The following is a 70,984-nucleotide window of genomic DNA, read 5'->3' as shown; positions in this document are numbered from 1 at the left end:
ACACACCACTCACTGTTTTTGCATTCAGCCGTTTTCAGATAGGTCCCTGCCCTTAATATGGGATTTTCCCCCTTCATCTATTTACCAAGGTTCTACCCTCTCATCTTTCATGATATGTCTGAAGATATTTCATTCCCCAGTGCTTTAAGCAGATCGACTGTTGTTTTCTTTGCTGTATTTCCCCTCTTCCAATTTTTAAAATGAACTATAAATAGGAAAGGATAAAGAGTGATATTGTAGCTGTTGGTGTCCACCTTTCATGAGTTTGTGTAATCTGTTTAAACCACTAGTGTGGGCAACCCCCAGCATCTGTGGAGAACATCAGACCCACACCATTTCACCTAACATGCAGGGCCTGCTAAGCAAGTCCCTGAGGCACTGGCAGCTCTGCTGGGTCTGATCTTGTTCCATGTTGTTTCTCCCTCTCCCTGTTTGTTTGCTGGTATACCAGCATTTCTCCATGTAGACACTAGAGTGTATCCAGCCATGCAGACCCTTTATTTCTGCTTGCAGAAGGGATGTGTGGTAAGTCAGCATTCTTCCATCTGAAGCGGGCAAGGCAGTTGGCCCCTTTCCTTGAGCGCCGGGACCTCGCAACAGTGATCCACGCAACGGTCACCTCAAGATTGGACTACTGTAACGCCCTCTACTTGGGGCTACCTCTGTGCTGGACTTGGAGACTGTAGCTAGTGCAGAACGCGGCGGCCAGGCTGTTGTTGGGACTCCCGAAATGGGAACATATACGGCCGGGGCTACGTGAACTGCACTGGCTGCTGATTATATACCGGGTCCAGTACAAAGTGTTGGTCATTACCTTTAAAGCCTTATATGGCCGAGGACCTGCCTACCTGAGGGACCGTCTTTCCCCATATGAACCCCAGAGAGCACTGAGGTCAGCCGGGAAAAATCTAATGACTATCCCTGGGCCGAAAGAGATTAAATATCAGAATACCAGAGCACGGGCCTTTTCAATCGTGGCCCCTGCCCTATGGAACCAACTCCCCGAGGAGGTGCGGGCCCTGCAGAACCTTGATCAGTTCCGCAGGGCCTGCAAGACCACCCTCTTTAAACTTGCACATTCGGACTGCTAAAGAAGACCGTTAATTAAGGATCCGCCAATGCGGTTTAAAGACCTATACCGCTGTGTATATACTGGCAGAACTAGCGTCAAACACCATCAGCACTGTCAGATGAAGTTATTTAATTGTATATATTGGATTTAATGTTATTAAGTTTAATGTTTTATATTGTTAAATTTAAAGGTTTTATCTATTATTGTATGTTTTTATGAAATGTTGTTAGCCGCCCTGAGCCTGCCGAGGTGGGGAGGGCGGGATACAAATAAAATTTATTATTATTATTATTTCCTGTTAATTTCTCCCTCTCACTGCAGACTAGGGTTGCCAAATCCTCTTCATCCCCCGGTGGGGGACATTTGCGCACGCGATGTGCGCGTGTGCGAGACTAATGACGTCACCTGGAAGTGACATCATCAAAATGGTGCCTCTCTAGGCATTTCCAGGAAAACTCTATGGTTTTCTCGGATGCTCTAGCCATTTGGGAGGTTAAAACTCTATGGTACAAAAGTATCATAGAGTTTTAACCTCCCAAATGGCTAGAGCGTCCAAGAAAAAACAGAGTGGCCCCGCGTGGGGCACCATTTTGATGTCACTTCTGGGTGACGTAACCGCAGGGCTGGCGGGTTGAAAACCTCCCGGGCGGGAGATTCCCTGCCCAGACTGGGGGGGTTGGCAGCCCTACTGCAGGCTCTCCCCCATACTACTGCTGAGGTTTCATTGACCTTCAGAACAAATGTTGTGGGCTCAATTGGGCTGCAACAGGAAGAGGAAGCAGGAAAATCCAGCTCCATGAAGGGCATGGATGGCTGAATGCATGCCATTACATGGCTTGGGGTACTTGTGCCAAGAATGTGGCCTACCCTGGTTCAGACTACACATTACAGGACATTACTTCTTTCTTCCATATTTCCCCCCTAATCCAAAGCAGTTTGCACCGGCTGCGTCTTGGTTCAGACATAATGCAATTACTCAATTGTAGGTTACTCCACTAACTGTGGTGGATTTGGGTATGTCAAACCTGGATCTGGAACCATGGTTTGAAGTTGGTTTATTAACCATAGTCTCAAATTCAGTCCTCCTGTTATTGTCTTCTGGGCAGTAGGTGAAGACTTTTGCTGTTCCTTTTAGGATTATCAGCTCTGGGTTGGGAAATTCCTGGAAATTTGGGGGTGGATTCTGAAGTGGAAGGACCTCAATAGGATATAATACTATACATTCCACACTAGGGTTGCCAAGTCCGACTCAAGAAATATCTGGGGACTTTGGGGTTGGAGTCAGGAGACTTTGGGGGTGGAGCCAGGAGCAAGGGTGTGACAAGCACGATTGAACTCTAAAGGGCATTCTGACCATTACATTTAAAGGGACCGCATAACTTTTAAAAACCTTCCCCCCATTTGGAAATGGGGAATGGGGCCCGGCGGTGTGGCTGGCGTTGTGCCGCCGTGGGGGGTAGCGGTAGAGGAGGCAGGGGCTCCAGGCGCCGTGGGGCCCACGGGGCAGGGCAGCGTCGAGGAGGCGGGCAGCAGAGGCATTGCGCAGGGCCGGGCCGGGGCGGCAGCGGTGGGGCGGCGTGGTGGAGAGCAGGAGCCCCGCAGCCAGGCCCAGCACCATCAGCACCGCCGGCAGCCCCGAGGCCATGGCCAGCAGCCGTCCGCGCCGTCCGAAGCCCCCCGCCGGCCCCAGCAGGCCAGTCCCCAGCAGGCCAGTCCCCAGCCGCCGGCCCCAGCAGCTGCCACTGCAGCCCCGAGGGAAAGGGAGGGGAGGCGTTGCGCAGGGCCGGGGCAGCAGGGTCGGGGTGGCAGCGGTGGGGCGGCATGGCGGAGAGCAGGGCCCTGCAGCCAGGCCCAGCGCCAGCAGCACCACCGGCAGCCCCAAGGCCGCGGCCAGCAGCCGCCCACGCCGTCCGAAGCCCTCCGCCGGCCCCAGCAGCCGCCAGTCCCCAGCCGCCGGCTCCAGCAGCTGCCACTGCAGCCCCGAGGGAAAGGGAGGGGAGGGGAGGCTGCCCGGGAGCGCCGTCGAGGGCCGGTTGGTGGCGGCGCGGACAGGCCACTAGCTGCCGCCTCCTCCTCTCCGCTCCCGGGTCTGTTGGCTGGTGGGAAGGCCCAGCCCAGGCGCCCCGCCCAGCTGTCTCCCCCCCCCCGATTTTTTGAGAGCGGGGGTTGAGGCTGAAAATTCAGGGGTCCTCCGCCAGGGCGGGAGGGTTGGGAAGCCTATTCCACACTCCAAAGCAGCCATTTCCTCCAGGGAAACTAATCACTGTTGTGTGGAGTTCAGTTGTAATTCCAGAAGATCTCTAGGTTCCACCTGGAGTTTGGCAACCCTAAATTCCTTACTAACCCTTCTTTCCATTTATGTTTTAATCGCCGTTTTATGTAAGCATATTTTTAAAAGTTGATTTGCAATATCTTTTTAACTGTTTTCTGCCTTGAGAGCCCTAGTCGTGTTATGACAGGTTAAAAATGTTTTAAGTGAAATACATAAAAATATAGTTTTACATGACACATAAACACAAACATCCTGGCTTACTCTTGGCTTGTTTCCTTATGCCCCCTCCCTTTTGACTACCCAGCCACAAAGACATCTAGTCAGAGCAAAAGTGAGGAAACCAGCATTTGTCAAGGCAAACCAGACAGAAGTGGTTGTCTGTGCTGAATCCTGGCTTGACAAATTAACCAAAATAAAAATAAACCATGGTCTTTTCTTAAATCAGAATCCAGCCTGAGAATTAAAGTGAAATAATGGAGGGAGGGAGGGGGGTGGAGAGAGAGAGAGAACTAACCCTTCCTTCTTTTCAAATACAAATCACCAAAGCTGCTTTATAAATGGTACAAGAATATATCTGGGATCCCCATAGCAATCCCTCTATTATTCTTTCTTAGGTGAAAAAGCAGTTTGAGGAAGGCAATTTTGAACTGAGAAATAACCAAAAAGAGAAAGTGTACTCAGTTTCTCCCTGCTCACCCATCTTCCATTCAGGGTGTTTTAACATTCAGTTTGATCCAGAGTTTTAGTCTTCAAATCGCCTGCCACCGTTCTGCTTTAATTTTTTTCTTTTTATATTGGTGGATTTGCTCTGCTCATTTTGCATAGCCAAACTTCTATATTTCCTGCTGAAAGCATTTCAATTTTTTTTTTTGGGGGGGGGGGTCTCTGATCAGAGGGCAGACAGAATACCAGTGCTTAGTTAAATGTATACAATTGCTTGGAAATTTTGTCAGCACTGCAAAAACAATACAAATTTAAATTACAAGATGAGGCAAGCAATGATATGTAAAAATCTCAAGTGCTGTCTGTTCTCATGCAAATTACTGCACCTTGTGGCTTTTGGAGGAGTCTTTTAAAATGCATTAAAACTTCTACAATACAAGTTTGAAACGCCTGTAGAAAAATGACTGGATCAAAACTAGTTTTGAGAAAAACGTTGTAGCAGCAGCGCCAGAACTCATCTCTCCGAAACAAATGTAGATGCTTTGGGCAGCAACGATGCAAAACAGTTGTGAGAACATTAGGTAATGTAAAAGGTGAGTTTCCAATGCGGTGATAGTCACAAACTGTCAGTGTAAAAACACCCTCAGACTTCCAGAATATGCAGGCTGCTTGGGGTTAAAAGCCAATGCAGAGGAAAACATTTCATAAGTAATGTGGTTTTATACCAAGGGGATACCAGTCAGTGCCACCTCTGACTTTGAATCTATTCTGGCATTTTCTTTGTGTGAAGTGCTCATACTCAGCAAGAAGGTGTCCAGCTATTACCATCATAAACATATGGTTTAATAGCCAGAAGGGGAAATAATGCCCCCTTGGAAGAAGCCAACTTGAAAGGTGGGGGAAAACAAAGAAAAAGAAGAAAAAGTGCTTCCTGGCTTTAGGAAGGGAGGAAAAATGTATGTGAATACTTTTATGTCCACAGTAGCTCCTTCACCAGCTTTGTTTCCTTGTATGGACAAAAACTAGTGCATGTCTTGTACCTATGTTTGATTCATCTGTGGAAAGGGGGGAAAAAGAACACCCAGATATAGCCTCTTGAAAGCTCTTGCAACTTGCCTATTTGTCTTAAAAACTGAAACAGGAACATAATTTCAACAGACAGCATTTACATTAATATTTTTACTTTTCTGCCCTTCTCATGATTTAGCAAAGCTGGAAATAGTGTGTGTGTATGGTGAATAATCTCAGGCTGCTTTAATAGTAGATTAGGACTGTGGTCCTAGTGTGTGTGTGTGTGTGTACACCCTTAGAGTGCCTTTTAATTTCAGCTCTTCTTGCTGTATTTGAGTGAAGGGAGCTTTACAGAATAAGCAAGCATTTACGCCTTTGGAAGTGAAGATCTTCCTTCTCCACTGAAATGAGCAGAGGGACAAAACAGCACTAGAGACCTACATATCCATACACATATAGATACTGACATATACAGATTTCTGGATCACAGTACTGATGCAGAAAAAGTTATGGGAAGTGAAACAGGGTTACCATACTACTCAATTTATCTCCTAATGTGAACCTTTTCTGACACATGGGTACAGTCATTATTTGTGGCATTTTTGATATAGTGATAACTATGCTTGTGAGGGCTTTGGCACATCTCCAACATGTCAAGATTGCAGCACCGCACCCCCTGGCAAACTTCTAATAAGTGGTCTGAATACAGAATGCAGGCATTCATGAGGAGCAGTTCACAAGTGCAAAATCACGTGCCTGCCACTACATATGTCAAAAAACTTTTCTATCACCTGATGCCATATCCAGTGCAAAGATTCCAGTGAAGCCAATTCACAATCATCTGTGATGATCAACCCTATGTGATCAAGCAGCACAGGGCAGTTCAGACCAAGATTAAAAGGGTAATGGACATCTAAAGGCAGAACATCTAAAACTAAAATAGTTCAGGAGGAGCCCTTGCTTTCAAAGTCAAGAGACTGGTTAACATTTTTCTGCTGGGGAGATTCTTCATTTGTATCTGTAACCTCAGGCTTTTCATCTGTCCAAGAATCATAGAGATGGAAAGGTCCTCTGGGGCCATCTAGTTCACCCCCTTGCATAATTCAGGAAATTCACAAATACCTCCCCCCATACCCTCAGTGACCCATGCTCCATGCCCTGAAGATGGTAAAAAACCCCTCCAGGATCCGTGGCCAAACTGGCCTGGAAAAAATTGCTTCCTGACCCCAAAGTGGTGATTGACATTTCCCTGGGTATGTAAGAAAGGGCCATGATAACTAAGCACTGATACAACCCTTCCTCTCATAATCAGCCTAAATTCACAGAACCAACATTGCGTCAGATGGCCATCTAGCCTCTACTTAAAAACCTCCAAAGAAGGAGAGCTCACAACCTCCTGAGGAAGCCTGTTCAATTGAGGAACCATTCTGTCAGGAACTTCTTAAAGTTTAACCAAAAATTCTTTTAAATTTAATCCGTTGGTTCTGGTCCAACCTTCTGAGGCAACAGAAAACAATTCTGCACCATCCTGTATATGACAGTCCTTCGAGTACTTCAGGATAATCGCCAGACCCCTCACCACCTTCACTGCCCTCCTCTGGGTATATTTCAGCTTGTTTATATCCTTCTTAAATTGTGGTACCCAAAACTGAACACAGTACCAGAGCAGAGTAAAGTGAGGTCTAACCAGAGCAGAGTAATGCCATATCATCACTTCACGTGATCTGGACACTATATGTCTTTTGATATAGACCAAAATTGGATTTGTCTTTTTAGTTACTGTATCCTACTGCTGATTCATATTCAGTGTATGGTCTACTAAGGCCCCTAGATCCTTTTCACAAATATACTGCCAAGACAAGTCTCCCCCAAGCTATAATTATGCATTTGATTTTTCCTACCTAAATGCAGAATTTATCCCAGTTAGAGTTCATACCTGGCCCGCTGGCGATTCCCTGGATGATCTGGTAGAGTCCTGGAACGATGGGCTCTCCAGGGCCATTGAGGAGATCGCACCCAGGCGCCCTCTGCGCCCCCGCCCGAAACCGTCGCCCTGGTTTAACCGGGAGCTGCGGCAACAAAAGCGGGAGCTCAGACGACTAGAGAGGCAATGGCGGCGTACTCGAGACGAAGTGACCCGAACATCTTATAGAGAGAGTTTGAAGGCCTATGAGATGGCAATCAAATCCGCAAAGAGAGTATTCTTTGCGGCTAAGATTGCGTCCGCAACTTCGCGCCCGGCACAATTATTTGATATAATTAGAGGACTTACAACGCTGCCACAAGGCAGGTTAAATTCTATTGAATTGGAAATCGGCTGTGAGGCTTTTGCGAAATTTTTTGCGGATAAAATCGCGTCACTTCGCCCCGACCCCCCTGCCAGTTTGGAGACAGTTAGCGAACCTGAGGCCCCGAGCCTGTCTTCGGACTATACTCTGGATGGCTTTAGACCCCTCAGCCTGGAGGAAGTTGACAGGATTCTCTTATTGGCTCGCCCAACAACTTGTAAATTGGACCCATGCCCTTCCTGGCTTATTAAATCTTGCCAGGGGGATCTTAGATATCCTGTGCGGGATATCATAAATAGATCCCTAACGGAAGGGCACTTTCCAACGCCACTCAAAGAGGCTGTGGTCCGTCCCCTCCTAAAAAAACCATCTTTAGATCCGGCCCAATTGGCACATTATCGGCCGATTTCTAATTTGCCCTTTTTGGGTAAACTTATTGAGAGGGCAGTGGCGATACAATTACAGAATTTCCTGGAGGACGCTTCCATCCTTGACCCATTTCAGTCCGGCTTCCGCCCGGGACACGGGACGGAGACAGTGTTGGTCGCCCTAGTAGATGACCTTCAACGGCATCTGGATCGGGGTGGCTCGGCGGTGCTGATGCTGTTAGACCTGTCGGCGGCGTTCGACACGGTCGACCATCGGCTACTGACGTGCCGCCTCGCCGACGCAGGGATTCAGGGGTTGGCCTTACAGTGGCTTTCCTCTTTCCTGGAAGGTCGGGGACAAAAGGTCGCAGTAGGGGGGGAGCTATCCCAGAGGCGCACACTTGATTGTGGTGTGCCCCAGGGGGCGGTTCTCTCCCCGATGTTATTCAATATCTATATGCGGCCTCTTGCCCAGATAGCCCGAAGGTATGGGCTGGGGTGTCACCAGTATGCTGATGACACCCAGCTCTATCTACTGATGGACGGCCGGCCGGTCTGCGCCCCGGAAAATCTGGACCGGGCATTACAGGCCGTGGCTGAGTGGCTCAGACTGAGTGGGCTGAAGCTAAATCCTACGAAGACAGAGGTCCTTTGCTTGGGTCGCCGCGGCCCGGGGGGGGGGGATCCCCCTGCCAGCTTTTGACGGTGCACCGCTGATGGCGGCGGACAGAGTCAGGAGCTTGGGGGTGCTGTTGGAGCCTTCCTTAAAGATGGAGGCTCAGATAGCAGCCGCTGCCAAGTCCGCATTTTTTCATCTTAGGCGGGCAAGGCAGCTGGCCCCCTTCCTGGAGCGCGACGACCTAGCAACAGTGATCCATGCTACGGTCACCTCGAGGTTGGACTACTGCAATGCCCTCTACATGGGGCTGCCCCTGTCCCGGACTCGAAAGCTGCAGCTGGTGCAGAATGCCGCGGCCCGGCTGTTATTGGGTCTCCCAAAGTGGGGACACATTCGGCCGGGTCTTCGGACTCTGCACTGGCTTCCAGTGATGTATCGAGTCCGGTACAAGGTGCTGGTTATTACCTTTAAAGCCCTATATGGCCTGGGACCTGCCTACCTGAGGGACCGTCTCTCCCCATACGTTCCCCAGAGAGCACTGAGGTCAGGAACACAAAATCTCCTCTCTATCCCCGGGCCAAAAGAAGCCCGCCTGAAAGTCAATCGAGATAGGGCTTTCTCCGTTATGGCCCCCACTTGGTGGAATCAGCTGCCGGAAGAGGTGAGGGCCCTGCGGGACTTGGTTCAATTCCGCAGGGCCTGTAAGACGACCCTCTTCCGGCTAGCTTACACCTAGCCGGGATGGAACTTGACGTAACTGGCCTGCCATCTGTTTATATAAAATGATATGTTATTGGTTTTAAGCTGCATTGTTTTTATGAATTGAAATGTATTGGTTTTAATGTTTAAATGTGAAGTATTTAATTGTTCTATTTAAATTGTTAAATTGTTATTGTTGGAAGCCGCCCTGAGCCACTCCTGGGAAGGGCGGGATACAAATCCCGAATAAATAAAAAATAAATAAATTTAATTTGTTTTAGTCCAGTTTTCCATTCTGTCAGGATCATCCTGTATCCTGACTCTGTCTTCTACCTTATTTGCTATCCCTCCCAATTTAGTATCATCTGCAAATTTAATAAACATTCCCTTATTCAACAGAACAGGTCCCAGGACAGATCCATGAGGCAATCTACTTGTCACTCCTCTCCAAGAGGATGATGAACCATTCACAAGCATTCTTTGGTGTGATCTGTCAACCAGTTACAGATCCATCTAACAGTAATAGGATCCAAACCACATTTTACCAACTTGTCAAGAAGAATATTATGCGGAACCTTATCAAAAGCCTTACTGAAATCAAGATAAACTATGTTTACAGCATTCCTCTGATTCAACAAGGTTGTAACTTTCTCGAAAAAAGAGATAAGGTTAGTCTGACATGACTTGTTCTTGAAAAACCCATGCTAGCACTTAGTACTCATAGCCATCCTTTCTAAATGCTCAAGGACTGACTGATGATTTGTTCTAAAACAAACTGACTGATGATTTGTTCTAAAGGTATAGACGTCAAGCTGATGTGTTGGTAGTTAGCCAGATCCTCCTTTTCCCCCTCCTTGACGATGGGGACAACATTTGCCGACCTCCAATATTCTGGCAGTTCACCTGTTCTCCAAGAATTCTCAAAAATAATGGACAGAAGCTCCAAAATTACATCCACAAGAATTTGCAGTTCATCTGCCCCTGAAGACTTAGTTTCATTTAAAGAAACTAGGTTTTTATGCACTATCTCCTATGGTGATCCTGGGCTGTAACTCTCTTCCTTCCTTAATTTTTTGCCATGTTGACCACTGTTTTCCTTGCAAGAGAAGACTGGGGATAATTTCACTTTCCTATCTGCACTATGGGCCTACAACATCCTTGCTGTTTCTCTTATTAAGCAATGGGCCTACCATGTCCTTGCTCTTTTTCTTACTTAGAATGTAAGAAAATAAACCTTTTAAATCATTTCTTGGCATCTCTTGTTAGCCTAAGCTCATGCTGAACTTTAGCTTTTTGAACACTCTCCCTACAAGCACTCCAGCTCAAGATCAAAGTGCTAACATCTGGGTTCTAGATATTTTCAGTGATGTAAGTAAGATGGAATATAGCATAGATGGACCAATCTAATTGTAACTATGGTCCTTTTTGTTATATCTCTTTAGGCTTCTGTTCCACCTGCAGACTTAAAATTCAAGTAGAATTATTCAACAGATTTCCCATAATGTACAAACAATTCCACCAAACCACATTTGGAGACAGGAACATCACTTTATTAATACATTCTTGGAGAACTGACTGCTGGAGAACTAATTATCACAAGATTAAATCTATACACAAGAAATGCAAACAAAACTAGGGAAGGGCCTATTGCAACTTGGGACCTCAGTGTGGAATCTGAGTTTTAAGGCTTTGAGGGCAACATGAAGGGGTGAAGAACTTTTGGTAACCTCACAGTGGCAGCAGTGGGATGGCTACTCACTATACAACACTCCTCAGACACACCCAAGGACAGTACAGACCACAACTGGTGAGCCAGAGATAATACTTTAGAAAAGAGCAATCAGTACTCAGTGCAAAGACTGGGCCAAGCCAATTTCACTCAGCCATTGTTCGAGTCCTGCAGTGAGAGAAACTCAAGCCTCACTCTCAATCAAACCATCAAGCGCTTATTCATTTACCTGGTTCATTATCCAGGATTTAGTGCACACAAGGAAAAGCAGAATTTAACACACACAAAAATGAAACACACACACAAACACACATTGATTTCCTAACATTCTGTTACTACCTGAATTAGAAATGAACTGAATACGTGTTGGTGGAAAACGAAAAGCCTCTAGGTTGGAGATGGTAAAACAGAGGAATTGACTAATTAAGACACTCCTCGGCCCTCAAACTGGGAAAGATTATCACAAGTTTCAGCTCTGGAGAGATTCTGCACTTAATGTGTTTTCCTTTCTTAAACAGGCATAGTTCTATTTAAAGCAGTATTTGTGGATGTGATTTGTGCCAACTGTCTGTTTCTAGGGACATCATTGCTTTCTCCTCATCCAAATCAAAGCATGGCAGATATCTCTCATATTTTTCCCACTCTGGCTTGTGACAGACCAGTTTGGCAAAGGAGATGACCTACTGGAATTCAGACCCACACAGCTGTGTTAAAATCAAACCCTGACTGATTGTGGTCTATTGCATTGTGGGTCTTCTTGGCACAATGTTTGGTCTTGGCCTTGCTGGTTTCCTTCTTTTGGCACCTTTCGGCTTTGTCATGAGTGTTTGTTATGTTCCCATGAACTGGGAAGTAAAAAGTTCCCTTTTGTTTGTTTACTTTTTTGGGCCTCTTTAAGATTTCAGCCTCTTTGTCTTCTGTTGGCAGCCAGCAAGGCTTCTCCTTTAGCAATCTGTCTCGATCTGGTCGGACGCTTCTTAAGAATTTTTTGAATATATTGGCTGTGAGGGAAAACTTTCTGTAGAACTCCTGGGATTTACTGCCTGATAAAGTCTCATTCTTTTCCCCTTTCTTGTCTATCTCCGGCAAATCCAACCAGTTCCCAACCAAATCAGCAAAGATGTTGTCGCCCAAGACTAGAGGCTGTCGGTTCCTGCTTTGAGACATTAGTGAAGAAGTCCAATCATTGGTCTCATCAGAGAACTGACACTCTTGACATCCAAATTTACTCTCAGACAGGCTGCTTGTATCATGAGAAAACCAGCTTCTAGACATATGCTCACTGGACGATTCAAGTGTCCTTGGTGAGTGGTACTCTGCTGTGCTCACTGTTGATGAAGGTCCGCTGGCATGACAGCAGTCATCACTGCTGACGCTACTAAGGGATGAAGTCATGTGCCCGTGGGTACTATGTGGCAAAGCAATGTGGTAAAGTGGGCTGGTGGGCTGTGGCATCTGAGCAGAGCATATAAAAGTTGACGAGCTGCAGCTCTCCAAAGAACTCTTTCCCGGCAGTTTCTCACCCTGCCTGCCAGCTTCACATCTTAACCTTGGTATTTCTTTATTGCTCTGACAATACTGATGCTGGCCAATTCCTGAAACCTGGTTTGGGTTGCTTGAAATCTCCAGCTGCTCCAAGGCTGTCTGGACCTGGAGGAGTTTCAGCTCTTGCAGGGCACCCATCATGGAGTTCATCTGTTCATGCAGTCCGTCCCCAACCTCCTTCATAGATAACTGTTGGGAGAAGAAAAGAACACTAAATGAATGCTGAGAAGAAACAGAGGGGGAAAGGACACATTTCAAAGACAATACAGAGAGAACTGTTACCACTTGTGCTCTGCACCACTTGTGAGTCGTAAATGGAGCTAACTATCACACATTAGAGCAGATTTCCTTCCTTTTTTCTTTTTTTGCAGGCATATGCAGCTGTCAAACTGTCATAAGTGTGTCTGATAGCACATATAAAACAATAATATAAGATTTGGCAAATATATTAGGATTTCATTATCCTATCTCTGCCTCTTATGATCTGACTGCATTAGAAACATAAGACTTCACATCAGTTTCACTATGATCCCATGACACACAATGAATCACATGTATTATTACAAAGAATCACCCACCAAGGATATTTCAAAGTGGTAAACCCAAATATTTGCAGAATTGAAGCATCAAGCTTAGGAAACACACAAAAGGCTCTTTTCAGAAACCAGACCTGTCATAGTTAACACTGGACTAGTTCTCACAAACAGCAGACAAAGGGGTAAGTCTTTGAGTACCCACTTCAAATTGCAGCTGGAGGTTCACATGGTCAGTTAAATCTTTCTTCATATAAAATATCCACTACACCTGCACACCAGGAAAAGGGGTAGCCTGCTATTTCTCCCTATCCTGCTTGATCTTATATATCTATCTAGCTCTATCTATTGATGGGAGGCCAGTCCAGCTGTGCCCTGGAAGATCTGGACCTAGCATTGCAAGCCATAGTGAAATGGTTCAGGCAGTCGACTGAAATTGAATCCAGTGAAGACAGAGGTCCTGTGCCTAAGTTGCGATGGCCTGGGAAGGAAGATCACTCTGCTGGTCTTTGATGGGACGCCATTGGCACCAGCTTCAAAGGTCAATAGCTTAGGGGTGCTCCTGGAGCCTTTACTGACAATGTAGGCCCAGGCAGCAGCCACTGCCAAATCCGCATTTTATCTTCTCAGGTGGATAAGGCAGTTGGTTCCGTACCTAGAGCGCAATGACTTGGCAACAGAGATCCATGTGACAGTCACCTCGAGAATAGACTACTGCAGCACCTTCTACATGGGGCTGCCCTTGACTCAAATTTGGAGGCCGCAGCTGGTGCAAAACACGTCAGCCAGGTTGTTAATGGAGTTACCTGTACGGGAGCACATTCAATCTGTTCTGGAAACATTACACTGGCTGCCTCTGGTGTTCCGGATTCGTTTCAAGGTGCTGGTCATAACCTTTAAAGCCCTCTATGGCCTGGGACCTATCTTTGGGACTGCCTTTCCCTATATGTATCCCAGAGAGCACTATGTTCAGTGTCCCAAAATCTTAAGATCATCAAACCGAAAGAAGCTTGATTATCCATCACCAGAGCCAGAGCGTTCTCAGTGATAGCCCCCCTCTGTGGAATGTCCTCCCTGAAAACATCAGGGCCCTGCAGGACCTGCCACAGTTCCACAGGGCCTGTGGAATTGTTTAAACTTGCTTTCAACAGTTAAGGGGAGATGGTTATTATTCCACAGCACCGGCAATCTCACTGAACTGAAACCAGAAACACTGGAATAATCAGAATATCAATGTGCATCTTGGACTTAATGACTGTAAAATGTAGGGAAATTATTTTATAGTATATCCTGTTTTAAAATTTTATGTTTTTTTTAAAAACTGTTGTGAGCCACCGTGAGCCCATTAAGGGAAGGAGGAATATAAATTTGATAAAATGAAAAAAATAAATACGCAAGGAATGTTTTTACACAGGGTACATTCACACACTAAATAATGTGCTTTGCAACTGGATTTTTATTGTGAAATAATGGCAAAATCTACTTGCAAACAGTTGCCATATGAAAGCACCCACAGAGAAGCATTTAATGATGTAAGTCTCCCTAGCTGCAGGTAGGGTTGCCATCCTACAGGTGGGGCCTGAAGATCTCCTGCTTTTATAACTGATCTCCAGCTAGCCCAAATCAGCTGCCCTGGAGAAAATGGCTGCTTGAAGGGTGGACTCTATGGCATTGTACCATGTTGAGGCCCCTCCCCTCCTCAAACCCCACTCTCTCCTGGCTCCACCCCAAAGTCTCTGAGTATTTTCCAACACAGGCCTGGCAACCTATACAGTGGTGTACAGTCCAGGTACTATTTCATTTGCTGTTTGTGATAAGAGGGTCATCGTGTTGGGCCTTACTACTATAATTCAGGCTAAGAAATGACACAAAAATACAATCACATTGTCATCAAAGATTTCAGGTTTTCACGGCTGGTAACATCATTAGGGTTTGTAGAATCTTTTGGGCTCAAGTGCCGTGTTCTACTGGAGAAAGTTTTCCTTCCAGACGTTTTGTTCTCAGCTGTGGAGAACATCCTCAGTGGCGTTGCAGCCGGAGCAGGCACTCTGACCTTCTTGAGTGGGCAGTCAATCCACAGCAGCCAAGAAGTTCAGAGCGCCTGCTCCGGCTGCAACGCCACTGAGGATGTTTTCCGCAGCTGAGAACGAAACGTCTGGAAGGAAAACTTTCTCCAGTAGAACACGGCACTTGAGCCTGAAAGATTCTACAAACCCTAAATCACATTGTCAACTAACAGTAATTTCTTTAAAAGTTCTTATTTCTTAAAAATGTTATAAAGTATATGTTAACAATGGTCATGCCTAGAAGAATTTTTTTTTTAAAAAAAAATTGCATGCCCACGTTAAACTAGTTGGCTATTTTCTCCTGCTTCTAAAACCCTCCACACTTCCCTGTCACTGTACAAGATTACTTATGGAAGAACTGGATCTCATTCCCAGTGTGGCATCATGAAACAAACGAGCCATGCTTCCTAACAGCTGCTGCTACTCATTCTTTTCCCTCTGTTGCAGGGCTGATGGAAAAGATGGAACTCTTTGATGTGCTGAGGTTTGCAGCTGGGTTCACAAAGGCACACAAAAGCCTGTAAGTCTGTATCTGTTATCACCGTACAGTGTTCAAAAGCTCCTTGCAATCTTTTGGGGGAGCTTTCTATGTTGCAGCTGTCCCTTTAACACCTGTGTGCACGGCTGGCAATGACATCACCATGCATTATCTGTCATCATTTCGGTACATTAGCTCAGCTGCCTGCCATGTGCTGTTTCCCTGGGAGCAGAGAACGCAAAATCTCATCAGATGAGATCGAAAAAGCTAGCATTCTGCAGAAACCTTGCTTCAAAAACAGTTAAGCGCACCCACAAACATGAAACTACTTCTCCAATAATTTAGGTCCAAAATCAGACACAAGGAAAACCAGTAGAAGCTGAGAAACTGCCTGTCAGCCAGACTTCAAACTAATAGCTTTCAGGTTTAAACAGAGAATGTCTCCCTAACTTCTGACTGCATGCACACATCTCCCTTCTTGACTAGTTTTAAATAAAATCCCCAGTACAGTTATGTCACCTTTAACACAAATAACATCCATATTCCTGCAACGAAACAGCTCTTATGTTACCACACACAGAACCTCCTGGGGGCCCATCTGTTCTCTAAGCCTTAGCAAAAACTATCACCTTACCTCTTTCCAGATTTCCTGTTACACGCCTCTTTCGTCCTAACCTTTCCTGCTGTATTAATGGAAGCCCCCTTTTATCTGGAGCTTTGCAAAGCTGGCTTTGGAAACAGCTTGGGCCCTCATTGGACACTTCCCATCAAATCCCCTCACAGGCCAAGTGGTGTAATCAAGCAACGATGATTGACAAAGGGTCCTGCAGTAATGACTGGGGCTGATTGGAAAGTCAGCATATGCTAGATGGCTGTGCTGTTCACTTCATTGATTCAATTAACTCCCCCACATTGGGGGAAGAAGGGGGAGGGTATCATCACAATGCATGCCTCATGTGACAAGGACCTATTAGGAATTATTAATATTTCAGAGGTGCTCATTCCCAGCTTTCATCTCAGGGGAACAAATGATTACAAATGCAATGTTTAATTGTTCAATTATCTGGATTTTGCATCCCCACTACTGTTACTTGTGTTTAATTCCTAATTTGGGAAAATGCCCATCCCTCTATTTTCCCCCACAAAGGGATCATACCACAATGGCAGAATATATGCTTTGCATGTATGTGATTCCCAGATTTTACCCTCAGAACTTCTATTTGAGGCTGTGGTAGTACTACAGAGTTTTGAGCTACTTGGGATGAAGTAGCTAGGTGTTGGTGAGACTACAGAGACCTAAATTCAAGTCCCTCCTCAGTCCTGAAGTTCAAAAGAGACCTTGAGTCAATCAAAAGGGACCTTGAGTCAATCAAAAGGGACCTTGAGTCAATCAAACAATGACTTCATATGGTCATTGTGAGGAGAAAGAAGGCGTCTCCTCCATCATTCCGTGCTTCTTTGAAGAAAGGTGAGATAAAAATGTAACTACAAATATAATAGCTTTGGGGAGAGGCTGTGCCTTGGTGGCAGAAAGTCTCCAATTTAATCACTCCTTGGTATCTCCAGAAAAAGAACACTGACTTTGTTTGCACTCCGATTGCCAATGGGCAATCACTAGTTCACATTATCCTTGCCCAATACCTAGACATTTCCCACCTATAAACAATATTCTACTATAAACTACTACTTCTACCACAATCACTCCTAATTATAGTAACTCCCACAGTTGCCCACACAAAAGCCAAAAGACCAAAAATTAAACTGACAATTCCCCCTCCCCCTGCCACCACCAAATAATGCTTCAGGGGATACTTGCAACTGTGATTTGTCAAAAGTAATAATATTTTTCCCATTTTGCGTTTATGGTGATATAATTTCATGTTAAGCCTGCAATGCAGCATAAAACCTCAAAGAGAGAATCAGCACGATGCAGCCAGTGGTGCTCTAGCAAAAGTTATGCAAGGATGTTGCATAACTCACCCTACAGAATATCTGAAGGCACTTGATCTTGTCAGTACGATAGACACCAAACTGAGAAATCCACTAAAACTTCTCAAGACCAATAAATATAACAGCTAATTAACAGTTTCTTAAGCATTAATTGTTGTATACTTCTAGTTACCAGCCCTATATGGCCGAGGACCTACCTACCTAAGGGACCGTCTCTCCCCATATGAGCCCCAGAGGGCACTGAGGTCATCTGGGAAAAACCAGTTGAATATCCCTGGGCCAAGGGAGGCCAGACTGAAAGCCACCCGGGACCGGGCCTTCTCTATTACTGCTCCATTACTGTGGAACCAACTCCCTGAGGAGGTGAGGGCCCTACGATGTTTAGAGGGATTCCGTAGGGCCTGTAAGACCCACCTTTTCAAGATGGCCTTCAACTAGCGAAAAACTGTGACAAATCTAGATATGCTGCTAGAAATGCTTTTATTCCTGAAATGTTTTTACTTCTGAAATTTATTGAAACCTGTTTTAACGCCATACTGTTATGTTAATTTTAATATTCTGTAATTGTTTTAACTATTTTATAAGTATAAGTGATGTAATGTGTGTTTTATGTTGTGAGCCGCCCTGAGCCTGCCCCGGCGGGGAGGGCGGGATAGAAATAAAAAATTATTATTATTATTATTATTATATATGGATAATTGGATCCAACTGACAAAATGATCCCACTACACAGACCCTTTTTGTGACTATAAACTGCAAACATCTAGAAAGTTACAGTGTTTTCTCAAGCCTAGTTTGTTGTTATAACGTCTGCACAATAGATGTGAACATCTAGCATTTCCTTTCAGTTGGAAAAATCACATGCTACAAAATTTGCCTTCTGACTAAAAACTTTCACCCAAAGAGTCCTTTGTTGTCTTGATGTTAATAAATCTGAGGACCCGTTTGGACATAACTTTGTTGCTGATATTGTAACAGTGAAAATCACTTGGATCTGTGAATATGTGAGAAAAAAAGCATCCACAATGCTAATAAAGAGATCTAATCTGTGCTCACATCCAAATTCTCAAATTAACCCCAGCATAAAGAGAACTGATTGCTGGTGAGATATGACTTGCTCTAAATATGACACTTCTAACAAACTCCAGGGGGACAATCTTGTTAGTCAATTGCAGACAAAACAACAAAGTTCTGTGTCATCTTAAAGACCCATGCACTGAATACCATAGCCCACTTCGTTTAGGCTTCCCAAATCCCCCGCCTTGCCTGGGGACCCCCGATTTGGAGCCTTCTCCCCTCTGCTAGCCAAAAATCTGGAAAGCGGGGGGGAATGGCGGCCCTTCCCACCCAGCCCCGATCTCAGCAGCTTCTCCTTGCCCTTCCCTTCCCACCCAGCCCCAATCGCAGCAGCCTTTCTTCAGTTTTCCCAGGCTGCTTCCCGCCCTAATCAGCTGGCTGGCGGGGGGGGGGAGAGGGAGCCCCGCCCGCAAAGGACCATGTGCGTTTGCACCTCCAGAGGCTTGACTTCAATTTAGGATGGTGTGTCTGTGAAGAAGCTGGCAGCAAATGGTGAGTAGCGAGGCTGATCCACTGCTTCAGACTGGCCAGAAAGGGGGGGGGGGGAGAGAGAGGGAAACGTCTTCATTATTCCCTATGTGATCGATTCTCATAGGGTATAATGGGGAATTGTTCTGGAGGTTGCGTGGGCTCTGGGGGAGCTGTTTTTTTTAGCTAGAGGCAACAAATTTTCAATATAGTATCTAGTGCCTCTCCCCAAAGTACCCCCCAAGTTTCAAAACGATTGGACCAGGGGGTCCAATTCTATGAGCCCCAAAAGAAGGTGCCCCTATCCTTCATTATTTCCTATGGAAGGAAGACATTTAAAAAGGTGTGCTGTCCCTTTAAATGTGATGGCCAGAACTCTCTTGGAGTTCAATTATGCTTGTCACACTCTTGTTCCTGGCTCCGCCCCCAGTGTCTCCTGGCTCCACCCCCAAAGTCCCCAGATATTTCTTGAATTGGACTTGGCAACCCTAACTTCGTTACATGCAAATTACACAGATGTACACAGAAACCTACAGGGGAACAAAGTGCATGTGCAGAGACTATTACAAAGGGAGGACAATAGGCCCAGCATTCTGAGCGTAGATGTTTTATATTGTTTTACAGAGCAAAGATGAAAACAAGATCCAGTCAGAAGGGTAAACAATCCAGTAAAATGGGTGTTGCCCACTTCCAACTGATAATAAGAACTCAAGTTCTCTTTCCACATATCTAATTATTAACTTATACTTCTTTCCTCAGACTCTGTGCTCCCTTCTGTTCACTTAATTGGGCAGACATTCCATTTTTAAAAAATAAGCCTGTTTGCCTTCCTTGACTTGAATCATTAGCCATGCAGGCATTCTTTTAGACTTGGCAGTGCCTTTTCTAGCCTGGGTGATAACATTCTCTCCTAGCTTCAGTTAGGTGGTTTTTAAATAGCTGCCAAGTATCTTTTAGGGATCTGACTCTCTTGTGTTTCCCTTTCAGCTTCCTTCTAACTATTCCCCTCATCTATGTAAAGCTGTCTCTTTTGAAATCAAATGTTTTGGTTTTGGACTTTAGGGGTCACTTTTCATTGACACGAATGCTGAACTAAATAGCATTTTGGTTGCTGCTCCTAACTGGTACAACTGCATATGCATCTTGTATCACTGTTCACAACCAAGTCCAAGATCACTATCCCTCTGATTGGCTCTGTGACCTGCTGTTCCAGTGCACAATCATTCATTTATGATGTTTAGGAATCTTATTTCTACAGCATGACTCAAGCACACATTTACCCAGGCAATGTGAAGGCAGTTGAAGTTCCCCAATAGCACCACAATATCTGTTTCAGTCACCTCCCTTACTTCCTTCTCCATCTTCAGCCTTAAGGATTTGATTGGATGAACAATAACACACACCCAGGGGTCATTTTGTAGAAAAATAGGTGGCAGAGCTCATTAGCATAACTCATTAGTTTATGCCGCCATCCCCACCAAAAGCAACCTGATGCAAAGGAGAGCCCTGGGCAAGCGAGGCCTGCTTGGGCTGGCTAGAGATCCAGCCAGCCCAAGCAGGCCTCACTTGCCTGGGGCTCTCCTGGGCTGCCCCCCTCCCAGTGAAAAGGCCAGTAAGCCACCCGCCACCCAAAATCACATAAGAAGTGGAGAAAGGGTGGTGTAGGCTTCTCCAGGGGTTAATGTGGGCTGCTGGGGGTATGGCAAAGCCCCTGGTGGTTGGCTGGCTGGTTACCCACTCTCCTAATCCAGGAATTGTTATGCGGCTGCACCTACTATTCAATGGACAAGGTAGGTGGGGAGGAGGAGGGGAAACCCTCAGAAAGGTTCAGGAGGTGCACTACTGTGAGCTCCTGCTGAATCTGAGGCCTGCACACACCTACTTTTAAATAACCCTTAGGGCCCAGTACTTATGTCACTTCTGTTGAGGGTGTTCATTCTCTTAAAGTTTTCTAACTTATTTGACTCTATGCCATCTCTGATATACAATTTCCCCAACACATTCCTCCCTGGCTTGCTTGTAGAGTTTATATCCAGGGATAACTGTAGTCCATTGATTTTTTCCTCATTCTATCATGTTTCTGAGGTACCCACTATATCTAAACTTAGCACCAATAACTCCAGGTTTGCATATTTTGAACGGAAGCTTTTAACATTGCTGTTTCTCTCCACAACAACCCCCACCTCCCTTGGCCCTTTTGTCTACACACATAGCTATCTTTCACCATCCTACTCCCACTCCTATGTTCTGTTGTGCTCCTACCAATATTGCCCTGAGTGTTTACACTATCATAACCTTTGGAATGAGTAGTCCCAAATCATAGGCTCCCCAATTCCTGTCCACTTTCATCCACAATTAGTTTAAAAGGTGAATTGGCAAAGAATAATAAGAAACGTATATAAAAATGCAAGGAGAGACAATAATTTTGTGCAGTGAATTATCTTCTTCCAGTTCCTACTGAGCCCAAGCCTCTTAATATCAAATCTGTACAAGAATTCAAACTCAGTTTCTTCATGCTGGAGTCTCCTTACGAACCTTCTTGCTGACATATGGCAACCTTAGCTCTTTACTGAATGTCCAGGCAGAATGAAATATCCTTTCACTGGTTTCTGTTTCCATTATAAAACATGTAATTGGTGTCCTTTTATTCCCATACATAGAGGCAATTCAGTTGAGTCAATGGCAAAAGGGCACTGCTGGTATACACTGGCATTTCTTTATTTTCTTCAATTATACCCTGCCTTTCTCCTCAATGGGGCCCAAACTGACACCATTCTTCTCGCCTCCATTTAATTGTAGGGTAGTCTAAGAGCATATGACTGGCTCAAAGTCACCGAGCAAACTTCCATGGCAAAGTGAGGATTTGAAGCTGAGTATCCCAGATCCTAGTAAAGGATATACAGATGGATGAGCTCTTGATGGTATAGCTAAAGTTGCTGGGTCTGGCAATAATTGAACTCAAGTAGATATAAGGACAACACTGGCATGGGATTTTGCAAGGACCTTGTATCTCCACTGGGTGGTGCACTGTTTGATGAAATGATGTGTCAAGTTGTAGGGGGAAGTATCCACAAACAAGTCTCACTCTACTACCCCACAAAGAGTGGGAGAGGCAGAAATGATATAATACCAGAATGAGGAGCAGAGGAGGTTTTAGGTGAGACATATAGATGAAAACAACAGATGCTCTATCCTTACTGGGTCTGTTCTGTAGAAGGTGACTTCTGAGTACCCAACTGGAGTACCACCCCCACAACCCTGCATTGCTTGTTGGCCTTCTGCATATTTTCAGTAAAATGACTTGCTACTGAACACATATGCCAAACTGCTCTTAGTATTAGCACTGAAATGTGATGTAATAGTTCACCGGATGACCACTCACAAACTCACAGACTAAGTTACCATAGAGGGGCATTGTGAGGAGGATAAAACCAGAGAAGTGGTAGCAGATGTATGCCACCATAAGCATCTTGGGAAAGGGAGTGATAAAATGAAATCAATATATTCATTACTGTTTTTAGAAGGATTGCCAGGTTTAGACTCTGAGAGGGTTCATATATCAAGCAGCTGCATCTTTGTCTGTCACAGCAGTTCTGTGACAGCAAAACCCACAATGGAGATGGTGGAGGGGGGCTGGAATGGACTTATTCTTTTAAAAAATCGTTTGTAGAGTTTGCATTTGACACCCCTGTCTTTAGACTATCCAGAGGTTCCTGATATCACTTCACTGGATTTAGACTGATTCACAGACATGGGCAGTGTAATATTTTCAGTCCTGGGTAATGTTCTTGAAAGTCACAAGAGAACCATTGCAAATCTTTAAACATGGAGTGTACACTCCAGGAAGCTACATCGATAGTAGAAGAAGGATTTATACTGAAAGTGTTTATTCAAAAAATTATACTAAAAATTGTACCACTTGTGTACACTTCTGCTGTCAGGACTGTAATCTGGAGAACCATATTTGATTCCCTGCTCCTCCACATGAAGCCAGCTTGGTGATCTTGGGTCAATGACAGTTCTCACAGCACTCTCTCAGCCCCACCTACCTTACAGAGTGTCAGTTGTGGGGAGAGGAAGGGAAGGTGATTGTATGCCACTCTAAGACTCCTTTGGGCAGTGAAAGGCAGGGGTATAAAAACCAACTCTTCTTCTCTTTCTCCACCTCCTCCTCAGTATTGAGATTGCAACTTAATAATGAGAAGCTTCAATATTTTATTTAGGCAAGCCTTACATAACAAGACATAGAGAGTACAAAATGGGCTTTGTAGACAAAGTTCCCTTGAATGCAATAGTGGTACCTCATGAAATTTTAATATATTTAATCAAATCAAGGTACATTTCTCTGAATGCACTGGAAATGTACAATCTCTCTTTTATTAAGACCTTTCCATGGAACCAAACAGGTTATTAAAAAAACACTGCCTAGGTCCAAACTCAAATCTATATTAGTTTATATTCTGTGCCAGAATAGCCATGTTATAAAGTAACAAATAACAAGGATCAAGAAGTTATGGAAAGAAAGGAGGATCTTTACTTTTTTTGCACAGGGAATTTTCTAGTCATTTATAAGTTAGTGCCTCCCCTCCCACACATACATCAAACCTGGCAAGAGCCTGTTTGTGATGCACCTCAGGAATTCAGTCCCCACAAGTCAGATTTGGTTTTGTTTTGAGGCTGTCACCACATCTGTGCTGTCTGGGAGCACACTAATATTTGGGACAGATTGAGGGAAAGAGTAAAATGATAAGTGAATGAGAGACCAAGAGAAGCTTCACATAATTGGAAGGAAGACAGATGTCCAGCTGTTGGGTGAAAGAGGTGTTGTGAGAGGAAGTTATTGCTAAGTGAAACCCTGGGAACAGGAAAAAGGGGCTTGCTGTGGCAGCTTTTAATAATGAGGGGGAGGAAATGGAGCCCTCCATGAACAATATTGGGATTATTGGAAGAGGATGCTATAATCAGCACAAAAGAATTTTAGACCAAGTGACATCATTACAATTGGGGTTTCTGGGGGAAGGAGGGATACAACCATTCAACCAGGTGTTTATATTCAAGCAAATCTTTCACTGAAAAAAGTGTGCCATGTATTCAATTATTCGGGAGGTGGGGGCGGAAAATCAAGTGGACTATCTTTTGGGTACTACTGTGCAAGTTCATCTGGGGGGCACTAAATTGGATCACAGCTGTGATGAAAGGGAAGTTTTTTCCTTAAAAAAAAACAAGCCTGTTCTTCCTGTATAATTATCTTTATTTAGATGTATGCCTTCTTGGGTTGCTTCGCCCAGAGGTTTTCTATGTTCTACTCCAAAGTGCAGCAGTTATGTGGGCTTAGGGATAAGTACTATATGGTCATCATGTTCCTTTCAGGTTTTCCTCAGTTCCTCTGTGAGTATTCCTAAAACCTGCTTTAGTATGATCTTCTTGTCCATATCTGGCAACATTTCTCCTCACTACCCACTCCTACTGCCTCCACCATTACCCCTGCCAGCAGGCCTTTTAAAAACAGGGCTCCCATGATGCCCACCAACACCTTTCCTGGTACCTACCAAATGTCTTTATTGCGGCAGGTGACACTCCTGCCCAGCAGGGCTTCTGATTGGTCATTGGAGCTCTGAATGATTCTACACATTAAACAAATGTTGTTTCAGTGGAAGCTACCACCACAGTGTTGGTTCTGTTCTCCTCGTTCCTGGTGTATCTTTAAATTACTGCTCTTGTCCCCTATGCTTGGGCTTCCTCTGTGTGCAGTGGTTGTGCTTACTACCTTGTGTTAGAACCACAAAGGTGCTCATCGATGCAAAAACATTGTGGACCCCTGCAGTAGTAGATATATCTCAATAGTGTGTTAACAATATAGTAATATAAAGAAAAGAAGATACAATGATTACTCGTTCATTTGTCGTATTTCGATACCTTGATGACACTCTTGTGCTGTGTGATGGGTTATAAATTTAAAAATACTCAGAATAAATCTACAGTCCTTCCCTGGCCCAAGTATTTTGTTGTTATAAAATCAATGAGAACAGTAAACAAATGTATTACAACAACCCAAACAACAAAAGCGAATGGCAGAACGTCAAGATAGCTCTTTCTATTCTTATTTAGACTGACCATTGCAATACAGAGCAACAAGATCCCATTTTTCCCCCTCCAAATAAACTGGAGATGCAACTCCATGTCTTTGATTAACCAAATCTGCATACGTTTGTGTGGGAATAAAAATAATTATTTGAAGAAAGCATGCTTTATTTTAAAAAGCTGTCCACATGTCACAGGAGCCATGATAATAGAAGACAAATTCCCTTCTGTATGAGAGAGAAGGGGACAAGCCTTGTATAACCTGCCATCTGCAGTTTTTATCTATTTTAAATTCTATTTTTTTCTAATTTGCTGCACAATTATTTGGTGATATCTATTCAATCAAAAGTTTTTAATCGATTAGTCAACTAAAAGTTTAATCTCTACTTAATCATACAGTGTTTGTTACAGTAAGAAAATATGTTCTCATTCTTTGGTGCTATAATGAATACCACTTAATTTCTTTTTCAGCAACAGTTAGTGAACATGCCGTTGCCCTACAGCAAGACTTTTCACTATGCATCATTGAAATGCCACACTACTGCTGATAGATTACTATAGTATAGTGATAGGAGAATATTCTGGAGTTTTAATCATCTGAATGAATCCTATGACTAAATTTAAAAGTATGTGATGCAAAGGCGTAGCTATGCAAGAACAACTTTCACATTTCCACTAAACTGGATTTGCTGAGCATTTACATATATCCTCAGAGCTGAATGATTTGTGGAGTGTCAAGGAAAAAGCATGATTCCTGCAGAGTGATTCAGAGCTAACGAGTTTCAGATCTTCTTGGGACTAAGTGTACCCTGGGTAATTCTTTGTGGCCTGAAACAGGCCAAAGGGAATTTAGCCAAAGGGTGCTAATCCCATTTCTCTGCAAGATAATCTGCCAAGGCTTTTACCTTTTAGACATATGAGTCAAAGGTATTCTAAGGTTGGCGCCAAATGGATAAGCTACAAACCACATTTTCATGACCTGAGAAGGTACAGTTAAGACAAGGAAGCTGACTCAGCTTTCCTCTTGGACCAGACCACATCTGACTAACATACAAAACTACTCTCTATCTGTTACTCTCAATTACTGACACAAGTGCCCCACTGCAGCTACCAAGCAATCATGCCAAATCAGTCCAGGGTTCCTTCTCATTAATCTCAGTCCCATTCAAATATCAACTCTGGGTACAGCTTTCTCAGTTTCAACCACAGCAGAAAAATTAGGACATGACATCTAATTAAGAAGGTTGTTGGTAAAAGAAGGGCTGGTTGAGATGGAAGGCTGTGTTTGCAGTTTTGGCCATGTAGTTGAGAAGCCAGACCCAGTGGGTTTTTGATGGCGTTAGAGGATTTTCCTGCTAGTGCTCCTGTCAATGCCCAAGTTGAACTCTGGAATGAGAAGATGACCTGGGCAGTTGCCCTGACCTTGATAGCCCAGGCAAGCCTGATTTCATCAGATCTTGGAAGCTAAACAGGGTTATTCAGCCACTTCTCTGAATATCCTCCAGGCCCACAGTAGGGGTCAATCACCAGAGACCAGTCACCATAACTTTCAGCAGGACTTTTTGGGTAGAAAAAGCCCAGCAGGAACTTATTTGCATATCAGGCCACACCCCCTGCCACCAAGCCAGCAGGAACTGTGTTCCTCTACATTCCTGTTCAAAAAAAGTCCTGACTTTTATGTGCACACACACAACCCCTCCAAAAAAAATAAGAGAGAAAGAAATGACCCAGGCAGTAGACATAATTGCTCCCAGGCACCATCTCTCAGCAGTTAGTCCCCAGGTAGTCCCTTGGTTTCCCGCCAGGATGTGGGCAATGAAAAGACAAGAGAGATGGCTAAAGTGACAGTGGAGGAAGACTGGGGCAAAATACAATAAGACACAGGAAACCCCCTATTTTAAACCGTAATCTGTTACAGTGATGGAGGCAAAGAAACAACTTTTCCATCATCTTTACGTGTGCACAGTGTAGGTCAGTGGAGCTGTTCCGGGTGGTCAGAGGCCTATTCGGATCTGGCCTGCAGGAAGAGATGGAACACTGAGTGGCCCACTGAGACCATTTTGCTCAGCACTTTGCAGATAAAATCTCTTGCATCCATTTCGACTTGGCCTCTGTGTTAGAGGCAACAGGGTTGAATAGTGCCAGAGTGCCAATTTGTCCAATTGTTTGAGACAGTTTTCAGTTTCTTAAGCTTGAGATGTGGACAGGATCCTTGGAGGTTTGTGGCCTACCACCTGCTAATATCACTTCTACCCTTCCTGGTTACTACATCTTCCAGTGGGGTTGGCTGACAGGATTTGAGAGGTAGCTAATGCTTCCTTAAGAGAGGAGTTGGTTGGCCCAGCATTCAAACAGGCTATGGTGCATCCACTCCTAAAGCCCATGACCCTTGACCCAGTCATTATCACCAGTCTCAAATGTTTGATTTTTGAGCAAGTTGATTGAATGGTGGCTAAACAAAGGACAAGGCAAATGATCTAAATTCCTTCCAGTATGGATATAGACCTGGTTATGGGACTGAAACCATCTTGGTTCTCCTGATGGGTGACTTGCACCAGGAGTTGGAAAGAGTGAATATAGGTCTGTTGATTCTCCTGGACCTTTCTGTGGTATTTGATGCCACTGATCTTGATATCCTGGACCGGGATTGGGAGGCACCATTCTGCAGTAGTTGGTCAGAAGGTGGTGCTAGGGGGCTGCTTTTCAGTCCCTGGGTTTTTGGCCTATGGGGTTCCACAAAGTTCCATCTTATCCCCATGTTCTTTAGCATCTACAAGAAACTGCTGGGTGAGGTCATCTGGAGATTTTGGCTGGCTTGTCATCAATATGTGGATGACACTCCGTGCTATCTCACAATTCCAGGTGATCCCGGGGAGGCTATAGAAACCCTGAACCAGCATCTGTAGGCAGTTTTGGAGAGGATGCTGGCTAATAAAATTAAGCTTAATCCCAACAAGACAGAAGTGCTACTGGTGGATGGAAAGCCTGATCTGGGATTTAAGTTATCACTCATTCTGGATGGGCTGTACTTTCCTTGAAGGAACAGGTCCATAGTCTATGTTCTTGGACCCAGGCCTACTGCTGGGTAAGTAGATGGCAGCTGTGGCCAAGAGTGCCTTTTACCAGCTTTGACTGGTTTGCCAGCTGTGATCTTTTCTGGCCACTGTGGTCCATGCCCTGGTTACACCTAGATTAGATCAATGCTGCCTTGAAAAGTGTTCAGAGATTTCAACTGGTACAGAACACTACTGCCAAGATGTCAACTGGAGTGGGTCATAGGGACCATATCCCTCCAATCTTGGCCTATCTATACTGGTTTCCAATTTGTTTCCAAGCACAATTCAATGGCTGGTCTTGAAGGTTTATATAGTTTGGGATTAACATACCTGAAGGACCACCAAATCCTTTATGAATCTTCTCAACATTATGGTCATCTCTGGAGGCCCTACTTTGGGTGTTCCTGCCTTCTGAAATGAGGCAGGTGGCAACCCAGGAGAGGGCCTTCTCAGTCATGGCACCAAAACTGCAGAACTCTCTCCCCAGGGAGAGTCATCTGTTCCTTCCTGTTGCCATCTTCCAACAGCAGGTGAAGACTTTTTTGTTTCATTTGGCATTCCCTCAATGATCCCTCCTTCCATATATTGCGTATGCATTTTCACTCTGTCTTTAACTCCCTTAAAAATGGTTTTAATTATGTATGTTTGAGAGAGCAGTTTTCAGTGGTTTAGAATGTGATTTTATTTTGTGCATTTTAAATTGCTAGCTGCCTTGGTGGTCCTTGTAAGTACAGAAAGCATGATGTAAATTTTGTAAATATTCGTAATAACGTTAGACAGCTAAAGAAAAGTCCTGGGGGGAAAACCATTCTACAGTTATGGGAAGGTTGAGATGTTGACATTGGAAAAAGGTTTTGCCTATGTCCCCCCACCACAAAAACCCAGGTTTTATTAAAAAAAATAGTTTATTTTTATGATAAAAAGGCTGTTCAGGGGAAAGAAGCTGCCCAGGGGTACGTAATATTTTTGGCTCAAGTGCCAGAAGTCTCTCAGTGTCCTCCTGTGAAGATGTTGGTATGAAGGCAATCAAACAGGGCAGCAGGGGTGGAAGTGTTGTATTTGGTCAAAGACTCCAAGAGCCAACTGAGCCACAGTGGCCAGTGCCTCTTGAGCACAGGGTTCCTCCTCAGCAAAAAACAAGCTGGGTGTGCCAGGCAATTTGGCTGCCGTTTGCTTATTTATTTTCCAAGAATTTCTTTTTCAAGAAACTCTTTTGCTTCTGTTTATTTATTCAGAAAATGTTTATGCTGCCTGTCCAGGGACCTGGCCACGGTAGCTAACAAAATAAAAATCATAAAACCAAAACTTGAACTCATATAGAACCCTATCTGAACGCATATCCTGGAACTCTAGCCCTAAACCTGGGAAAGCCCAATTTTCTAAGGGAATATCTCATTGTGTTCCAACGTGGTAGATTATTAGTAATATGGTTCCTATTCATCTCTCTCATTTAATAGTCCCTTTCATTTAAAATCCACATCAGAATATTTCCATTAGAGAAGACTTTCTGAAACTGCTGAAAAAATGTAATTAATTATGTGCTGACTTACACACAGTTATCTTTTGTCCATACAAGTACCCCTGATCTTCCCCTTGTAAGCCTCCTCAGCAAGTATACTATGTGTAACATCCTACCATGGATACAATCAGTGTCAGATTCTGTGATCACATTGACTGGGTGGAGAAAGAACTGCTGTCACAATCAGAGAACTCCTTCTGGCTACAGACCTATCAGTTCATACACAACATTTGCTTGTTTGGATGAAAAATGTAGTGCGAATTGCCCTAACGCTGCAATAAAACGGACACACTCTCTGGCAGAACAATGTCAGGACACAATAATGCCCAGGGTAATGTGATCACTGCAAAGCTCAGAGCCTTTGAAATGCAGTGAAGTAGTTTTCACAGAAGAAATAAAATATGGATTATATTCAGCATTCATTGAAATAAAGGTAAAAGAACAAAGAAAGGGACAGTATACATCTGAAATTTGAACACTAGTGAATGAGTAAAGAGTACATTTCTTTTATCCAGTTTGGCTTCCATTAACTCCTTATCTAGTGAAATGCCTTCCAGCAGGCTCCAATTTTCTTAATATAAAAACTACTATATTTTTCCTTTTGCTCTCTGCTTTAAAGTGCTAAAGAGCCATATTAATAACTGCTGTTTTTCAACTGCTGTTTGAGTCCAGTCCAGACCAATGAAGTTTTATTCAAGGTTTGAGTTTTTGCATGCACTCACATATCTTATGAAGTGTGCCTGCACACAAAAGCTCATACCTTGAATAAAACTTTGTTGGTCTTAGAGGTGCCCCTGGACTCAAACTTTGTCCTGCTGTTTTTCATATTTGCAAAGGAGAACGTCAGTAGTTTTTCTCTCCTAATTCAGCAACTTGAAAACCTGTTTTGCACACCATCTAAAAAATTTTTGAGCTTGCTGGATACCTTTAGAATTCTCACAGGGTGATGGATGCAACCACACACACACACACACAAACACAACCCCCCTCTGATTCTAAGGTTGCCAACCCCCAGGTGGTGCCTGGAGATCTCCCAGAATTACAACTGATCTCCAGATGACAGAGATCCATTCCACTGGAGAAAAAGGATGCTTTGGACAATGAACTCTATGGCATTATACCCTGCTGAGGTCCCTCCCCAAGCTCAGGTCTCTGCAGCCTCCACCCCCAAATTTGCAGGAATTTCCCAAGCTGGAGTTGGCAACCCTCTATTTAACAAGGTGTTTTTAAAATGAACATTATTGCATGCACACAAGATATATATTGAGCAACCTAAGAAACACTCATGTGGCAGAATCTGTCAAATCTCCAATGGCCACTCAGAACTTATTGGGCAAAAGCCCCACCTGGCTCTACCTATTTTCTAAAAACACATGGCAGGTGTCATGGTGCCCACAGGAGTCATGTTAGGGACCCCTGATTGAAACGAATCCAATTTAGTCTTCACATTCTGTTCTTCATTTTAAGACTAAATTTTGGCTTTGCCACCATGCCTGAAACGATTTCCTCTCTACCCACACCTTGGACTACAAAGCTTGAACTATAAAGCTTGCAACTGGAAATAGACTGTTTTGTGATATTTTGCTGATCCTAATAAAGGGTACCAAGAAATTTTTTTCTTTGCATTTGTATTGTAATCTTCTTCACGCCTCAGCTCACACTTGAATGAATGAGAGATGCAGAACATAATCCCAGATGGAGGAGGAAGAGGAGGAGAAGATTGGATTTATACCCAACCCTTTACTACCTGAAGGAGTCTCAGAGCAGCTTACAATCTCCTTTCCCTTCCCCTCCCCACAACAGACACCTTGTGAGGTAGGTGGGGTGAGAAAGCTCTTTCAAGAACTGCTCTTGAGTAGAACAGCTCTATGAGAACTTGTGACTGACTCAAGGTCACACCAGCAGCTGCGTGTGAAGGAGTGGCGGACCAATCCTGGTTTTCCCAGATAAGAGCCCATGCACTTAACCACTACACCAAACTGGTTCTCAGGGTTTCTATGCCAGTAAAATTCTTGTTGATATGACGCTTGACATGCCTGTATATCCCACAACTCCAAGCTTAGTGTTGTGGTCAATTCTAGACTGGCATCTGCAAGATGTAGGTGTGAATTCTCATTCTGTCATGGAATCTTGTTGGGTGAGCTTGGGCCAGTCACTCTCCCTCATCCTAACCTAACTTGGAGGGTTGTTGTGATGACAGAATAGAAGAGAATGATGTTGTAAACCACTTCGGGTACCCCATCAGGCCAATATGTGTGATATAAAAATAAACAAGATGACCAAACATGTATTTTAGCAATGCCTCTTCATAAAATAATACCATACAAACAGGAGGGAACAAAGCAATGAAACAGTGATTAAGGTAGCAAGCACTTCTCTCGGACAGGCATATTTACAAAAAAATATAATAAACTGAAGTGAAAACCAGAGAGCCAGTTTGGTGTAGTGGTTAAGTGTGCGGACTCTTATCTGGGAGAACCGGGTTTGATTCCCCACTCCTCCACTTGCACCTGCTGGAATGGCCTTGGGTCAACCATAGCTCTGGCAGAGGTTGTCCTTGAAAGGGCAGCTGCTGTGAGAGCCACCTCACAGGGTGTCTGTTGTGGGGGAGGAAGGTAAAGGAGATTGTGAACCGCTCTGAGACTCTTTGGAGTGGAGGGCGGGATATAAATCCAATTTTAAAAAAAGAAAACTAAAGGCACAGCAATGTGTGCAGAAATCAGGAGATAAATGGAAACAGTATGGAGTCAGAATCGACTCCCCCCCCCCCAAAGGCCATGTTGAAAAGCCCTGATTTGCCAAACATCTACAATAAATCCTTGCCATTATGAAATGAATGTTGCCCTATCCAAACATGATGTCCAGTTTCCCTGGGTATTCATGTCTGACATCTTTGGCAAAGCTGTTTGCTGACAACAGGCTCAGCTATCCAGTCTCACACATTGGAGCACTGCTTATATCTTTGCAAAGATTATCTAAATACAACTCTGAGTGGAAATAACAAATCCTAATTGTTCTAGCACTTTGTAGAAGCTATTTTAAAACAAAACCTACCCTTGTCTTTTGCAGGCTGTTGCATGTTTTACCATTCCACTCTGATTGTGAGAATGTTAACAACAGAGAACTCTTAAGCATCTGCCAATCCAGTTAGAAGACTGGTCACTTCTAGTCTAGATATGATTTCTTCTAGCCTCCAGGTCACTTTCAGCACATTGCAGGGGTAACAGGTTACTGAGATTTTCTAATGCACTTTCTTTGATATTACCACAGTCTCATTTCTGAGATCTTCTATATCTTTCCTTAGCTCTTCAATGTCTTTTCTAATTTCTTATTTAGAAGCAGTTATCATGTCTCTCACCCCTTTCATCATCCTCGCTTCCATTGCTTCTAATTGCTCTTGCATTTTCTCCATTGAGGCAGTCCTTGCACGGGTTAACTTATGCTCTGACATTTAAAAAAAACACCGAAAATGTTAACCTCTCCAAATTAAATTTAAACTATCAGATTTGATAGAGTAAGGCTTGCCCTTTTCAATAAGCTTAATTTCACCGTCCTCAGAGCCTCCTGGGCTCAGATATTAAATTTTAAAGTTTTTATTTCTTCCAAAATGGCAATTGCAACTTTCTGCTTCCCTTAAAAAAAATTTTCTTTCAAAAGGCTTCTAAAATAATTATCAGCGATAATGTCCAATAGTATTTACCTTATAATTGTCACCTCTGTCAGCTTCACCAATTTTTAATGTGCCGAACACTTTAAAAACTTTGTTTACATTTTGACCTCCTAGCAATGGCTGCCGATGTTTTTCTATGATATTATAGTCCTAGAGTAAACTAGCTGCTTCAATGATTTCCCTTTTCCATCTGACACTTCCTGCTTTTCTTGCCACCAAATCCCATTTTCACTGGTAAAAAGATCTCGCGATGTTTGACATATTGCCTGTGTTGACTGTGAGAGCTGCAAATCTGTGACGATGGGGCTTTTTCACCAAAACCACAAGTAGACAAAACAATAAATTCCTTTCCACTTTTTAGCACTGTCCTTTAAATTTACAAAGTTCAAATTCTGCCCCTTCTCCCTTCTTCTTCCAAGCTTTCTGAATCTCTATTTCCCACCTTTTGATTTTATTTTGTTTAACATTAAATAGTCCCGGAATGAAGATAGTCATTTTCTGCAGTTATCCAGATCCAACATCGGTCTTGTATAGCTTTAGATGTTTAGCATTCTCAAAGAAGGTTAGGATCCTGTCGAGCTTATGTCAAATAAATGACTCTGGAAACTTCTGCAGATGATGAATATGCAACTCGTCTCCGGAGACCTCTCAAAGCCTCTAAGGAGCCCCCCCCCGGGACTCCCTTTTAACCAAGGTAAATCTTCTCAGAGTTTCCTGTGCATATCTTGGACTGATCTCTGACTGAGACATGTAGGCAGTAGGCATTAAATTGCCCTCCACTACCCTGAACAGAAGCCCCAGCCAGCTCCCCTTCTCAGAAGCAATTCAGCTCAGCATTTTCCAACCCCGGAAGTCCCCCTCCTTCCCTTTCTGTCCCGTTCCATCTCCTTCTCCCCCTCCTCCCGCCCGCCCGCAATCACAGCACACCGCCGGCGCCAGGGCAGGGGGGGAGGCGATGGGACAGGAAGGAAAGGGAAGGGGGGGCAGGTGGTGGTGGTGGGCTCAGAGGAGGAAGCAGATATGCTGCGGCTGGCAGGGCGGGGAGGCAACAGGAAGGAAAGAGAAAGAGGTGACAGAGGAGGAGGCAGGCACGCCCAGGCGCAGGAGGGTGGGAGGCAAAGGGACAGGAAGGGAAAGGAAGGGCAGCCGGCAGCAGTGGCAAGCAACGCTGCCCTTGCCTCCTTCCCACTGCTACAGCAGCTTTCCCGGCCGATCAGCTGATTAGTGGGAGGGAGGAGGAGGCGGGGAGGCTGTGCGGGGGGGCAAAGGAGGGAGGAGGAAGCGGGGGGAGGAGGAGGCCCATGGTGGGGAGCGAGGCTGCACGGCCCATGGAAAACAGGCAGTGGCCCACTACCAGTCCCCGGTTCGGGGGCTGGGGACCCCTGATCTATACGTATATATCAAACACTTAAAAAAAATCTGGTTCTTCCTTTAAGGACCTCAGGGCAGCATGCATACTAACCCTCACATACACAATAGCCCTGCAGATAAAGTTAAATTGAAAGAGAGTTTAACTGGGGCAAGGTCAACTAAGCTTCATCTGAGTGGGGATTTGAACCCCTCTATAGCCCTAGGATGATACTCAAAACATTAAGCTCTGGACAAGAAAAGCCTGTACTTCCCAATACTACCAGCACCTTAAGCATTTTGTATGTTCAGCTAATATAATGGGACATAATCCCGCCAGACTGGAACATTGGTAGACAACAATAAAGCCATGACCCTTGCACCAGTGCACCTACTGATCTGTGAATATGTTAAAATGTATTAGGGATTTGCGTGTGTTTGGAATAGAAATAATGGGAGCAAACAATTATAACTCTTTTTTAAAAAATAAACTGCATAGTGCAAATATGCCCATGCCAATATAAAATCACCTGTCGAACATGGTGCAATGTCTATATGTGAAGTTTACCATGCTCTGAGCCTTACTGTTTAGCTAACTGTGCACTTCCTAATAAGTGAAAGTGCCAGCTGAGAGGATCACAACTTCCAAGCACTTGTATCTGGACAATTCCAGTTATCTGAATGAGAGCCAAGTGGAAAGAAATATGAGTATCCCATTGGTTATCAGCTTCCAAGGGGAAACACCCTACTAGAACATGAAAAACGGTATTCCACTCATTCAGATCACGTTTATTTTGGGAATTGTGATCCTGTGGGCATTTGGACAGGCTTCATCTCAGAGACCAGTCTCAGCATATTTATATTCGGGGGGGGGGGGTGTAAGCAGCATTTAACATATAGCTTACCACTTGGAGGCAGGGCTGTATAAGGTTCCTGGGCTGTCTGTCTGTATGGATAAAGGATGCTGATAAGCAGTGCTGGAATAAACCCTGTGGAGGCCCCTAGGCAGTCAAAATCTTGGGGCCTCCTTGCAAATTATCTTAGAATCTGAGCACCTTCCCCATTGCCCATGGCCTCCACTGCAGCCTTCAGGCACCTTCTTAAAAGCCCCTTTGACAAAGCTGTGGGGGAGAGGCAGAGAGAGGCAAACTTGGCAACAATGCCAGCAGCAGCTGCACCAGGCAAGTCAAGCAAAGAGCAGCTCACCTGCTGGCTGCACTTGCAGGCTGAGAGGGCTGGAAACAGGGGGAAACCGGGGGCGGGGGGTGGAGCTGGCCTGGGGCCCCTAAAGGCATGGGGACCCATAGGCCAGTGCCTACTTGGCCTAATTGCTAATCTGGTTCTGCTGAGAGCTGGTTTGGTGTAGTGATTAACTGTGTGGACTCTTATCTGGGAGAACCGGGTTTGATTCCCCACTCCTACACTTGCAACTGCTGGAATGGCCTTGGGTTAGCCATAGCTATTGCAGAGGTTGTCCTTGAAAGGGCAGCTGCTGTGAGAGTCCTCTCAGCCCCACCCACCTTATAGGGTGTCTGTTGTGGGGGGAGAAGATAAAGAAGATTATAAACCGCTCTGAGTCTCTGATTCAGAGAGAAGGGCAGGGTATAAATCTGCAATTCTTCTTCTGACAGGAAAGCCCCAAAACACTGTATGCTTTGCCAGTAACTCTGGTAGTAGTCCACCAGTCTTTGTTCAAATGCTTATAATGCTGAGAAGCAGCAACTTCCAATGTAGATTAAAGTCAGGCTTATTTACACATGGATTTTTCTAGCTGTGTGCCTCCACAGGATTGTTTCTGAATGTCCTTAGGTATGTGATGACATAAGGAAATGTAAAGCAGGATCCATAAACAGACAAATTCATTTATTAGCAATTTTCACAACCATGTTGACTTTTCTGGAACAACCACATCCATGGAAATTGTTTAATGAGTTTACTGGCACATTGCCAGATCATGTGCTATGCTTTCAGACACGTGAGAACAGTTGAGAACAGATAAATGAAGAAGAATGGCAGGAGATAAATGTGCAAACTAGAATTCTAACTGCAGCATGTTTAAATTTTAGAAGAGACAAGATTGGATTTACCGTATTTTCGGTCCGGACCATAGGATGCACCTTCCTCCTGGGGTGCGATCCGCTGCCTCCGCCTCCAATCCCCCACTGCAAACCCAGCGCTTCACGAGCGCTGGCTGTGGAGGAGGCAGCGTGCTCCTTCCGCCCTCCGATCCCGGCACTTGCTTTAAGCATCAGAGCTGGAGCCAGGCAGACAGGCACGCAGAAAGCATGCCGCCCCCTCCACAGCTGGTGCTCGCAAAGCACTGGGTTTGCGGAGGGGGTGGGTGCTTCCTCCGTGCCTGTCTGCCTGGCTCCAGCTCTGATGCTTAAAGCAAGCGCCAGGATCGGAGGGCGGAGGGAGGGATCCTGGCGCTTGCTGTAAGTGTCAGAGCTGGAGCCAGGCAGACAGGCACGGAGGAAGCACGCTGCCCCCTCCGCAGCCGGCGCTCGCGAAGCGCTGGGTTTGCGGTGGGGGCAGCGTGGAGCAATCCCAGCGCTTGCTGGAAGAAGCTGGAGCCAGGCAGGCAGGCGCGGGGGAAGCACCGGGATCAGAGGCAGCGGATCCCCCCCCCCCCCGGAGGAAGGTACCTTCACTCCATAAGATGCACACACTTCCCCCCCCCTTTTTTGGGGTGGGGGGGAAGTGCATCTTATGGTCCGAAAAATACGGTATATCCCACCCTTTGCTTGGAGACTCAGAATGGTTTACAATCTCCTTTCCCTTCCCCTCCCCACAACAGACACCCTATGAGGTAGGTGGGGCTGAGAGAGCTCTTTTGAGAACTGCTCTTGAGCAGAACCGCTCTGATAGAGTTTGGACTGACCCAAGATCACTCCAGCAGTTGCTTGTGGAAAAGTGGGGAATCAAACCCGGTTCTCCCAGATAAGAACCTGCACACTTAACCACAAAACTAACTCTCTTTTATAAGATAACAGTCCAGCATTTGAATTACAGGCTCTGCATCTCTCCTCAATTCGAGGGGACCAAATACAAAGATTTTAAAAGGACACTGTGTTCCAATCTAGCAATTTTTCAAAAGCCTAAATGCTCTGCAGTGACTTTCCATTCTCTTGAACCAATGGTCTTTACAGTCAGAAATTCTCATTAACCATTCTAAGAAGCCATACTTTGTGGGGGTAGGAGGAGGGTGCCTGGGAGGAAAAACAGTTTTTGAAAACAGGAACCAACAGAAAGCTCCAGATCAAAAGCAGATAAAAATTTACCAGTCATATTTCAAAAGTTTTGCCCTTGAAGACTACAGGGGTGGCCAACGGTAGCTCTCCAGATGTTTTTTGCCTACAACTCCAATCATCCCCAGCCAGCTGGTGCTGATGGGAGTTGTAGGCAAAAAAAAATCTGGAGAGCTACCGTTGGCCACCCCTGGACTACAATATGACCTAATGCCTAAGGACTATTAGTGTTGCCAGCTATAAGTTTGGAAATTCCTGAAGATTTAGAGGTGGAGCTGGTGGAGGGAGATGATGGCCTCAGCAGGTTATGAAGCCACAGAATCCACTCTTCAAAGAGGTCATTTTCTCCAGATGAACTGATCACTGTAGTCTGGACCCTGTAGAACTGTTATTATCATCATCATTTGTTATCATCACCTTGTCTGTAACAGCCCAAACATGGAAAAACAAAAACAAAAAACAAATTAAGCTCCTGAAGCTGTGCCTTTAGCTTTTCCTTCCCTTGTATTGTCAACCATTAACAGGATTTGCTTCTTAAGTGGGCCAGTTCTACAAGACCTTTCTGCAATGTGACATTTACTCTGCCCCACTGACATAGCAAAGAATTGCTTGTTGTGCGTGTATAATGCAAATCCACATTTTACACAGCACAAACTGGGAGCATAAAATTGAACTCCTACTTAAACTTCACACAGGCTGTTTATTGTCTTTATCTGGTGATACTAAGACTGCTTTTGGCTTTGGTGCATTAGTAGCTCAAGGCATGACCTGGCTGGTAACGAAGAAAGTGGAGAAAAGAACAGGGTCAAGAGATTCAATTCCCACTCCTATTAAGTCCAGACGGTCCCAGCTGTCCGTTAAATTGCTAGTGTTTTTAGAAATGAACTTCATCTATTTTAATACCAGGCTATAAGGGGAGAGTATTGATTTGAAATATTTTATGTTGGTGATTTAATATAGGGTGGTTTTAATTAGCTTGTATCTCCTGTCTTTTGCAAATTTATTTTGCTGCTAAGTGGTATATGAACCAATAAAGAAATGGACATAAATCACTGTGTCAGGATCAACGATCATATCCTGAAAGGCACAGAATTCTAGAGTTTTGACAGTGCAATCCTAAATATGGTTACACTTTTCAATTAGTTTAGAAGACTGTAACTCTATTTAGAAATGCACTGCAAAGTTATTACACTTGACAAACTTGGAGAATGTGCATTCTAGACTTCATTAGCATATTTCAAGTTTAACATTCCTTTAAGGAATTCTGGCTTCACCAGAGATTAGCACTCTGTTAAAGAAAATACAGAAGGAACTGTTTTAAAGATGGACCTGGCCAAAACATACCAGAATGAAAGATATATGGGGCATTACCACTGACCTGGATGCTCAGGATTTGATCCAGCATTCTGAAACTGATGCAACTCTAGAGAAATCAATAAAGTGAAAATGTGCTTATGATTGGGCTGGCAGGGTGTCATCCAGTTTCCATTAAAACTAGTGGCAAAACTCCCATTTAATGTAACAATTCTGAATTGCATTTTCATGTAAAGTTGCCAATATTTTCTGGCAAGGTACATCTACCACTTGCATAACAGACCTCCCCCCTTGCAAACAATAACAACAACAGCATTTTTTCTCACTGCATCTCAGTGCTGGGAGAATGTTTGTTGCTGGTCCAGCATGGCTTGAGATTTAGCAATCTGGTCTCTGGTTCTATCTGAATTTGGTGCAACCTGTGTTGAAACAGATGAACAATGATATGGACCTGCACAATGAACATTATCAGATTCTTACAGTAACATCTACACTATGCAAACAGGTCTATAAGGCTGGGCGTGCCACTGGCAGACACTTGCAATGCAGCATATGTTAGCTTTTTAAACAGGCATACATTTTCCCACTACTGATCAAGCCAAGCAGCAGAAAAATAAAACAAGCACGGACAAAATTTGAGCTAAGGCTTATTTGCCCTTTAGAATCTTATTTAAGTCCTACTGAAATCTATGAGAGTAAGCTGTGGACAGCAGTTATAGTTCCACTTTCAAGAACACTGCTTGCTTTCAATGAGACAAATTCTGAAGTCCTGAAGTACCTTTGACACATAAGTACCTGGACCAATAAGCACACAACCCACAGTCAATTTACGGCACATGGTGCAGCACTGATTTAAATGAGTCCAGGCTGTACCCCAGGGACTGTGTTTAGAATACTCTTCTACTCAGGAGCAGCAGCCATCTGGCCCTAAGTTACACTGCTGTTCTTCTGCTATCATACCTTAACATACATTTCATATACAACATATACGGACACATAAAGACCTAGCTGTGATTCTTTGGTTTGATTTTGCTCCAACTTGGACTCCGGTTTCAGAACATATCATGTAGCAGAGGTGTCCAAAACACCATCTGGTCCTGATATCAGTAGTGTCATCCTGGTGTCTCTGATCAATGTTGACAGAGTCCTGGGTGCTGAGAGGACTACCACATGTAGACTTTACTGCTGTCTATCTTGGCAGGCAAAATCATGCCAGAATGAGTTTAGAGGGCCGTTAATGAGGTCTATTAATTTCTTTTTGATCAAACCGGTTTCCTACACCTCTGAAAAGCTGGGAGGGGGGTTGTTAGATTCTGCCCTCCTAATAGGAAAAAAGAAGCAAGTTGCTAAGAGTGCTTTCTGCCATCTTCATCGTGCATGAAAACTGGTTCCCTTTTTGGACACAGCTGACCTGACCATGCCGATTCCTGCTATCATAACCTCAGTACTGGACTGCTGTAACATGTTCTACATAGAGCTACCCTTGAGAAAAATCTGGAAACTGCAACTTTACAAACTGCAGCAGCCCACTTTCTAGTTGGTGCTAGCATTTAATGCCATTAGACTGGCTGCAGTTATGTTTCTGGGTTCAGTTAAATGTGCAGGTCTCTTCATATATGCAGGTTAGATTAGCCTCTTTCCATTCACAAATCTTCCCTGTGGCTGCTCCTTCCGGGGCATGTGAAGAAAGTTTCAGCTTTGGTACTTTCAGAAGTTGCATAAGGCTGGATTTCTTAAGAGGACTTTTGTACAGGTGATTACAATTTTAAAGACTTTTCTATTTATTTCTTATGTGGATTTTTGTCTGTTTTTATTTATTTTGATTTTTGTAAATAAGTAACTGTGTTTCTTCGAAGGAAGAGAGGCCTTGACAAAGGAGAACTAATAGGCATGGGTAAACATAGCAGAGCACACAGAGGCTTTAGACTGCAGATGGTGGATTCCATCTATGAATGTTCCTTTCTTCTACCCACTTTCTATGCTTGTTGTGCTGGTTTTCTGTTCGCAAAGAGTTTTTAACCAAAGGCAGCATTCCAAACTGCAACCCTCCACTTACAGCCTGAAGCAGTGAAATTTATTTCCCCCCACTTCAGGTCTCTGATTATGGTTGCCAACTTCCAGGTGGGATCTGGAGATCTAGTACTCCAACTGAATTCCAGATGACAAAGATTAATTCCGCTGCAGATAATGTCTGTTTTGGAGGGCAAACTCTATGGCATTAAACCACATTGAGGTTCCTCCCCTCCCCAAACCCTGTCCTCCTCAGGCTCCACTCCCCCCCAAAAAAATCTCCAGAGATTTCCAAACTAGAACTTGGCAACCCTATCTCTGCCCTAACTGCCCCCTCATTCTCTGGCATGCGTGAATCAGGCCTACTGGTGCTCTAGCCCACACTTGCATTATTTTGGCAAACACAAAGTTTGGTGACATGTTCTATCTCAACAGACTTACATCCATCATCCTTTTGACTTCTATCTTCTAGTGTTTGGAAAACCTGGTGATCTTTATTTAAAAGCCAAAATATGTAATCTGTTGGAATAGCAAAACACACTGAAAACTATTGGATAAAATGCTTTAATCTTCTCCCTGTCACCTTGTAGTTCACGACACAATACACAGCAATACCAAGGGATGCACCTGCTATGGTGATTTCTTTTTATTTATTAGAGTTATCTGTTATCAAGACCTGACTAAGCACAGTAGTCATCTTCAGCTTTCTGGCCTTCAACTGTAAACTGGCATACTTACTTGGACATCAGTCTCATTAAGCAAAGAGAAAATGTATTCTTAATAAGCATGCATGCTACAGTTCATCCTGTGCACTAGATATCCAAATACTATGGTGATAATATTTTAGAACAAAAAGCTCTACTACCCAGCTACTTCAATACAAGTATAGCTCTAGGAGGCAACTCTGGCAAAATCTTTAGTAAAATGGTCAAGAACTTCAGCTTCCTGTTTAGAAAAGCCAAAGTCTACGCATCATCACTACCAAGCAAATCCTGCAAAAGTTAGTACAGCATAGTTTGCCAACTCTGGGTTGGGAAATTCCAGATTTGCAGGGGGACCCTGAGCAAGGCAGGGTTGGAGGAAGGGAAAGACTTCAGCCAGATACAGTGTCATAGAGCCCACCCTCCAAAGCAGCAATTTACTCCAGGGAACTGATATCTGTAGTCTGGGAAATACTTGTCATTCTGGGAGATCTCCAAACCACACCTGGAAGTTAGCACCCTACTACAGCATACGTCTAGTGAATAAGTCTGCTATTTAAATTTAATATTGTGCTAGCAGGTATAAAATAACTGGGAGTCCAACCATAGCCAAGGACCCCCTCCCCTTCCAATTGTTTTATTAACTCAGAAGCATACAGGAGGCTTGTCCAGCACATATTATGGGAACTACCAAGGCATTGCAGCTCCTCCCTTTAGGTCAGCAGTGTGTGTTGGGCCCCTGTTTAAGGGACTGCCTCCTGGTATTAAGTCATACAGCAGCAAGCCACAAGTCATTTACTCCAGGATAGTTTTATTAAAATAAATGGAACTGCTCTGGAGTAAATGGGCCACAGCCCAAAACTCATTAGCAGTTCAGGTAACAATAGCTTCTAATGCCATTAGGTCTTCATAAAGCTATTGTCTAGACAGCTGCAAGAGAGCTCACATCAGCACTCTCTGGTCTGATCTCAGCAGGATTACTCCAGAACCATCTAGAAACCTCTGGCCTATAAATGACCTTATCACAAAGTCACTTGCATGTTGTGATCAGAAATAGGTATAGGATTGGATTATGGTCTGCAAATCTTTACACTGGATGTGTGATTTAGGAAGATGTTGAACTGGGGGAAGCTGTGTTGTTTGTGGTTGTTATCTGCTGTGAGGCAAGTAGCTAGAGAAATTCAGAAATCTAATGGAATAAAATATAAGCTGTTCTGAGACTTCTCATAAATTTGGGGGAATCTGGTCCTGATTTCAGTGTCAATTCTACAGACATTTACTTGGGAATAAGCCCCATTTGACTCAGTGGGATTTACCTTTGAGTAAACATACATGGGACTGGGCTGTAAATGAGATGTCATCCCATTGTCTGCACCATTCCTGTGAGGCTGGACTCCTCAGTGTCGTTGAGCCTGTGGGCATTTTTGGAAATTTGAGGATGGGCAGTGGAGGCTTCCACAAATTAGCTACCACAGAGTGCTTGGGGCCAATCACAAAATGTAAGCAGGTTCCAAGCCAAGTGTCCTCCTGTAATGGAGGCAGCTGTTTCTGAATGCAGACACAAAGGTGATGCCTCCTGAGTTCTTCTCAAGCTTCTCCTTCTTTAGTGAGGTAAAGGAAAGCTAGGAATGGCTTTGTGCTTTGAAGAGGAGTTGTTTTGTTACTTGCTGATGGGTCGCATGGTGCCTAGGGGAGCCACATTTAGGATTACTATCTGCCTTGAGTGCAAATGTGATATTCCAAGTAATGCTGCTGATTTTAATGAGGAATCTCTTAAATGATCAGATTGTATTTAAATCCTGTAAATTTATAATCCTAGACTCTTGAGCCCACTATGAATTTAGTCTGAATGAGTGAATTTACTCCAGTCCTACATGAATATTGTTCTGAGGGAATCATTCTTCTTAAGTAAAGAAACCTTTTGTATTCCAAAGCTCTTCCTACAATGCTGACTCCTGCACGACCCTTTCTTTTTGAAAAACAAACTGTAATTGCTTTTTGTTTATTCATATATATGATATATCTCTTTTCAGCCCTTTGGGCTCCTGACTGAACAATTGAAGTGGTTCAGTTCAAGACAGGCTGATTCTCCATAACTAATCAATTAGAATAAAAATGAGGGCATCATAAACATCTGCCGGAGGAGGGCAAGCTCAAGCATGCCATGGAAAGCAACATTTGTGTCTGAAGAGTGGTGTGGGGGGAAGGGGAGAGCACTAACTCGGGATGCTAAATATCCCACTAGCCTGCCTTTGCTCAAATGGGCATTTGTCTCCAAGAAAGAAGAAACAAGGGCTAGGATACCTGTTTACTTCTGTGGCCATGCAGTCTAGTAACTCAGGTGCTGTATCTTGCAGAGTTATGAATTTAGCCCTCAGCTCACCCCACCCCACCCCTGTTGTCTCACTGGGTGGCTTGTGGTTGCTCCACATCAGCTCACAGGAGAATGATCTACCTCATCGGTTGTTGTAAAGACGGCTAAGAAACTTCTAAACTGATTTGCATGCTAGAATCATGTTGTGATTGTACATCAATGAAAACCATGCTTTACCTTAAGGGAAGACTGGTTTGCACTAGGTGGGGGGACATTCTAACTGGCTTGCTATCCTCCAGTGCCATAAATCTAAGTGCATGTTTTTAGGTAGAAATGGCCTTGACAAGACAAATAGCAGACAGAGGACTGGAATTGATCTGGGGTGGGGGAAGGGTCAGATTACACTCCAGGATATAATGATGAATCTCCAGGGCCTAGGTGGTATAGGCAGTAAGTTTCTTTCCTCACTTATGCACCACCTTCAAGATTTTTTTTTTTTTTTGGGGGGGGGGTTCTGCAGCTGTGATGTTTTCAAGCCATTTATTTGAATTAATGGACTCTGCCCATAGGAACCTAACAAAGCTCTCTGATTTACACCAATGCATAACTGCAGCAATTCAATGTAGGTTAGTTCCAATGCTCTAGAACAGGGTTTCCCAAACTTTTCTTTCCCGTGGCCCGGTTATTTTTACACTTCTCCTTCGTGGCCCACTAAAATTTGGGGGTGGAGCCAGAAGACTTTGGGGGTGGAGCCGGGAGACAGGAATTATGTAATTTCCTGTGGGGACAAGGGCCAAATGATGTCACTTTTGGGGCACTCTGAACCAAAACTCCACCTTTTCCTGTGATGTCACTTCCAGAAAGAAGGGGGGGGCAAAGAAAAAAAAACCTTCCTCGCCATCAGATGACCTCAGCCAGCAATAATTCTGCCCAGGGGTCGTTTGGAAAAAAAAAATCATTACTGGAATGCCCACTCCCTACCCCTCCTGGCTGAAAAAAACACACACACACCCTTCTTTGCCACCCAGGCCTCCCGGGGATATCTCCCCAAAAGAACATACTGCAAGGCACAGGAAAGCTCATACCTTGAAGAACACTTCATAGGTCTAAAGTGCCAGTGGACGCCAGCTTTTCTCTCAAACACTGGGAGGGGGGGAGAAGGAAGGAGAGGCAGCCCAGCTCCTCTCTGCATAACACAGAGACGGGGGAAGGAAGGAAGCCAAAAAGAGCTCAGACTTTACAGCCTGTACCAGTCTTCAAGGCTAGCTTTTTTCTGCACAACAGAGAGACGGGGAGAGGAAAGAAGCAGAGCAGAAGTCATCTTTGCTGGGGGCAGGGCTAGCTTTGGCTTTTTTTGTGACCCGGTAGTGAGGCTTCTGTGGCCTGGTATCAGGTCACGACCCTGCAAATGGGAAACACTGCTCTAGAATATAAGAACACATCTGTGAAGTGGCACCAATACAGCCCAGTACATCTGGCTTTGCTTTTTAGTTCTGTAAAGATACAATGGAAACCATATTGTCTCCCGCAGGTTTAAAGGTGAAAGAGATTTGAACAATTTGGACTTGTATGACACAAAATCTATACAAGCAAATTCTGTATGGAAGTTCCTCACAAGATACTTCTTAGCACATGTCTTAGCACCTTCCTGCATAAGAACGACACTGCTTGATGAGGATTGTTAGCAACACTGGACAAAGCCATGCCGGAAAGAAGTTTATGAGAACAAGCTAACAGGAAAGAATCCTTTTGCGGAATGCAATACCTTTGGAGCACTGAAAGCTGGTAAGGCACCCATATCATTAGGTGTAACGCCTAAAGGACAGAACGCCTGGGGAGATTATGTCGGCACAGCTGTGCTGGGGGGGGGGAGAATCAGATGAGGATGGCTGAAAGGGGGGGGGGAGGACTGAGGGAGGGGACAGGAGAATCTGCCAATCTCCTGCCTAAGTCGGTGTCTGGAAAGGGAAAGCCAAGAGGGGGCAGATAAGATAAAGAGCGCCCTACAGGATCTTGACATCCTTTCACTGTATCACCTACAGCGGAAAGACAGTAACAGGTTGTCCTGGGGTGCCAGCACATAATCTCCCCTCCCCCCTCCCCCACACACACTTCCAGGCTCATCCACTCCGCATCTGAAGGGATTATGAAGTTCAACAGTGCCCGTCACTGTCACAGTGAAACCACCAGAAGCCATTCCGTTACAGGATGGCCAGGGAGGGGGAAGGGGGGGCGGGGTCAGAGGTGAAGAGGCTCACTCCTTGGGAGTCAAAAACAAAGAGGTCAAATGTCCGAAGGAGGCGCGAGCAGAAGCCTTCCCCCCCCCTCGAAAAAGAGCATTTTCCATGACAAGAGGCCGGTTGTCTTGTCCGCCTTCCGCGTCCACTCTTAGGATCCCGGTCGGGCTCGGAGGATTCCCTGGCGGGGAAACTGGGGGCTGCTCAGCTGCAAAGGAAGGCGAAGTGGACGCTGGAAGGAACACGACTAACGAAGCTCGCGAAATAAGCAGCCGAGGAAACCACACTGTCTCCGGGACGCGGAAGGTGCAGCGGCCAGAGCAGCGAGTGCCAGCCCTTCGCAGCCCCCGCATAACCCCCTCTCTTACCAGCTCCTGCTTCAGGCGGCGCAGGTAGTGGTCCATGCTCTTCTTTTCCATCTTGCCACCCAAGTCCATCGGGTCAGGCTAGAACAACCCCGCGCCAACGACCCTTCCCTTCGCGCCCGCCGCAGATGACGATGCCGGCCCCAGGCTCCTAGCGGCGGGGTTTCTTCTAGCTCTTCCTCCTGCTAATCCCTTGAAATGTCCAGCCCCATTTCAGGCTCCCTTCCCTTTAAAAATAATAATAATAAAGTTTGCCTCCTACTGAAGGAAGAGCAGCCGAGGCGCCGGGCAAAAAGCTTTAAGAACGCAAAGTTGACTTCACCCGCCGCGCTCCACAAACACACAGCGGCGGGACGCACGCGCGGCTCTTGCTTGCCAAGCACACTCCCACGGGAGTCCCGCCGCGAAGTGGGGCGCCTCCGAGCGCCAGGAGCGAAGAGCCGGGCAGCGGGGCTCGCAGCTGCCTGAGCACGTGGTGGTGGCGGCAGAGGAAGGGCCTGCACGGGAGAGCCGCCTGCCAAGCCCTTGACATCCGTAGGGTAATCCCGGCCCCCTCTGGACTGAGGGGCGGGTCTTCAGTCGCAGCAGCTCCTCGTGTCTGGCGGGCTTCACGGCGAATCTGAGGGATGCGCGTCTGTTTGCCGCCCCCTCGCATGTAGCCTCTTCTTCCCCTGGAAGTGGGGCGCGTACTTCATTGCCGATTTGCATGTGCGAAGGAGAATCAGTTTTCACTTTTCAGTGCCTGCGCCTTGGGAGGGGTGGGGGGTGGGTTATGGTCCTCCTGATCAAAGTAAATCACCACAGAGTGATGTTGACTGCGCTGGAGATGAACTCATACCCTTGCTTTCAGTGGGAGTCCGTCGTCTTCAACGTTAGCTTGGTTCGTGCTGTGCTAAAGTGTCTTGGCACAACCCGACTGATTCAGAAGTTTTGCTTCCTTCCTGCAACATGGCAAGAGAAAGCGTTAAGGGAGAACAGACAGCTCGTGTGCAGATGTGGGTTCAGTTTATCCCACCCGGAGAGAAGAGGAATAGGATTGTCGTTTTAACATCTGCTAAACTTCGACAGGTGTTTTTCTCCTCTGGGCTGCATTATACAACGTTTGGTTGGTTTACACTGTTTTTTATTTCATTGTTTTACAATTTTGTAATTTAGTTTTATTGCACTGATGGTTGCATGGTTTCAAGTTCTGCCGTCCTCCTTGAGTCTCAGGGAGAAAGGAGGGGGACTGTAAATGAAGTATGCCCTCCCTCCAAAGAAAAGTGCCCACAGGAAAGTGTATTCTGGGGAAATGATAGGCATGGGTTAGGGAGGTTCAGGAGTGTGTAGAACAGATCCTGAACAAGCTGGAGACATCAAAATCACAGTCAATCACCGGATGCCTCTCCTCCACCTGCCCACCACATTGGAGGATTGGATTTACAGGGTCTGTTATGTACTGGAACTGGAGTTTGGCCTTAGGGCCAGCAGGGACGCTGAGCTGGAAACCCTAAAACAATAGCCACCTGGATTCAGGAAGGAGGCCCATCAGGGATCATTAGGCCAGCTATTAACCTATAATTGTGTGTAATGAGATGTAATGGGTTTTTGGGTGGGGAGGTTTGCATGCATATAAGCAGGGCTGTTGGTCCTGCCAGACAGTTCTGTTCCTATCTCACTATGCTGAATCACTGAATAAAGAGATGAACTCACTATCTCTTGGGCATCCTCATGCTTTGAACCCAGTACATTTAAGGGTCCAAATTACTCCCTTTCAAAGAAGATGTCACATCCTCCATTGTTTCAAATGGACTAAGGTCAAACTAGAGAATCTCTCAATAAAAACAGAAGTTGGGGGCATTTTTGCAAGCCCAGCAGAACAAGAGCCAATGTAGCACTGCAAACTCAAGAGGACTAAGGTCAAGTAGGAAAGTGCTTTTTGGGGAAATGTCAGGCACAGGTTCAAAAATGTATAGAATGGATCCCCTGCAAGTAATACACACCAAATGCAAAAGTAACCTCACCCTGCTGCCCGTTCCTCTGCAATCTCTTCAAGTTGGGAGCATTTCTAGGATAACACTACAGACAGCCCCAAAAGGTCTCCCCAAAGCTCTCTCTGGAAAAGACAGCTGAAGTTACAGGAGTCTATGGAATGGCTCAGGAACAAGTCAGTGATACCAGACTCACAGATGGTATCAACAAGCCAGTGATACCAGACTCACAGATACCAGATCTGGGCATACCACCCACCCCCAGCAAAGCAAGCTGGGCAAGTATCCCTCTTATGCTTACAGCCCTTCAAGCCTTCAAAGGCAGGTTCTGAAGAACAGAAAGGCAGACATTCCCAGAGTTTCAACAGGGGCTCCTCAAAGTTATACCGTGACAGCTTGCTATGCACCACAGCCCCACCAGACCAGTGGAAACCAGAGTTTTCCATTTCAAGTGGTTAGTGATGCAGTGACAGAAATGCATAAATAACAAGAAGATGATGATGATATTGGATTTATATCTCGCCCTCCACTCTGAATTTCAGAGTCTCAGAGCGGCTCACAATCTCCTTTATCTTCCTCCCCCACAACAGACACCCTATGAGGTGGGTGGGGCTGAGAGGGCTCTCATAGCAGCTGCCCTTTCAAGGACAACCTCTGCCAGAGCTATGGCTGACCCAAGGCCATTCCAGCAGCTGCAAGTGGAGGAGTGGGGAATCAAACCCGGTTCTCCCAGATAAGAGTCCACACACTTAACTGCTACACCAAACAAGAGACTTCCAACAGGGGCTCCCTAAAGTTACTCCATGGCAGCTTGGCGGGCAGGGTACCCCAATCCTTCCAGACCAGTGGAAATCAGGATTTTCCACTTAAAGTGATTAGTGATGCCGGCCATGACAGAAAGGCAGACATCTGACAGTATGGGGGGTCCCCAAAGTAACTCCATGACAGCTAAGTTGGCAAGCAGGACAGGGGCATCCCAACTCCATCAACCAGTGGAAACCAGATGTTTCCATTTAAGGCGAACATGAGGTAGGTGTTATGTTATGAGGGAGATGTTATTATTTCATGAGGTAGGTGTAAGGTGAGGAAGCCCACCTCTACCCAGCATGAGCCAGTTTGTGCCTATCCCTAGTAAGTGGCAACAAAAACTATAACCAAAATAAGGAGGCAAATTAAAAGAAAAGTAAATGGTATCACAGATGAGTGGATAAAAAAGTGTGGTAACAAGCTATCATGTTGATAAAGGAGAGAAGGCGAAAAGATGCTGGTGACAATGATAAATATCACCATAGCTCTACAAATATTCCTCTGATAATATCCCTCCCTCATTTCTGGAAGAGGTTCTCCATAGTCAGATTACTCACAAAACTGACTTCCGTTTTACCTGACCCAGCCTAGTAATGTCTTCAGTTCCTGCTATCTCAGAGGCATTCATGGTTCTCCTTTCGCATTTTGTCCTCACAACAACAGTGTGAGAAGGGGGTAGTCTGAGAGAGAAATGACTGGTGTATGGTCAGCTGGTAAGCATCATCAGGGTAGGCCCAAAATCTTTTGGGGCCCTAGTACAGCTGTGAACTGCCTCCACCCCAGCACATACACATGTGAGGTTGCTGTGGCTGAGGTATACCCCAAACTGTAAAAGCCTGGATGAGCATGGATCTAAAGCAGGCCCAAAAGTGCTGCCACCCTGTGAGCTGGGAGGGGGTGCAGAGCCTGGTGGAGGCACGGCTCATGGCTGCCTACTCTTCTTCCTTCACTCTTTCAGAAGGGTGATGTGGGGGAAGGCAGCCCGTGTGAGCTGCTGTGACCGAGGCAAAGTACTGCTGCTGCCGTGCAAGCTGAATGGGTAGGGAGCCCATTGGTTGCTGACCTGGCAGCTGCCTGCTCTTCTTCTCCCCTTCCTTTGTGGAGGAAGGGGGGCTGATGAACAGGCCCTGTCAGCCATTGCCACCTGGGTGGTGGAACTGGCTGTTGTGACTGCTGCTTGCTATTAGCAAGCCTCTTTCTGTGCCTCTGGGCCCCCACCCTCTGGCAGTGTGGGCAATTGCCTAAGTCTGCCGAATGGGCAAACTGGCTCCAAGCATCATGACTGAGTGTGGATACCTGCCTCAGATAGGAGGTTGTGTCCCCCCCACCCCACCCCTGGACTTCAGGTGGATCCCCTTTGCTTCTGTAATGGGATTGATCCTTGTCAGCAGCCATCCATGCACGTTTGTCCTATTCTACCTCAGCATCTGTCATAGGACTGCTTATCATCTTCAATAGAAGTCCTGCCTTATCTCATCTCACTGCACATACCAAAAAACTGCTGCCTCTCAGTTGTGTGTTACCTTCCTTGGTTTCCTAGATCACCAGATGGTCACTCCCCTGTTGTCTCTTTCTGACACCGCACATTAAACCAGTATGGATGTAATTCATTTTTTTATGTAATCAGCACTTGTTAACTTGCAGCCAAAGCCATGTTCCACCTGGCCCTTGTTTGAGGTGATGTGAGGTGATATGGAAGTTCTGTCTGTGCTATTGTTTGGTCTATGATGGCTGCTCACACAAGAGGCCAGATTATTATCTGACCAAGATACTTTCCTTGGCTGCTTAGATACACAAGAAATTGCTCTGTGAATTGCCCTTTTCACTTACTAACACTCCTTTACCCAGATCTACTTTTTTCTTAGACTGGAGCCATGCTTTGAGAAGTCTGTCTTTTTATAATCTGATACAGCAAAGGAAAGATCCTCCAATACTTCCAGTGGGCCTTTATAAAAAAAAAAAAGCAGTTTTCAAACAGGAGCATGCTGAGTAAATGTCTGCCCACCCTGGCAATGGGGAAAAATGCTTTGATATCCAAACTGCCTATTCAACTGTTTTTTTCTCTTAAATCTGAAGTACAGCATATATTCTGCAATATAACATAACCTGCAGGGATTGTAGCCACAGTCAAACAATATTTTTGAAGGATCTGTGAAAGGTGTTTGTTTTTGTGTGCTCCATAAACCTGTTCTAAAACTTGAACAATAGAATTCATAACAAGAAGAGCAGACGGCAGTTTTGTAAATCACTAGGGGTGAGAGCTGATAGAGAATTTTTTTCTTAAACTTCAGAAGTGACAGCAAAATTCCACTTTTGAAAAACAACATGGTTTTCTAATCTGCCCTCCATATGGATAAAAGGATCAATGAGACTGCCATGACTAGATTTCTGCAAACCCTAGAGAACATACAAGATTACAGAAAAAAATATTTTAAAAAAAAAACGTTGGGGGGCAACCTCCCCAACAGAAACAGCAGCAGCTATGCATCCTAAAAGTTGCCCCGTGGGGCAGAGTGGTAAGCTGCAGTACTGCAGTCCAAGCTCTGCTCATGACCTGAGTCAGATCCTGGCAGAAGCTGGGTTCGGGTAGCCAGCTCAGAGTTGACACAGCCTTCCATCCTTCTGAGGTCAGCTTGCTGACGGCAAAGTGTGGATGACTGGGGAGGAGAATGGCAAACCACCCCACAAAATTCTGCCAAGAACATGTCCTGCTGTGACATCACCCCATGGGTAGGTAATGACCCAGTGCTTGCACTGGGGACTACCTTTACCTTTTAAGCATCCCAAAATGGTGCCCAGTTTGTGAGTGTGGGTGGAAGTCATGTGAGAGGGTGAATAAGATGGGGTAACAAGCAGCCAGCAACAGAATGGGGAGGGGAGGATGGGAAGGGAGGAAGCAGAACCAGAAGGATGGGTGCGGGGATATAAGTGGGGCTAACAAAGGTAGAGATGGACGAGAACTGGAATTGGAAAGGGTATTGAGGGGAAGTGGAAAAAAGTGGATTGGAAGCAGCTGTGAAGTTGGGACAGGAAAAGCAGGCTCTGGAACGGGAGGCTTAACCAGTGATTTCACTTTTCCTGAGAGTTCAGATGGGTCTTCACACATAGCATTCTATCATATTTTTATCATGCTTTCCTCAAAAAAGCTCAGTGTGATATACATGGTTTTTCCTGTTACACACCCTTAGTGGCCTCAGAGCATGTTCCAGGGCCCTCAGCTTAGGGCAGGTTTCTTCTTGTATCTCCTTGCCAGTGATGAAAGTTTCTTCGCACTTTCCCCTCTTTTTCCCCATACAGGTTCTTGTGCCATCATGAAATCCTTTACCCCAGCCTGCCCTCCTGTGTGCTATTTTCTTCCTAGGTAAGTACTGTGCGCGTTCTTTTGGCTCCCTCCTGGGCCAATGCTTGGATCTTCTCTTTGTCTAAATCAGTGCTGAGATTGGCCTCTTGCCTGGGCCTTCCCCTCACTCTGAGGGTTCTTTGTGCACTGTTGGCTGGAGGCTTGCCTTCATCCTGAGTCCTCCCATGCCTCTGGACCTTGCATCTGCTGGCCCACCACTCTCTTTTGATGACAAGAGCAGCCAGGCTGGGCCCTGCTCTTCCACTGGCGGCAGTCCATCACTTCCGGCCTGGCCATTTTTACTTCTATCTGGACCAAGGAACTCCCCATTGCTGCCCAGGCCCCATGCAGACCAACATTGCTATCCTTGGAATCTGCATTCTTTACTGTGAATATTAATCATTTACTTCCTTTTAACATAACCCAATTTGGGGTAACAAGGAAGTCTGTGTGTGTGTGTATGTGAATGAAGCTGGTTCAACTTCTGAACTTTTGCTGTCTATGATGTGGCAGAGTTAAGAATCTCCATGTGTTGTCTTGTGTGAATAGAAGCACACCCACCAAAGCCAATGTTACTGCTAGAGGATTTTGTGTAGGGTGCTAAGCATGAGAGAGATGGGGCAAGAGCTTGGAATTGTGCATCAACTGACTTGTCTTCATTTCTGCCACTCTGGGCAACTGCTGAGGCTTGACTGTATCATTTAGCCTAGGCTATAGATCCAGGTTTGTAGCTGTGTTGGTTTGAAACAATAGAACAAAGTTTGAGTCCAGTGGCTCCTTGCAGACCAACAAAGTTTTATTCAAGGTATGAGCTTTTGTGTGCAAACACAGTTCCACAGATACATGGAAATGGAAGGTAACTGATTAAACAAGCAAGCTGTTCAGCCTCTGTCTAGAAGTTTGAATGGCTGCCTTCCATTTCTATGCATCTGAGGAAGTATGTTTGCACATGAAAGCTTACACCTTGAATAAAACTTTATGGGTCTGCAAGGTGCCACTGGACTCTAACTTAACCTAGGCTGTAGAAAGTGAAGAGGACTTGAGTACTGGTCTCTGGGAATTCTCAAACCTGGTCTGGTTTTCAGAAGCTCATGGACTGTTATTAATTGCCTTCGTTCTGCAAAATATGCCTTATGTTTCTGTTAATATTACAGAGATGTTTCAGCTGTTTGAAACTCCCAGTAGTTTACAGAAGGATGTGATCAAACACTGAAAGACAAAGATACTTTCCCATTTTTGTGTATGTGTAGTGAGTTTTTATATGAATGTTGAAACAGTATGTTTACTCAAGGAACCAGCTTGTGCTGAAAGAAATATTCTAAAAATGGTTTATCTAATAGCATTTTCAATTTCTCTGTATTATATACTTGCACATATTGGGTGAAGTCATACCATAAGTGTGGGCAGCTGAGTGTGTTATAGGCTTCCCAATCCCCAGGTCCCCTGGTTTTACAGCTGGCCAACAGAGGGAAGCCCCGCCAGTAGTAGATAAGGGTACCCTATCATCATCAAGCCACATTCCAAAGTGACAGCTGCCCCGCCCACACATGCGCGCACGCGCACACACACAAAAACGAATGCGGTATGTTTCCTCATGGGGGATTGACGCAACAGTCCCCGAGGGGGCGGCTAGGGATCCTCCCCCCAAGGAATGCCGGCTGTTTTCTAAGGGGGAAAAGGAGGGTCAGCCACTGGTGTAGCAGGCTTCATATTGTTTGGGGGGAAAGCGTGTTTTGCAACACAGACATTTTTTAGAGAATTGTGGAGATGCAACGGTTCTAAGCGGCCATAGTTTGGAAAGGAGACATACCCAACGGATAAAATGATGGCTTTAAAACTGAGCACGGCTAACCTTATACGTGTAACACGTCCCTTTAACATCAGGTTGCGTGTTGATACAACTCATGCTCTTTAACTTGTTCATTAATGATCCGGAGTCGGGAGTAAGCAGCAAAGTGGCCAAGTTTGCAGATGACACTAAATTGTTCAGGGTGGTGTGAACCAGAGAGGATTGCGAGGCACTCCAAAGGGGTCTGTTGAGGCTGGGTGAGTGGGGTGACAACGTGGCAGATGAGGTTCAATGTAGCCAAGTGCAAAGTAATGCACATTGGGGCCAAGAATCCCTGCTACAAATACAAGTTGATGGGGGTGTGAACCGGTAGAGACTGACCAAGAGAGAGATCTTGGGGTCGTGGTAGATAACTCACTGAAAAAAATGTCAAGACAGTGTGTGATTGCAATAAAAAAGGCCAACGCCACGCTGGGAATTATTAGGAAGGGGATTGAAAACAAAGCAGCCTGTATCATAATGCCCCCCCCCCCTGTATAAATCGATGGTGTGGACTCATTTGGAATACTGTGTACAGTTCTGGTCACCACACCTCTAAAAGGGTATTATAGCATTGGAAAAAAGTGTAGAAAAGGGCAACTAGAACGATTAAAGGTTTGGAACACTTTCCCTATGAAGAAAGGTTAAAATGCTTGGCGCTCTTTAGCTCGGAGAAACATTGACTGCGGGGTAACATGATAGAAGTTTACAAGATTATGCATGGGATGGAGAAAGCAGAGAAAGAGGTACTTTTCTCCCTTTCTCACAATACAAGAACTCATGGGCATTCAATGAAATTGCTGATCAGTCAGGTTAAAACAAATAAAAGGAAGTACTTTTTCACCCAAAGGGTGATTAACATGTGGAATTCACCGCCACAGGAGATGGTGGCAGCTACAAGCTTAGCCTGCTTTAAGAGGAGATTGGATAAAAATATGGAGCAGAGGTCCAACAGCAGCTATTAGCCACAGTTTATATATGTGTGTGTGTACACATATATTGGACACTGTGTGACACAGAGTGTTGGCCTGATCCAACACGGCTTCTCTCATGTTTTTATTATGATCTGGAACTTGTGTTTGAGCTTCTCTTATGCTCTTATGTTCTCAGTGTGTTTTCTGGGGGGGGGGGGGACTGTTGCTCCCGAAGGGGAGCTAGCAGTGAGCCCTCTGTGCCTGATATAAAACCCGGAAAAGTTGAGGGCGAGGCCGTGGAAGAGCTGGAAGTTTGCTCAGTACTGGAAGAGAGTTCAGTGTTGGACGAAAGCTCAAGGGGTGAACTAAGACCTGCAGCTAACCCCTGGCTGATAGACACAGGTGTGGAGTAACGAGGGGCTGTTGCAAAAAGCGATTGCTCCGAAAACAACTGCTAGATTGGATTTAGAGTTCGCAGGGATCTCGCTCACCTCTACCTCCTGGTTCTCTTCATTGAAGGACTCTGAAGCGCCTTTAACTGGCTGCGCTTGGCTCTCGCCATTAGCCTCTCCTTCCGCGGCCCTGGCACCTCCTCCAACTGGCGGCATCGGGAGGGGTGGGTACACTGGAACATATGGCGGGGGATTGGCCAAGGGGTCTTCTGGTCCGGCATCTAACACTGGGGACTTTTCCTTCTTTGGAGGGATCATTGTTTTTATTAACACTGGATTTTTGCTCTTTTTGCACAGTAAAAATTCAGTTGCAAAACACATTGTTTAGTGTAGTGTGAGTGCACCCTAAGGTTCAAAGGTTGGCAAAAATTGTTGTGGTTTCCTAGCAACTACCACCATTAGTTTCTCAAAGCTACAGGCATTGCTTCTGTTAGTTTGGTTTTTTAAAAAACGTGTAGGTTTCTTTTTTAAAAAAATATTTCAGATTTTTCTTCAAATTGAGCGTTTTCAGGTTTGTGGAAAGATCTGTATTATCTGTTCATGGTTGCAATCTTTGGATGTAAGTATCCACAGATTTGGACATGTTGAGAATGTTATGTGTGTGTCCAAATTTAGATTTCCCTTGTGCATCTGATGCAGTAGACTGTAGTCAACGAAAAAGGTAGGCTACAATTGAGATTTTAGTGTTTAAAACGTGACAAGGTTTTTTTTTTTAAAGGTGCCACTTAAAAAAAATGAACAAGAAAGTAATTCATAACTAGTCCCTTGCCCCTTTTTCATTTTTATAAAACACAGATGCACCTCAGATTTTCTGGACTTGCTGACATTGCTGCATAATTACTCAAGAGGGCAAAAACCTATTCTGTTTTCTGTCCAGCCAGTGATATGATCTGAGAATTTCAAAATGGGTGACAGTACAGAATAAGTATCTTTCTGAATAAGAACTTCTCATATGAAGACATGCTTCTTCCTAATTGTGAACCAGAAAATTTGTTTTTAAAGCACTCTTGCTCTTAAAAAATTCAGATGGTTAAAAAGGTACATGTGGTTGTTCCACACATTAAAAACTGGGTTAAGCAAATATTAAATTGTCCAGCATGTACAAATACCCACAGGGAATGGTTTCATCTTTTCATGGTAGCTGGCAAGAGCATCATTCTGCAGCTCTCATACATAATTTGCAGAACCAGTGAGCTGTATGATCTGCGAACAGGGGACACTTTTTTTGCCCTTTGCTTTCATTCCATTTACTGCTGTTAATTTGGGTGACAGAGACATAGGCCTGTTGGTTCTTCAGTATGATTCAACTTAAATGGACCTGTTGATCAGACCTGCTGCAACTGTCAAGAGGAAAGTACTCTCCTGTATATTTCATATAGCTGTCTTCACCCACTCTGAGAAATTATAAAACAAACTGAGTTCAGTGGCACCTTTAAGACCAACAAACAAAAGTTTATAAAAGTTGCAGGCACATACCTTGAATAAAATTATATACTAAGACTGCTTTGGTGGGGAGGGCAGGATATGTCAAATAAATAAATAGATTGAATAAATTTTTGTTGGCCTTAAGGGTGCCAATTTGTTCTGTTGCTTCAGACCTACATGGCTGCCTACCTGGATCTGAGAAATTATCATTTTTTTTGTTTTTTTTAGCACCAGGTCATCTGATATCCTCTCTAAATCCTCATTTAGGTCACCTGATACCCTCTCTAAATCCTAATTTTTTACTTTTTTGGGGGGGAGGGGGCTATTGTTATTTGTTCCCAGTAGACATTCCCTATTTTTTGGCTCAAAACAGATTATTGTTGTTGTTGTTCAACTCTTTGCGACCCCATGGCCCAAGTCACGCCAGGCCCTCCTGTCTTCCACCATCCTTCTAAGTCTGCTCAAATTTATGTTAGTTATATCAGTAACGCTGTCCAGCCATCTCATCTCTTGCTGTCCCTTCTTCTTTTGCCTTCTGTCTTTCCTAACATCAGGAGCATCTCCAATGAGTGCTCCCTTCTCATTTGGTGGCCAAAGTATTTGAGCTTCAGCTTCAGCATCTGACCTTCCAGGGAACAGTCTGAGTTGATTTCCCTTTGGACCGACTGATTTGATCTTCTTGCAGTCCAAGGGACTCTCAAGCAGATTTTACAGTATTTCTAACCTATGTATCATAATGATCAAAGTGCTCTACTCAGACTGTCTGTTCTCTTTCCATCTAAATAGATGTACCCCTCTGCTTAGGGCCGTAGCCAGGATATGGAAGGTTGGGGGGCCTCTAAATTTTTCGGGGGGGGGCACTCGGAAGCACCACCTCATAGCCTTTCCTCCCACACCCTTCAATTCAAAGTACTGGCATAAGAAAATAAGAGAAGCCATGCTAGATCAGGCAGATCCGGGCCAGCCTGTGAGGCAGAGGTGGGGGGTGGGGGTGGGATCTCAGGAGGCAGGAAAGGATGCTCTGCAGTGCCAGCCACCCAGCTGGGAGGACTAGAAGGAGTCCCCGGGGGACTGGAGAGTCACCCAGGCAGGGAGTGGGAGGTGGACTCCACCCCTCCCAGGTTTGCAAAGCCCCCTCGGCCTGTGTTCCATCCAGCCCAGGGAGTGGAGGAGAGCCAGGGACTGGCTGTGTGGTTGTCTGGGAAGAAAAAGAGAGCAAAAAAGTCTGGCTGGCATTCTGGCAGGGGACGCAAAAGCAGGAGCCTGCCTTGTGCCGGCAGGGAGGAGGAAGAGGAGCCCGGGGGTGCACGGGGGGGGAGGGGGTTGACTCCCTCTGCTCCCTGGTCTGGGGTGGCTCAAGTGCCTCTTCGCCCATGTGCCCAGAGCCACTCCTCCCCCACCCCTCCACACTTCTGCTTCTAAGCAGCAGAGGGGCCGGCCGCCTCCTCCGAGCTCTGGCCAGCAAAAGCCATGCCTGATGCCCTTCCTGTCCTCTGGGCAGTGCCTGACAGAATCCGCAGGCCCGTGGCCACTGTGTGCCCAAGAGGCAACTGCTGCTGCAGGTGAAGGCGGCTCAGATTAAGGCTAGCAGCAGCGCACACCCCAGGCGCAAAGGCGCACGCACAATTCGGAGCACTCTGGCCCATGGCCAAGCCCAGCCAGGCTGACTGCTGCCTCACAGCAAGCGGCGGGGCTCTGACTTGTAAAGCCATGCATGCAGCAGCCCCGCACAGCTGGGTGCTTGGCACTTCCCCGCCGGCAGGGGCCAGCCGGCAGAACCAGTCCCAGCCTTCCACCCATGTAAAGGGCCTGATGATCAGCTGATTGGCGGGCCCTTTAACTGGCAGAAGAGGCTGAGGACTGCTTCTGCTGCCCACCCCGCACAGGTTTTGGGTGACGGGGAAGGGAGGGTGGCAGGAAGGAGACCAGAGGCCCTGGGGGCTGGTGGGGGGACCAAAGTCAGGGGGCCTCGTCCAGAAGTCGGGGGGTTGTGCCCCCACAGGCCCTCTCATAGCTACGGGCCTGCCTCTGCTGCTAAAAGTGTCCACACTGCACTTCTTGTCTTTTGGTTCATTCGCCAAGTTTATCAAGGCTCTCTCTTTTTTAGTTCATTGTTAAATTACCCTTAGTGGTTGAATGCTTGTGTATATGTGTGTACTGATGCATGAATGTATAGGGAAGAAACAAGGTCTGCATTGCCTGACCATATCATGAGTAGGCACATTGATGAACACGAGTTATTGAGGAAGATTCAGCATGAGTTCTGTAAGCGAAGATCTTGCCTCACTAACCTGTGACATTTCTTTGAGGGGGTGAACAACCATGTGGACAAAGGAGACCCGATAGATATTGTTTACCTTGACTTCCAGAAAGCTTTTGATAAAGTTCCTCATCAAAGGCTCCTTAGTAAGCTCGAGAGTCATGGAGTAAAAGGACAGGTCATCTTGTGGATCAAAAACTGGCTAATTAATAGGAAGCAGAGAGTGAGTATAAATGGGCAGTCTTCGCAGTGGAGGACGGTAAGCAGTGGAGTGCCGCAGGGCTCAGTACTGGGGTCCCATGCTCTTTAACTTGTTCATAAATGATTTGGAGTTGAAAGTAAGCAGTGAAGTGGCCAAGTTTGCGGATGACACTAAATTGTTCAGGGTGGTGAGAACCAGAGAGGATTGCGATGCACTCCAAAGGGGTCTGTTGAGGCTGGGTGAGTGGGGGTCAACGTGGCAGATGCGGTTCAATGTCATGGTAGATAACTCACTGAAAATGTCAAGACAGTGTGCGATTGCAATAAAAAAAGGCCAACGCCATGCTAGGTATTATTAGGAAGGGAATGGAAAACAAATCAGCCAGTATCATAATGCCCCTGTATAAATCGATGGTGCGGTCTCATTTGGAATACCGTGTGCACTTCTGGTCACCACACCTCAAAAAGGATATTATAGCATTGGAAAAAGTGCAGAAAAGGGCAACTAGAATGATTACAGGTTTGGAACACTTTCTCTATGAAGAAAGGTTAAAACGCTTGGGGCTCTTTAGCTTGGAGAAACGTTGATGCGGGGTGACATGATAGAGGTTTACAAGATTATGCATGGGATGGAGAAGGTAGAGAAAGAACTACTTTTCTCCCTTTCTCACAATACAAGAATTCGTGGGCATTCAATGAAATTGCTGAGCAGTCGGGTTAGAACGGATAAAAGGGAGGTACTTCTTCACCCAAAGGGTGATTAACATGTGGAATTCACTGCCACAGGAGGTGGTGGCAGCTATAAGCATAGCCAGTTTCAAGAGGGGGTTAGATAAAAATATGGAGCAGAGGTCCATCAGTGGCTATTAGCCACAGTACGTATATGTGTGTGTGTGTGTGTGTGTATATATATATATATATATATATATATATATATATATATAAAATTTTTGGCCACTGTGTGATACAGAGTGTTGGACTGGATGGGCCATTGGCCAGATCCAACATGGCTTCTCTTATGTTCTTATTCAGTATGCTTTCTGGAGCAGGGATATATTTGTTGATTTCAAGCATTTACCGGTATGTCCCACTTTTCTACCAACATTGACATCTAAGGCAACCACCAACATTTTACAATCAATGTAAGTAAAAACTAAAAGCAAGTGAAGGGACACTCAGGGCTGTGATGAATAACTTAAATAGTATTCCACTCCATAGAATGGCAAATGGGCATTATACTGTTTTCTGCAGCAATCACATAACATGTGAATACCATACCTCGAACCCCAATGTACACCTGGGATGGGATCCCCCAAAACTTTAAAAGTTAAAGAAAGGGACAGGCTGCTGACTGTTCATGTGTTTAATGTAGAAATGCCAGCACAGAATGCAGCAATAACGTTTGTTAGATAAAGGGTGGAGTGTCCTTATGATAATTCAGCTGAGAAGAACTGTTAAAGATGACAAAACAGCACTCATAATTTCTGCAGTGTATTAGTGGGCCTCATTTTCTGACTTAGCTCTCACAACCTAACTAGTGATTTACTTAACTGAATCATTCATTGCATTCATGTATCGATTTTCTTATAGGTTTTTATGAGCTTATCCTTGTATGCAGAGGGGTTAGTTGATCCTGGTGTTCTGGCCAATATACATTTTTACTTGTTGCAATCCCCTTCTATGTACCTACATTTCCCTTGTGGTATAACTTCTCTCATTTTTTTGTCCTGAAGCAATGTTACTGCGTTTCTGTATGTGTTCTGGGCGGTACTTTTTTGCTCTATTTTGGAAAGCAAAGGGTGAAAATAAATTATTAACATAATTGGGTGGTACTTTGCCCTGTTTTGGAAAGCAGAGGGTGAAAGTAAATTATTAAAAAAAACTGAAGTGGTAAAACTTTCTGGACCATAGATTCCCAGCCATTTCACAAATAGAGCAAAGTGTTGAAATAACAGTTTCAAAATAATGTCTGTGTTAAAAAAAATAGCAGCCTTTTAATATTTTGAAAATGTCAGAGGAAGAGAGTCAACATAATGTTACAACTTTCAGAAAGGTTTTTAGCAGAAATTTATCTTACCAAAAATAGCAAGATGAGTAGCTGCTTTAGTCTGTCTGTAGCAGTAGAGAAGATCAAGAGCTCAGTAGCACCTTAAAAACTAACAAAATTTGTGGCAGAGTATGAACTTTCATGAGACTCACTGATCACTTCTTCAAATACCAAAAATGCTACATATCAGCTCTCTTAGTGAATTCATTTTTTTTCTCATTGATCACACAGCTCATATGAAAAGTTGATATGGGCTTGCCTAGGAATTTATGGCTTTTTTTCAGCTTGGTTTGCATGGAACTAGTCACTCTCAGCATCTGCATCAAAAGACATAAACAACTAACCCAGTGAGACCAAATGTGGTGATGTGGATGAGAATGGACTTTCACACTGGCTGGGAGTAGAAGCCTGATTTTACATATGAGACTTCTTTGCTGGGTCATGTAAATACATTAATGACTTTTCCTATGAATAATCTTGAGTACTGTAATTCTCCCAAAAGACAGCTTCTACATTATGGCAGAACAAAGTGCATCATCTGCTGATGTCAGTGGAAGAAGTGGATTGTAATTGGGGGCACTGGACCCTATTTATTCCATCCTGTGGTAGATCCTTATTTCAGTCCTGCTGGGGAAAATGAGAAGCTTTGCCAATTATCAGAACAACTGGGATGTTAAGTGCTGCCCTAAAACCTTGGCAGTGATGGGCAAATTACAGTGTCTATCTTATAAGGAAAATGGATGCAAGAGATTCTCTGGGAGACTCATTTTGATGATGAATATGGAGGTGGTGTTTGTGCTGGAGTCAATGGCCTCTTTTCATTTTGTGTGCAGGTTCTGGAGAGTGAAAATAGTTACCATGGAAATATAAACACATGTAAATACTGCTGTCCTACAAATGAATCTTATGGGTAGAAGAAGATTCAGTAGAGATTCAGAGAGAAACAGACAGACAGAGACAGAGAGAGATACAGATTGTGAGTTCAAGGCTGGGAGAGACACAAACTTCACACTGCTCCAAGGGGGTGGCAGTGGATAACTTTGGTAGTCAGTTATGTGGCCAGCAGCGAATGTTGTGGGCGGGGGAACTGCGGTACAAGTAGATGAGGCTGTGATCTTCATTCACTAGTCCATGTTTCTGGAGACTCCCCCACTTGCTTTCCTTCCCCTCCCAGCAGCAGCCCATGCACTGGTTTGTTATGTGGAACCTCCAGTTTCTGCTGCAGAGCAATGGAGAGGAATTCTTTATTTCATTCATTGGAACATGAAGGCAGTAGGGTTTCCAAGTCCTACCTGGCTCCGGGTGGGAGACTTTTATCATGCACACAGTGCATGTGTGACATGATGACATCGCCTGGAAGTGTTGCTATTGTGCCAAGCACGTTACCAGGAGGACACTCTATCACTTAGGGGAAAAGTCTATGATTATTGTAGAGATTTTCCCAAAGTGATAGAACATCCCCTCAGCAATGTACCCAGCGTGACAGCACCACTTTTGGGTGACATCATCATGCCAGGCATGTCATGATGCACCAGTGCTCTTTGGGGTGGGGCTCTCCTTGTGGCCAGCTCCGTGTTGGCAGGTTGGGGCTCCCAAAACTGGAGGAACCTCTGCCCTGGCAGGAGGCTGGGAAGCCTAAAAGGCAATGAGGAGGCTTCAGTAGGCACCTTGGACACATTTCCCTTCCTGAGATTAACATGTACAATACAAACCTCTTTTGTTTAGATCAGCATTTAATGGTTGCTGATACACAATGGCTATTTGAAGAAGAAGTCATCTCAGAGTGGTTTACAATATCCTTCTCCTTCCCATAGCAGACACCCTGTGAGGTAGGTGGGGCTAAGAGAGCTCTCAGATAACTGCTCCTGAGAAAACAGCTCTGCGAGGACTGTGGCTGACCCTATGTCACCCAGCAGCTGCATGTGGAGAGGTGGGGAATCAAACCTGGTGCTCCCAGATTAGAACCCGCACACTTAACCACTACACCAAACTGGTTTAGATATAAGTTACCCTATGGAGATATGTTTTAGCCTCTAAAGAAAGGATAGGCTATTAATCTAAATACATAAACTCATGAGCAGGTCCTAGGAGAAGCTAAGACTCAGTAAGGACTCAGCCCTAGAACCTGCTTTCTGTGGTACAGAGACCAGTTTTGGAAAGTCTGAAGCAGCAAGACAAGTGTGCCTCTCAATATGTGTAGATAGCATGCACAGGCTTATACCACACATCTAGGATTTAAGGGGCATAACAAGATCATAAGATTTCTGTGACAGGTTTTAGCCCAATTGTCCTGTGTCCAGAAGTGGCCTACATGATTTCAAATTGCATGTCTATATTCACAGTTTTCCATATTAACAACATTTCTGTAGCTCTTTCAACTTTCCTTATTGGTTACCTATAGAGCCTCCGCCTCTGGTCATCACTACTACTGCTTTGGGTCCATTCTGCATACATGGCTTACTTCTGATTTTCACTGAAGTCAAGTTGGTTGGGGTTAACTTTGAATGCTGTGCCTGCATTCTGCATCTTTTTCTCTCTCTCCAATTTCTATTGAGAATTGTAGTGTATATATTCGCATACCAATGAGAAAACCTGGGTAGTGTTCTGGGGTTGGTTTCTCCTGATTGGTTAGTTTCACATTGGGTGTGCCTTTTGAAATAGGAGATTCTTCCAGCTGAATTTATTGTGGGGGTCACCAGTGTCCCCCCCCCCCCGCTTTACAAGTAGTCAAGGAGTTTGCTGGAGAAAAAAACTGGCAGGCATTGCTTTAAAAAATTAGTGAGAGTCAGTGCTGATCACTTGGCTGGAGAGGAGGCAGTTCATGAGGGAGGAAGTGCTTCCTTAGTTTAAGCTGTGGAGTCTTGTGAGCAAAAATTCTTCTTTGTGAGTTACTGGCATTAAAGCTGTGAGCGAATGGTTTGGCTGCTGTATAAATTGGTTTGCTCTGGGGACAATTTTCCTGAGCTAAGACAAAAATAAGTGAGCCAGAAGCTAAAAAACTGTGAGCTAGCTCACACTAACTCAGCTTAGAGGGAATGCTGGTGGAGACATCAGTGCTTTCCAGCCTGAGTTTCTCTCTCCCCCCCAATTATTATTTAGGAATGCCATGATAAAAGAGGAAGAAGAGATGTTGAGATTGACCAGACTTTTTTAAAAAAACAGGCCGCCGCCGTCACAAAGTAGGTTCTGCAGCATTATTCTCACTTTTGAAATGTTTGTGGTCAGAGTCAATTTAAAAGAAAACCTCCCCCCCCAATACAAAATAGCCTGAAAGAGGAATTGAACTCCAAAACCTTGCATGCAATCTTAACCAACCAAGCTAACTTGATGTTCCTGCAAATGAGTCAGACAAAGGCAATTACTTTTCTTATCCTAATCAAAAGACGTGCATAGTGTGAAACTAACCAATATGAACCGACCAATTAGTCCACCAGGGGAGGAAAGGGGAAAAGTCAGAGGAAATATTTCTGCTTTTAAAGACTTGGAGGCAAATTAAGAGGAAGAGGGGGAAATACTGTTCGGAAGAACTACTCTTGGAAGCTGTGGAGATACAGCAGAGTGACAGCAGAATGCTGGGAAAAGAATGCTCCAGCGGCATCTGGATCGAGGTGGTGTGGCGGTGCTGATGCTGTTAGATCTGTCGGCCACGTTCGACACGGTCGACCATTGGCTATTGACTCGCCGCCTCGCCGATGTGGTGTGGCGGCACCATTTTCCTCAGTTCCTTCTTCACTGCCATTAGGAGATGTTCTGCATTTAGCTCTTCATTCCTCTCTGCTGTTGTGAGTTCCACCATTGGTCTTCCATGGCCCAACAGTCCCTTTTCAAGAAATTTGCCAAGTGTGACACTAAAATGATGCAGTGGTGGAACTGTGAGCAGGGGGAGGAGGAACAATTGTTGTTATTGATGCCGTTGCCACCAGGCCCACCATCACTCCTTCTTCTGTTAGCCAAACTGAGATCGAATTGGGGAATTAAAATTAATAGGCAAATGGAAAGAGCAGAATCAACAACCTGTGTTTACGGGAGTCAGACTTCTCCAGAGACCCAGTGAAATATGATTGCTAAAATTCAATATGTTTTATTGGAAATTAAAGATCACACAATCATACTGTTACGCTAGTATTCACACAATCATTAAAGAACTAAGAATACACAGAGGCGAAATTTAGATAGACATTTGTATTAGCAGGATTGAAGCAATGATCATGGGTTATACTATTACCTGTCCGAAGGGCAGAGAAGATCTCAACAGCAATGGTCAGGAGGGAATGGGGTAGCAAGAACCAACCAGCGGATCTCACACTAATGGACCCACGCCTGATCAGAATATGTAGGTTTTCACAGCTGGCAATAAAAGGGGAATGCCATCAGGAGAACAATGAATACCCACTTCCCTGACCTTAAATAGTCAGATTCATAACCTACGGTAAAGGGGTAGTGACCATTTGGGCAGTGACACTGATTGAAGTGGACACCTGATCTCTGCCCTGCTGATTGGTTCCCATGGAGGATCAATGAAATCTGGAATTCTTTTACTATGTGAGAATTTGGAGTCCAGATGCTAACTACCTGTGACACCTCTAGGAAACTTTAGCAAGACAAAAAGGAGGAAAGGAAAACAAAGGATGCAGCCTGTTGCCTGCAGAGTCTTGATGATGGACATTGACTTGCTGATGAGTTTCTGACTTTATTGGTGTAATGTCTTTCATCAGAACCAAAAGTTTTCCATATGCATAGACATGATTGCAGCTGTGGACGTGATGTGAAGAAGATGTGTTGACCCTCTGTGTGTGTGTGTGTAAATGCACACCGTGAGCCTGGGCATGGCTTTGTATAGGTCTCTGGAATAAAACTTCCCACTCCTGGCAGCCTTTGGCTAACTGCTTGAAGTTGGAATACAGTCCATTGCAGATGACCACCAGTAGTGCACAGTCCTCAGTGTGTGGTCATGGGGGAATCTTTGGGAGACCACAGCCTCTGGTGTACACTTCAGTGGTAGCACTGTGGATGGGGGAGTAACTGCCCCTACAACTAGGCCTGCCATCACTTCCTCTCTGGTCACTGCAAGCAGGGGTGGAGAGGTGGGAGAACCAATGTTGTTGCTGTTGTACAGCCAGGATGGAGTGGCCACTCTAGGTTTGCCAATCCCCAGGTCCCAGCGGGGGTTCTTCCACTTTCCCAGACTCCTTCCTGCCCCCTGTCAGCTGGCTGGTGGGGGGGGGAACCCCGCCCCCAGAGGACCCTGTGCCTTTGCACCTCCGGAGGCTTCAGTCTCTTGGGATGGTGTGTCTGTGTTGCTGTGAAGAAGTTAGCAGCAACTCATGAGTAGAGAGGCCAATCCCCCTTCAGAGTTGCCAGAAACGGGGGGGGGGGGAGGGAAAGGGGAGGGAAACGTCTTCTGAGCACTTTGTTATTCCCTATGTGGAGATCGATTCTCATAGGGTATAATGGGGAATTGATCTGGAGGTTTCGGGGCCTCTGGGGGAGCTGTTTTTTGAGGTAGAGGCACCAAATTTTCAGTATAGTATCTAGTGCCTCTCCCCAAAGTACTCCCCAAGTTTCAAAATGATTGAACCAAGGGGTCCAATTCTGTGAGCCCCAAAAGAAGGTGCCCCTATCCTTCATTATTTCCTATGGAAGGAAGACATTTAAAAAGGTGAGCTGTCCCTTTAAATGTGATGGCCAGCACTCTCTTGGAGTTCAATTATGCTTGTCACACCCTTGTTCCTGGCTCCATCCCCAAAGTCTCCTGGCTCCACCCCCAAAGTCCCCAGATATTTCTTGAATTGGACTTGGCAACTCTAGGCCACTCACTAGCTTTGGTGGAAGCCTTTAGGTGTGGAGAAAGGAAAGCCTGGGAAGGTAGCAGCCCTCTAAAGAACCATAGGTACCAGTGGGGAGGAGGCTGAGGAGGCATCTGTGACAGAGGGTAGGTTAACATGTGAACAGGCCTCCAAGTCTCAAGAACACTGGAGAGGGAGGCAGAAAACAGAATCAAGATGGGAAGGAGGCACTTGGTTATGGGACTCTTAGTGTGGAAGTAATAAGCCCATGGAAGTAATAAGTACTCTGTGTGGAAGTAATAAGTACATGGAAGTAATAAGTACTCTGATACACTGATTCTGCATCCCAACAGAATCCTAAGGTTTATGTTGCAGCAGATGCAAGTGTCACAGCAGGTCTGTATGTTTTATGTGTCAACATCTGCAAGATGAGGGCCTTCTCCCAACACAGAAAAGCTTGGCTGGATGGCATTGCATAAATGTAAATGATGTCAGAAAAAGGAGCTCACTGCAGTGCCATTGCCTCTACAGAGTAGGCATGCTCTCACATTTGCTTCACGTTTTTTTGCCCACATGCATTCTCACCATTTCTCCAGCCATTTCTTCTTCCTAAGCTCCTCAGTAAACCAAAAGGCATCCAGAATCCACAGGCAAGAAAAGAGCAATAATGTTAACCACCTGGGTCATCTCTGCATTCCACAGGTCAACTAGGGCTGTAGGAGGAAAACCAACCTCACTGACCAGAAAACTTCCAAGAGACACCAGGAAACCCTCCAGATCCATCAGCATTTTTAGGCAGACTATTCTAACAGGACCCCTCCCCAAACTGCATAAGTTCTAAGCATCTATGACTATAAGGAACTTATTGCTGAGTAAACATAAGATGAAAGAGCCCCGTGGTGCAGGGTGGTAAGCTGCAGTATTGCAGTCCAAACTCTGCTCACAACCTGAGTTTGATCCCAGCAGAAGCTGGGTTCAGGTTGCTGGCTCAAGGTTGACTCAGCCTTCCATCCTTCTGAGGTCAGTAAAATACCCAGCTTGCTGGGGGTAAAGCGTAGGTGACTGGGGAAGGCAATGGCAAACCACCCCATAAAAATCTGCCATGAAAACATCATGATGCAACATCATTCAAGAGTTGGAAACGACTGGTGCTTGCACAGGGGACTACCTTTACCTTTTTTAAAAAATGTAATATGATACTGCAAGGCTGCAAAGTTCAGCATACTGATTATGAGAAAATCCAGCTGAAGTTAGTGCGATATACTTGCGCAGGATGGGGCTGCAAGAACTGTTTCATTCATTAGGATTTTCATTCACTGGATATACTGGATTAGATTTGACATTCCTTTAGTTCACACTGGGTTCATTTAAAATTGCTGCAAGGGATTTTATTTAATCAAATGATTTTATGATGCAGTCATAGTTAAGAGATCTCTTTGTCTCTATTAATACTTACATTACACACAGATAATTATCTCTCAGTTGGTCTCTTGCTTTCCCTTTGGGATCAACCCAGAATAACAGAAAACAAAAATTAATCTCTGGTGATGACTCAATAAAAGTTGTTATATTAGCACAGAAATATAATTTTTAACAGCACTTCAAATTGGTATTTGAAATTTAAAGGAGTTAGTTGGTATTTGAAATTTAAAGGAAATTTAAAGGAGTTAGTTATACTGAACTCATTGATTTCACCTTCATTTATTAGATATGTGGAATTACAATTATGAAATATATATTTCCCCTAGTGGGAAAAATGTTGGGCAAAAGGTGTGAACAAAATAGTTTGGTTCTCTTTACTCAGCTCTGCATTTCGATCCAAACTGGTACCCAAATCTGTTCTTTATAGGAGGTTAACAAGACAAGAGAGTCAATTATTCTGGAACAACTTCTCTGGTTTGGCCCATAGTTTATTAAAGTAGAAAGGCTGGAGAGTGGGGAAGTCCAAGGAAGAAACAAACATGAGACACACAGCTCTCAAACATGAAACCTTTTAATCTTCTTTGTACTCATATTACTTGATAAAGGGGTTTAGCAATAACCCAAGTGTTTGTACCCCCAATGTGAAGAACAAAAAGCCAGTTTGGTGTAGTGATTATGAGCTGCAGACTCTAACCTGGAGAACCAGGTTTAATTCCCCACACCTCCACATGAAGCCACCTGGGTGACCTTGGGTCAGTCACTGCTCTTTCAGAGCTTTCTCAGATTTAAAAAACAAAAATCCCCCAAACAAACAGTCTAGCTCACCACAGAACAGCAGGAACTTAAGGCTACCATACAATTTTCAGATCTCCTGGCTATAGTACACACGACACTGTACAATAATTAGTTACACAAAAAGTAACCAACAGTGGTTTCCCCCCCTTATGTTTGCATTTGCACATATAGCTTTGTTTGAAGATTACACATTAATTATTAGACATTAATATCTGAAATTAGATATTAGTCCTCAAGAACTAGACTGCATACTTACACTTTAACATCACATCACAACTTTTCTCTGTCATCAATGATGTTAGAGAAAATGTGTGGGTAAATGGATGTGAATATATTTGGTATAATTAATCAAATTATTACGAACCCACAATTTGGAGCAAACTTTCAGCCCACACAGGATGCAATGAGATCTAAATAATCTTCTCTAATAAAGGTGGAATAAAATTCAACAGTTTAGAATATTACAAAGTTTTATGGTAAGATTTCAAATTTACATTCTGATGAATGTTCCTTATAAAATGTCTTTATTTTTTTAGAATGGTTTTATTTTTCTACTTTTCACTATTTATTTTGCATATTTGTGTTGTGTACACATTACATGGTCCTTAGGCATAATTAATATATTTCTACCAATAATGCATGTCATTTATAATAATTTTCTATATAAAGCAAATTGCCTGGTCCCAATGTGGATAATGAAAGCAGTGAGACAGGCTACTTACAGCCATGTTGTGAGCCTACATACTTGGAGAATATTCCAGGTATGCAGAATATGACTTTGTTAGTTAATCACAAGGGAAAAACTGGCAAGATCCACCCAAACATTCTGTTGAGGACTAAATTAGCTGCAGAAGGAATAGACTGTTGAGAGAATCTGAGTCTTAGTTAACAGGGAAGAGGGAGGCTGACAGTCTTGTGCAGCAACTTTTGGAGCTGGGGTGGGAAACCATATACCCATAAAACAAAACTAGAGCAGAAAACCATTGTAAAATCAGAATCAAAATTCTTATCAAGTTTAGGTGTCAGCTGTCAAAACA

The 70,984-nt window shown here is 44.8% G+C and overlaps 1 protein-coding gene across 1 annotated transcript; it reads right to left on the bottom strand.

Moving 5' to 3' along the window:
• Positions 1 to 10,520: 10,520 nt before the first annotated feature.
• On the bottom strand, positions 10,521 to 46,820 carry INKA2 (inka box actin regulator 2). Its single transcript, XM_060231230.1, has 2 exons — positions 46,704 to 46,820; positions 10,521 to 12,455 (listed from the first exon to the last, which is right to left on the bottom strand). The coding sequence occupies exons 1-2, from the start codon at positions 46,770 to 46,772 to the stop codon at positions 11,412 to 11,414; spliced, it is 1,113 nt and encodes a 370-aa protein (XP_060087213.1). The 5' UTR covers positions 46,773 to 46,820; the 3' UTR covers positions 10,521 to 11,411.
• Between the last annotated feature and the right edge of the window lie 24,164 nt (positions 46,821 to 70,984).

Source organism: Heteronotia binoei, chromosome 2, assembly GCF_032191835.1.
Source record: "Heteronotia binoei isolate CCM8104 ecotype False Entrance Well chromosome 2, APGP_CSIRO_Hbin_v1, whole genome shotgun sequence".
Classification (NCBI taxonomy): domain Eukaryota; kingdom Metazoa; phylum Chordata; class Lepidosauria; order Squamata; family Gekkonidae; genus Heteronotia; species Heteronotia binoei.
The sequence above is the reverse complement of the archived record's forward strand: the minus strand, read 5'-3'. Positions and strand labels throughout refer to the sequence as shown.

Bases quoted from the DNA above. Each gene is read 5' to 3' on its own strand.
- INKA2 (XM_060231230.1), bottom strand. From the start codon at position 46,772: ATGGACTTGGGTGGCAAGATGGAAAAGAAGAGCATGGACCACTACCTG. The intron at 12,456-46,703 runs GTAAGAGAGGGG...TTCTCCCAACAG, and splicing joins GCCGCCTGAAGCAGGAGCTG to TTATCTATGAAGGAGGTTGG.